Source organism: Mchenga conophoros, linkage group LG22 (assembly GCF_057382185.1).
Source record: "Mchenga conophoros isolate Kocher_MC1m ecotype Shallow Benthic linkage group LG22, M_conophoros_male_GT1.1, whole genome shotgun sequence".
NCBI lineage: Eukaryota > Metazoa > Chordata > Actinopteri > Cichliformes > Cichlidae > Mchenga > Mchenga conophoros.
Genome location: NC_140546.1, coordinates 15,745,339 through 15,817,427, shown reverse-complemented (window position 1 = coordinate 15,817,427; position 72,089 = coordinate 15,745,339). Strand labels below are relative to the sequence as shown.

Here is a 72,089-nt window from a genome sequence, read left to right as displayed (position 1 = left end):
ATTTATTTTATTAATATTTTATTGTGTTTGCCTTTTTAATCTCCACAGACATGTGCAGATACTTCCACTTCTTTATGCAGTCTGCCATCTCACACTGGCCTTTCCCACCCAAACTCTACGGTACACATACGGTACGGTGTCTACATTTCCCCTGATCACTTTTTGATTCCATAAACAGAGACTACAAAAGTGCATTGAGAAGTGGGAGCATGATTCACTTTTCTTTTCTTTTTATTAATTTCCAGATGAGGTGGAGCAGCTCCACGTGAGCATCCCCCACTCAGGACCAGTTGTTGCTCCACTGAGCAGCTCCATTTCCATCCCTTGTGTGGTGTCTCTGTCCCCCATCTCCAACTCCACCTCCGCGACGCCTGTTGTACCGAGGGTCGAGTGGTCAGTCATATCAAGGGGGGTTGAAACGCAGATCTTAGTGGTACAGGGTCACAAGGTGAAGGTCAATGAAACGTACCGAGACCGAGCGGCGTTGCTCAACTACACCTCCTTCCCTGATGATGCGTCACTTTGGTTGGGAGATCTGCGCTCCAGCGACTCGGCTCACTACCGCTGCGAGGTGCAGCAGGGCCTGGAGGACGCCAGTGACCTCGTGGAGCTCAAGGTCAAAGGTAACGCGATGAAAGACATGGCTCATTAGTAAAGTTTGGGGTAGATTACACAGAATTATTAGAGACTGTGTTTTTTAACTACAATTCTCAGAAAAAGAAAGAAAAACCACAAGAAGGATACTGACTCTGCTAAAACTCCTGTGTTTTGAAATCATATCGCAGTTTGATTATTGGTTCCACACTGTGATTTTGGTAAGAAAATATCTGAATCTCTCATCTTAGTAGAATCCACTGAAAACTGCCTGAACCCAAAGATACCCAATCCTCTGTGTAATGATAATTAATGAGTTGTTTCTAGTTGTGTAGCTCAGTTTCCAGCTCAGTTTCTTTCCATTTAGTAAGATGTCTTTGTTCCTGGAGCTTTTCCAAATTATTGACTTAAAACAGTTGAAACAGGTAATGCAGTTAATGTATTTGTAGGTATGTTATTATGTGCATGCTGTGTGTGTTTTTAGGTGTTGTGTTCCACTACAGAGATGCTTTGGGTCGGTATGCCTTTACCTTCCATCAGGCCCAGAGGGCTTGTGAGGCCATCGGGGCACGAATCGCCACCGCCGACCAGCTGCTTGCATCTTATTACGACGGATATGAGCAGTGTGACGCGGGCTGGCTCGCAGACCAGTCTGTCAGGTATTTCATCACCTGTGTGCCCTCTGTATCATGCTCACAGTACAACTTATTAAAAAGACAGAGATAGATAAAACATATCTTACAGGCTCATGCAGCTGATATAGATGTTTTTGTTGTTTTACTCGACTTCTTGATATAAGTTTGTAATCACTGACGTCTTCATCGGTCAGACAGTGTTTCAGAGGTTGCTTACTTACAAAGTATAGCGGTACCGTTCTCCACCTGCCCCTCAGGTGTGCTTCACATCTCAATATAAACAAAATTATCTTACTATGGTAGCAACATTACAAAACAATGTCATATTATACTTACCTAACATAAGAAACCACTCACCAACCTCTAAACTGACCCATTTATGCACCTATAACAACTTCATTAGCAACACACTGTCCACCCTCTTTAACTGTATAGTGCAATATTCATTTCTGTTAAACATACACCCATACAGTAAAAGAGGCTCATGACAATAAAATCTAATTTATATGAATGACACCATCTAACAATGATGTAAAAAAACATTTTATATAGTAGAACAGCACCTGAGTATTGCAAGGGACCCACAAAACTAGTTTACTGTATTTAGAGACTATATCAAAAATGTAATGTCAGTTAAATAACTGTATAAATGTACTTAAGGCAATGAGATTTGAAACTATGTGTCAAACCCACAAGATCAAAATGGCATGCCATTATATGCATGTTGTCGATATACATAGGTAAATTGGAGTTGGAGTGGAGTGGAGTTATGAAATCCTGTATTACCTACCATCCATCCATCAGCATAAACAAAGGAAACAATAAAGTAGCATGGGCATGTAGGCCTTTTAGTATGATAAAAAAAAACACCCAGACTCTTAAATAACATTATAGTTATTGTATATAGTTATTGTTATATGTAAATACATTATATTTGTGTTGCTCTATAAGTACCCATGTGTGAGCTGGTTATTGAGTGGCCACAGAGTAAACGTGTCATAACATTACCAGTTGGTAATGTTGCAGATTTACCAAGCTATCGCCAAATGCAGCATTGATGTTATGTCACATGTTTGTCGAGTCTTAAGTGAGGATGATGGTTGTTTTGCTGCTTTGTTGCAGGTATCCAATCCAAGTGCCTCGTGAAGGCTGCTATGGAGACATGGATGGGCAACCAGGAGTGAGAAACTATGGGACAATGGATCCAGATGATCTGTTCGATGTTTATTGTTATGTAGACGAAATTAATGGTAGGAATTTAACAGTTTAATAACTTCTATATGTAAATAGTAGGATTTGGGTTTTTTGTTTTTTTGCCAGTAGGCTTAATGCAATAATGATACATCTGGCCTAATTTGTCAGTAAGTCAAATTATACATTTTACATTTGGAAAACGGCATTAGGGATCTGTGATGGACAATAACTATTACAATGATTTTATTTAGTTCAAACATATAATTATATGTTTTTACTTTCTGTAGTGAAATGTCATGCGTCACATCAGATAAAAACATGCCACTTACTATATACAAATATCCATTATAAATTAAGACTGGCACATAATTGCAGTCGTGCCATTATGTGCCAGCATTTTACTCACTTGTATCCAGAAAAAGTAAAAGACTGAACAAATTTTCTGTCTGTAGGGGAGGTTTTCCATGACTTCATCCCACAGCAATTAACATTTAATGAAGCGCAGTCGTACTGCAGAGCTGCAGGGGCAGAGCTGGCTACAACAGCACAGCTTTACTTGGCTTGGAGTGAAGGACTGGACCATTGCAGCCCTGGCTGGCTGTCTGATGGCAGCGTACGGTACCCCATCATAACCCCAAGGGAACGCTGTGGGGGTGCTCTGCCTGGCGTCAAAACTCTCTACCAATTCAGCAACCAGACTGGCTTCCCAGAGCCATCCAGCCTTCATGATGTTTACTGTTTCAAAGGTGATAATGTTGTGCCTTTAAATGCAAACTGTTGATTGTTAATTTGACAAAAACTCTAAAGTGGACCTTTTATGATTTTCCCTTTTTTGGCTCATATTTACTCAGTTTCTCCCTGGGATTAATACAGTTTCTCTAATTTGATCTGATTTAACAAGGCCACAGTTTGATATAATAACATCCTGCTTCAGATTGCAATAAATACCTGGCTTCAAAAAGGTCTGGTCTGTAATCTACAGTGGCTTGCAAAAGTATTCGGCCCCCTTGAACTTTCCCACATTTTGTCACATTACAGCCACAAACATGAATCAATTTTATTTGAACACGTGAGAAGTGGAACAAAAATCATACATGAGTCCAAACATTTTTTACAAATAAATAACTGAAAAGTGGGGTGTGCGTAATTATTCAGCCCCCTGAGTCAATACTTTGTAGAACCACCTTTGCTGCAATTACAGCTGCCAGTCTTTTAGGGTCTGTCTCAACCAGCTTTGCACATCTAGAGACTGAAATCCTTGCCCATTCTTCTTTCCAAAACAGCTCCGTCAGATTAGATGGACAGCGTTTGTGAACAGCAGTTTTCAGATCTTGCCACAGATTCTTGGCTGGATTTAGATCTGGACTTTGACTGGGCCATTCTAACACATGGATATGTTTTGTGTTAAACCATTCCATTGTTGCCCTGGCTTTATGTTTGGGTCGTTGTCCTGCTGGAAGGTGAACCTCCGCCCCAGTCTCAAGTCTTTTGCAGACTCAAAGAGGTTTTCTTCCAAGATTGCCCTGTATTTGGCTCCATCCATCTTCCCATCAACTTCCCTGTCCCTGCTGAAGAGAAGCACCCCCAGAGCATGATGCTGCCACCACCATATTTGACAGTGGGGATGGTGTGTTCAGAGTGATGTGCAGTGATAGTTTTCCGCCACACGTAGCGTTTTGCATTTTGGCCTAAAAGTTCCATTTTGGTCTCATCTGATCAGAGCACCTTCTTCCACATGTTTGCTGTGTCCCCCACATGGCTTGTGGCAAACTGCAAACAGGACTTCTTATGGTTTTCTGTTAACAATGGCTTTCTTCTTGCCACTCTTCCATAAAGGCCAACTTTGTGCAATGCACGACTAATAGTTGTCCTATGGACAGATTCCCCCACCTGAGCTGTAGATCTCTGCAGCTCGTCCAGAGTCACCATGGGCCTCTTGGCTGCATTTCTGATCAGTGCTCTCCTTGTTCAGCCTGTGAGTTTAGGTGGACGGCCTTGTCTTGGGGATCATTTCTGAATGATCGCTTGAACAGTGCTCCGTGGGATATTCAAGGCTTGGGAAATCTTTTTGTAGCCTAAGCCTGCTTTATATTTCTCAATAACTTTATTCCTGACCTGTCTGGTGTGTTCTTTGGACTTCATGGTGTTGTTGCTCCTAATATTCTCTTAGACAACCTCTGAGGCCGTCACAGAGCAGCTGTATTTGTACTGACATTAGATTACACACAGGTGCACTCTATTTAGTCATTAGCACTCATCAGGCAATGTCTATGGGCAACTGACTGCACCCAGACCAAAGGGGGCTGAATAATTACGCACTCGCCACTTTGCAGTTATTTATTTGTAAAAAATGTTTGTAATCATGTCTGATTTTCGTTCCACTTCTCACGTGTACACCACTTTGTATCGGTCTTTCACGTGGAATTCCAATAAAATTGATTCATGTTTGTGGATGTAATGTGACAAAATGTGGGAAAGTTCAAGTGGGCCGAATACTTTTGCAAGCCACTGTATATGATGGCATCTGTATATGAAGATAACCTGGTAATCGCAAACACAGCTTGAAACTTGGCTTGAAGGGAGATGGGCCCAAACATATTGATTTAGACAGAGAATGAACTGAGAGTTCATATCAAAGCCCATCATCAGATAAATAAGCATTATTTTGACTGTTATGACTCATGAAAAGCTACTCTAGAAGGGAATAAAAATATGATGTTGGAACAATATGTAGTGCATATTTAACAAGAAAGAAAGCATAACTAGATTTGTTTGTTCCATATTTCACATGTTACATTTAATTGTTTGTCTGCTCTCTGCAGAAAACAGAAATGCTTCCACTGACTCTCCGATGGACTATGTGGGCACAGAACCTGAAGACATTGAACACAATGTTGTTATTCTTACGGAAAAATATCAAGAAATTCAGTTGAACCAACTAGCAGAACAGGTGGAGCGAGAGGCCCAGAGCATGCTTGAATCATTGCCTTATTTTACTGTCTCTGTAACTACAGAAAGCCCGGTTGATACACACCCAATGCTGATATCAGACACAACAGAGTCTCCCCTCCACACAACGCCTGCACTACACGAGCCGCTCGACCAAACTTTATCTCCCACAGAAATGAGCTACGATTCCCAGCATCCTACAGCACTGATGAGCAGCACTATCACAGAAACCCACAATTCAGCAGAGAACACATCATTTCTGCCCACTGATTACAATGAAACATATTCCAGCCAGAACTCGAGTCTCACCTTTCAGCAGTCTGAAAGACCCACATTTGAGCCTGAGATGCAGAACCAGACAGAGCCAGACACAAATATTGAAGTAAACACAGAGCCATCTGGAACTCTGAATGAGACCAAAGAAGTACAACAGACCACCCTGTCTTTTAACAAATCAGAACCCAACTACAGTGAGACCGACAGCAACCGTACTAAAGAGGACAGTTTATTGGAGGCTACTACTTTAACCCTTAACCCCATGGTTGAAGTGGAGCTGGAGGAGACCCGTGTAGACTCTGAGCAGATGCTTCCCCCAACTGAGGCCTCAAAAGAAGAAGAAGAAGAGGCAACACTTCTTACACAATTATCCCAAACTACTGAATCTACTCCAGAGGTGCTAACCTCAGTGTGGGCTCCTTTGGATGGTTCTGGAGATATTTCTGAAGGTATGTGCATGTCCCACAAAAGTTCAAACATTATTATCTTAGATAAATTACTTTCTTGTCAAGAGTTAGGCTAGCATGAGATATCCATGTCACATTTTATGTTTTTTATTATAATAGAAGAACTAAAAGGGTTATATTCTGGACTACCTTCTGGCTAAGAGCTGTAACGTCCTAGAGTTTGGTCACCTATGTGAAGAGGGCAGATTTTGTTACCTTCTGAAAAGCTAGCTGTTTTCCTGTTTCTAATCGTTTTGGTCTGAAGGTCAGAGATTGACAGTAGACTTATTGTTTCTTCTAATTTTTCTCATCCAAGCAATTAAATATACTTCTCAAAAACAATATGTAATCCCATAATGTTCTATGCTCTTTTCCAGAAAGCAAACTCGATATGAGTCCAGCCAGTTTCATCTCCACATCAGATTCCTCAACTTCTGGCTTCACCACTCACCCGTCTCCCATTGCTTCTGCCAGCAGCACCCATGCTGAACCTCAGACAGTGGTTCCACATTTGACAGCCTCATCTCAGTCACCCCTTTCTGACAAACTGGGCTTGGATATTCTTTCTACAGCCTCACAGCTGTGGGAGTCCCCCAACTCTAAACAGGAGGGAAGTGCAAGCTTAGAAATTGAAGACACGCTCAGTTTGGAAAATGAGGATAAAATGCTGCCCACATCAAAATCTGAAGACCTGCAAGTGTCTGGAGCAAGTTCAGTTACCACTCGCTCTCCAGACGTCTCAAACACTTCTCACTCATCCACCAGTTCGCCCACAGCACTATATCTAACATCAGGCTACAGAATGTATTTGGATACTGTGACCGATACTTATGAAGAAGCAAGTGGTCATGTACCTGATACACTTAGGACCACCCTTCAAGAAGACATAAAATTTGCTCCAACCTTTGAAGGTGAAGTGTCTTTAACTCTTGAAGAGGAAGCCAACATTTCCGTTTCTCTGGAAAAAGAAATAAAAATTTCCCCAACCCTTGCTCTTCAAAAAGAAGCAAATTTTTCTTTAAATTTTGAAGAAGAGAACATTGTTTCTCCAACGGTTGATTTTGAAGAAAATGTTTCCTCAGCCCATGAAAGTAATGCTGTCCCAACTGCTGTTTTTAAAGATGAAGAAGCTAATATTACGCCTACCTTTGAGTATGAAGAAAAGATAAATGCTTCTTTAACCCTTAAAGAGGAAGCTGATGTTCTCCCAACTATTGTCCTTGAAAAAGAACCTAATCTTTCCTCAAACATTAGCTTGCAAGAAAAGGCTAACACTTCCTCAGCTCTTGAAAAAGAAGCCAATATTTCTCCTACCTTTGAGTATGAAGAAAAAGCCAACACCTCTTCAACCCTTGAAGAAGAAGCTAATGTTTCTACTACCTTTGAGTATGAAGAAAAGGCTAACACGTCCTCAGCTCGAGTCTTTGAACAAGCTAATGTTGCTCCTTCCTTTGAGTATGAAGAAAAGGCTAACACGTCCTCAGCTCGAGTCTTTGAGCAAGCTAATGTTGCTCCTTCCTTTGAGTATGAAGAAAAGGCTAACATGTCCTCAGCTCGAGTCTTTGAACAAGCTAATGTTGCTCCTTCCTTTGAGTATGAAGAAAAGGCTAACACTTCTTCAACCCATGTCTATGAACAAGCTAATGTTAGCACAGCTCTTTTTACTGAGAAAGAAGCTGATGTTTCCTCAGCCCTAGAAGAAGATAGTGATTTTTCCCAAACTGTTGTGCTTGATGAAGACGAAGCCAACGTTATCCCAATCCGTGTCTTTGAAGAAGAGGCTACTGTTGCCCCGACCCTCGAAGATGAAACTAATGTTTCCCCGACATCTCAAGAGAAAACTGATGCCTCTGAGGACTTCGCCATCTTTCCTTCCAGTTCTCAAACATCCAAGTGGGATCTGTTGACCAGCACAACTCAACCCCAAGAATCTCGCAATGAGTACAGCCAAAAAACCTCCACAGCAGCTTCAAGTTCTTCTCGAGGTACAAAGCCCACAAAGACGACCACTGTCGCCACCACAACCACAACCGCAGCTACCACCACCACCACCACACACCGGTCCAGACACACCTGGAGCCCAACCACCACCACCCCCAAAATGTTGATACCACCAGTGGGTCACGCTCTGGAAGATGTTGACATTACTTTCACCCAGCCGCCAACTCTGCTTATCATGCCCAATGAGAGGGCAGCCGTAGGCGGTACTGGGAAATCTTCAGGTAATGTTAATGCCACTTTCATCAGTCTAACCGTCCTCTTCCTGCTCGACACAGTGATGCACTAAAACTCCTCGTCTTTCCTCTGCCCAACCTGCCTCTGCTCCATTTTCTGTAAAACACCCGTCCTGCTTTTCAAATGACTTCCCACGTTTTTTTCACCTGTTGTCTCAGCAAGCCCACTCACCCTTCTGACTCTTCCCACTTCCCCTTAAACACTCCTTACTCCTCTCCTTGTGACTCCCCCGCTCTACCCTCCAAGATTCTCACACTGGGACAGCTCCCATTTGACATTTGTCCACAGTCCAGTCTTGTTATGCATGATGTTTTTTCCTCATCCAAAGAATGACTTCTGTGAAGTACTGTATTTACTAGTGTTTTTGAATGACGGGTTTCTTCTCCAGTGAGGACCTGCCAGAGTGATGGTTATAGCTAAATTCATCAGATTTTATTTGTAAATCATCCATCTCTGGACCAAACAGGTGCAAAAGATATTATAAAATCATTTTCTTCTTGCTATCTTTCAATTTTCATAGTATCTTTTCCATTAATTGGGAAGCAACATAATAAGGGACTTAATCGTTCTCTGGAAAGTAACAATTACTTTGAATGTAACAGCACTGACCAATGAAGCTGCAGTAATGCTTTATATTTAAGTCTTAACTGATTTTCTTTCTTCCTTTTCATTGCTGTTTTAGTCACTGTGGTACAAAAAGCACAGATTATTATGTTTACAAGCACAAAACCTTTTCATTGTAGATTGCACGAGTGTTTGCATTTAGCAACATGTTCACGTGTCCTTTTGTCATTAATGTTTCATACTCGACTTAAAAATTGTTGTTTAATCACAGTTGTTCTAGATTTGTATTGTGTTTTTAGGTCTAATAATGATAAAGGCAACAAATCTTTATTGGTTTCTTGTCTTACCACAAGTTGATAAATGCATTACTTTATATTCCTTCCCTTTGGTACATTCGTTTTTTTGACTTCATGTGGCAGCTGTGGATATTGATGCATTGTATGGAAGCTTATTTGTTCCACAAAACAAACAAACAAACATAAAACACAGTTCTCATGGTTTTAAATTCATCTTTTAAATGAAATATTTTTGAATTTTAATTCTCTTATTTAAAACTGCACTTTATTTTTCCATTGGAGCACTTGGCTTCCATATAATCGGGTTTATTGAATCTTCAAAAGAAGCAGCTGCCATTGTGGACTCAACTTCAAGAAATATGGGAAATTTAGGATGGAAACTTATTTAAGAGAAAAGCTGCTTTTAAGCTCTTAACATCCACCAGGTCACCAACAAACCATTTAAGGCTTGACTTGCATTTCATCAAGCACAGTTTCAGAAACTGGAAAAAGTCGACTTCAGAGTTCTTCTATTAAGATTTCCATGTGGGTATGTCAATAAAGGCCACTGACAACCTGGTGTATGTTAATATTGTAAGTCAAACACTATTCAGAATAATTCAGCTTTTGAAAAAAAACTAAGATATCGTGTGGATCTTGAGAAACAAAATATTTACACTAAAAATCTTTACTGAATGTAGAATTCGAGGTAAACGAAATTGAGAACTGTAGATTCGAAATCACAGCAAAAAAAACATTTAAAAAAATCAAAATCACAGTCGGATCCAACTTGTCTCATGATGTAGCAGTAATGTTTATTGCCCCATGTGCACTCCTGACAATGTGACAATGTCTGGTCATGCTCCTGACTCGATGGCAGGTGGTGTTGTGGGGGATCTACTCCCAGACCTGAATCTCAGAGGCTCTCAATAAGATTCAGGTCTGGGGGATGTGTGGGTAAATCAATGGCATCAACGCATTGGTTCCCCAATAACTGCCTATACACACCGGCCACCCACTCTCAAACCAGAATGCGTAATGTTTGTCACAGCTTTTCCAGACTTTTTCGCCTCTGTCACAGAAGCTCAGTGTGAACCTGCTCTTTTTTGTGAGGTTAAAACGGCTACAGTGGTGGACCTGCCAGTACTGGTGTTCTCTGGCAAATGCCAATTGAGTTGTACGATGCTGAGCTGTGAGCACAAGTCCCAGTAAAAGATGCTGTACTGTCACGCCACCCTCATGGAGTCTGGATCTGATGGTTTGATCAGAAACACGCACATAAGTAACCTGCAGGAGGTTAAGGTTTTTGATAGTGCTTCTCCTGTTCCTCCATCCACATTGGAGCAGAAATTATTTTGCTGTTGGCTTAATGCCCATCTACAGCCCTGTCCAGCTCTCCTCACCGAAAAACATGTGTACTGGTATCTCCTCCACACTCAATAGTCACAATAGTCTGTGGCCGCCATATGCCAAACCTTATTACTTTAATTTGGACCCAAGCGGGCTTTACTTGCTGTTGTTTTAACCTCCTGAGACCTGAACTCTTTCATGGCATGCATTTTTAATTTCTCTTTGCTGTTTGGGCTGATTGGGACCTGATGAATATAAAAAAACAAAGAATTACCAGATTTTTTTTAACCTGATTTTTGTTTCTGAGAAAAATGAGATCCACATATGAGGACATTCATTTTAAATTTCGATAGCGCAGTGGAAGTATAATGTCCTCGTAAGTGGATATTAGGCCCTTGTAGAGCAAAATTTTGTATTTTGGTTTAGACAGCCCAAAATGTGATGTCCACATACAACACATGTGGATGCCAGGTCCTAGGAGGTTAAGTAAAGTGTATATATTTTAAGTAAGTAAGTAAGCTTTTCATGGTTTTACTCCACAAATGGACTCATAAAGATGAAAAATATGGAAAACATGTGCATTCTCCAAGCTGCACTTCTATTACAAGACAATTTTCAAGCATCCAAACTGTTTGCCTTCCCCCCAAAAACCTCAGTATTACATAGATTAGTGCATGCAGAAGCCTTTCCTATTTCTCATACATAATTTCAGCTTCAGCACCATAATTAAGCCTTTTTTGGGGTGAATAATGATCTTTATACAATGGACTCTTCATGGTGATAAAATACTGCAGTCGGCAGCCTAAAGAGGAAAGGAGGCAGAGAAACACAATGAGAAAGTCATCAATCATTCAGTAATTGAAATTACTAGCCTTGCATTGTCGTCTGCAGACAAGTTATTGTTGTGTTGTTTGACAAAAGGGAAGGAAATCGGCTCACAGATGGAGCCGTGAATCTAAACTCTGTTTCTGTTGAAAAGCAAACAAAAACAAGTCTCAGATGTGAACACCGTCACAGTATAAAGTTTCATTTTTTGATAGGTAAGACTTGAAAGGCACCTCAGTGGTTTTCCATCCACCATCTGTGTATTCTTCATCAAAACTGAATGATGGTTTAACTTTGAGTGCACGTGAATCTCATTTGATTCGTGTAAAGCAGTTATTACCTTTCATACACACGATCTGAGCAATGAAAGAGATTTCTGAAGAGAGCAATATGTGGGGATAATGACAGGCAGCACATAGTTCTTGTTTACAGGGTGTCAAAGGAAGCAAACAAACCGAATCCACTTGTAAAATGTTTAATTCCAGCTTGAACACTCATGGTTTCGTTTTTCCTTTGTTTTACAAATTTAGAAAAGCAAAATGAAGCTTCAGAAGTGTTTTTCTCTTTAGATATCATCTGATTGTGATAAATATAACAAGATGCCAGTAGACATTCCCCAACCCCCCTGCAGACCCAGAACTAGATAAGCAGTTAGGAAAATGGATAAATATACAGTACACACGAAGTATTCACAGTGCTTCACTTGTTCCACGTTTTGTCCTGTTACAGCATTATTCCAAAACCCACTAAATTCCTTTTTTGACATTGAAATTCTACATACAATACCCCATAATGACAAAGTGAAAAAAGTTTGCTTGAAATTTTTGCAAACTTATTAAAAATCAAAAATCAAAAATATAACATGTACATAAGTACTCACAGCCTTTGCTTACGACTTTTTTGAAGAACCTTTAGTAGCACTTAAAGCCTCTTTTTGACTATGATGCTACAAACTGGGCACACCTGTTTTTGGACAGTTTTTTCTTTGCAGAACTTCTGGAGCTCCATCGGGCTGGATGGGGAGCATCGGTCCGCAGTCATTTTCAGATCTTGGGTTGAAGACTGGGCTCTGGCTGAACTAATTAAGAACATTCACAGAGTGATCCCGAAGGCACTCCTTTGTTTCTTGAGTTAGTGCCGAGGGTATTTGTCCTGATAGAAGATGTCCAAGGTCCACAGTACTCTGGAGCAGGTTATCAACAAGGATGTCTCTGTACATTGCAGTATCCTTATTTCCCTTGACCCTGACTACTCTCCCAGTTCCTGCTGCTGAAAAACATCCCAGCATGATGCTACCACCACCATGCTTCACTCTACGGATGTTATTGTCCATGTGATGAATTCTGTTTGGTTTCTTCCAGACATGGCACTTCATGTTCAGGTTAAAAAGTTTAGTTGCCTTTTAGCAAACTCCAAGTATGCCCTCATGTGCCTCCTACTGAGCAGTGGTTTCAGTCTGGCCGCTCTACCATACAGGCCTGACTGGTGGAGTGCTGCACAAATGGTTGTCCTCACAGGGTAATGCTGTTACTCTGTCAATGTGAACAGAGTGGATTCTTGGTCACCTCAATGATTAAGGCCTGTCTACCCCAATCGTTCAGATTGGCCAGGAGGCTAATTCTGAGTCCTGGTGGTTCCAAATTTCTCCCATTTACGGTTGATGGAGGCCACTGTGCTCATTGGTACAATCCTGATACAATCCTGTCTTGGCGCTCTACAGACAGTTCTTTAGACTTCATGGCTTGGTTTGTGCTCTGGCATGCGCTGTTAGCTAAGAGACCTTATAAAGACAGTTGTGTCTTTCTAAATTGTTTCCAGTCAATTTAATGCACCACAAGTGGACTCCAACTAAGTTGTAAAAATGTCTGACTTTGATGAACAGTGGAAACAGTATGTAACGTAGCTAAATTTTCAGTGTCAATGCAAAGGCTGTGAATACTTTTATGTTTTTGCAGACATGTGATGCAAACAGGGAATTTGCAGAGTGCCTTCTGGTGGACAAACTATGCAATGTCAACATTTAGCACGGCTGAAGGGTGTTTCTTTAGTTTTTTTCATCTTTTTAAAATTTTCACTTATAAATGTACACAATTCAACATTTTAATGAAAAGCAGCAGCAGGTCAGAAGGTGGTCAGTTGAATATTACTGTCCAATGACTTTAAAAAGGGCATGTTTTTCTCATCTCATCATCTCATCTTTTGATTAAAATGGTAAACAAAGCAAACAAAAGAGTTCATTGTACCACTGGCACACCAGCAAATCAGTGCATACCGCTTAATAAAATGACCAGTGGGCCCTTTTTTTAATTGTTAGAACCACAGGGCTCCATATTATAGGAAACAACCCCCACCCCCCCAACATTAATACATCCATGTCTAGATTCCCTCTTCCACAAGATTTTTGAGAGCGTTTATTACTAATGAAGAAATGAAGAAGAAAGAGAAGGAAGCATCGCACACATGCCAGAAGAAGATTTGACGATTTTTCCCTCTCAGGCCACGCTGTAAAGGTTCTCCTCTGCTGCCATCTGTTGGCTAACATCGACCCTGATGCCCTTTAGTTTCTAAATGGTTCCTGCTACATTTACTTACAGCTGTTTACCTAATGTCAGCATACGTGCTTCAACTGCCTTCTAATTAACACAGGCACCAATTAGACTTACACATAAATGAAGGCTGTCTTCCTGTACATGTGTAATTATTCAGTTACATAACAAATGAGTCTTTGACCAGTGGTTTCAGGTGCACAGTGATTTAAAGTTGCCCTCTGTTGTGTTTCAGATGCCTGTTTGCTCAACCCCTGTCTTAACGGAGGCACCTGCACGGACAGAGGTGGTCACATTAAATGCCTCTGTTTGCCGACGTATGAAGGAAACTTCTGTCAGGCCGGTGAGCTCGCTTCTGCTCTTTAATGGACGTTACATATGATGGGAATCAGCCAGAAGTTTCCAAACAAAAATAAGCCAAGCAGTAATTTTCTTACAATGCAGCCTGAAGTGAAAATTATATAATTATTCAGTATAAAAGCCTGCAGATACATCTGAAGACTCTTGTTGGTTTGGCTGTCCTGTTCTCTTCTCTGTGATGTTTTCAGACCGGGAGCGATGTGAACCGGGCTGGGATAAATTTCACGGTTTCTGCTATCGACACTTCAGCCAGCGTCTGAGCTGGGAGGCTGCAGAGCAGCATTGCCGCATGATGGGAGCTCACCTGGTGTCCATAATAACCCCTGAAGAACAGGCTTACATCAACAGTAGGTTTCCTTAACACATTTGGGAACGAGAAAACAATGTGGCTTTCATTTCTTTCCTCATAAATTCAATTCCACTTCTTGGTCAACAGACAACTACAAGGAATACCAGTGGACCGGTCTGAATGACAAGACCATTGAGGATGATTTCCACTGGTCTGATGGGAACCCACTGGTGAGGAGGTTTTATTATGTGTGCAAAAAACAAAACAAAACTGCAGAGTACAAAAAAACAAAAACAGGGAAATGCTCAAACTGGAGAACCAGACACCCGGTGTATTAATTAAGATCTACTTTCTATTTATCAAGATTCTTTTTCTTTTGCAGCCACGATAACTAAAATATATTGTTTCTTTGTGTTTGCTTCGTGATTAATTTTAGTTGCCTTGTAGTCTATTTAAGTTACTTGGAAGTTTTGATGTCAGATTGCATGCTATCCAGCACCTGTGCTTAGTTACATTTTTCTGGGTTCTAGAACATCTGAGGGTGACGGGGAATGAAACACTGATGCATTTGCTAGGCAGGCACTGAGATGTGACCGTAAAATTGAACCTAAAAGGCAATTATGTCAAGTGGTAGCACAAACAACAAGGGAAAAAAAAAGACACAGTGAAAACAGTGAGGAATCCAGCGACCCCTTGTGAATAAGGGAGCATCTGAAAGTAGCACATCTGTAGGTTATTATTTATGATGGCCAGGATGATCATGAATGAAAATCTATTATCATAACGAGTTTTGCTGTTTATGTTTTTCTTTTTGAAACCTCTTATGTAAGACACAAACCAAGCAGGATGCAGGAAGGCACCAGACTATTAAATATTAACTACCTCAAAGAAGAAGAGGAGAATGAAAACATTATGTATATTATGCTTTTTCAACTATTTCTATTGTGATTATTGTTTCTTTGTATACACATAAAAATAACATACATAACACATACCTCACAGCTTTATGAGAATTGGTACAGGGGTCAGCCAGACAGCTACTTTCTCTCCGGAGAGGACTGTGTGGTGATGGTGTGGCACGATAACGGACGCTGGAGCGATGTGCCCTGCAACTATCACCTTTCATACACCTGCAAGAAAGGCACCTGTGAGTAACACTAATGGGACATCATTAAGAGCACTTCATTACTCATTAACTCCCTCGTGAGCTTGATGCTTCGAGCTGTTTTCTACTTATTCTAGCCCAGAGAAGGCACTTAAGCATCTTAACTCCTCCCACAGCCTCCTGTGGACCACCACCAAGGGTCAGAAATGCCTCCATATATGGAAAAGCTCGACAGACTTACGAGACCAACGCCGTGGTGCGCTATCGATGCGCAGAGGGCTTCCAGCAGAGGTTTAACCCCCTGATCAGGTGTCTGTCTGGAGGGTTCTGGGAGAGGCCGCAGATCCTCTGCTTGACTGGTGAGATAAGAGAAAAATCAAGAAAAGACATGAAACATACATTTAATATTCAATCGTCTTTTAATAGCTGATATGAAGTGATTAATAAATGTTAAATTAGAAGAAAAAAAGAGCAAATTCAGTCTTAACCACGGTGATTTTTTTCTAATTCAGAAGACGGGGGCCTGCTGTCAACGACCGACAACGATTTTGCTGCAGCCGAAGATGATTTTGAGGCCACTAAAGCGACGCTGCAGTACTGGGACATCAGGTTCTAAAAGTCAGCCGTGCTCTTCTTGTCTTGCTTTCTCAAACTTTGTTACTGTAACGTGACAGGGTGTAAAGAATCAGGTGCTTTTTACCAATGAACCAATCAAAACAGGATAAAAAAAACCCCACAGACGCACAAAAAGACACAAAGCAAAACTTCCCACCAGCCAATGAGAACAAGACTGAGTGCACAGGCAGGGAGATGAAACGCCCTATTTCTTGTCCTTTGTAATATTTTCTACCGTGTTTGGATAAGTATGCTTTAAATAGTTAGCAAAAAAAAAAATCAAAAATTCTCCAAGTGATTCCCTGTTAAATCCCTTTGACTGAAAAGAAATAAATGTGTGAACTGTTTGTTACCAGGTCAGCTCTAAATCTATTTTTTCTCATTGTTATATCAAGAACCTTTTTAACAAAATGGTGCTAAAGTCTTTGAGACATTTGTAAAGTATCCAGTAGAAATGTTTTGCTGTTCTTTGTGTCGTCTTCCTTCTTTGTCAAAGATTCCTAAAACTCCAAAGTGAACCTTCAACAAACGCTCAATAAATACTGTACATAGAGTCCTTTTCAAATGATGTCCGCATTTTCCAGAGAGAAACTTTTCGTGTCCGGCAGACGCAGTTTTGTTCGTCAGCTTTATGTTGTAATAAAGTTTTGTAGAACAGAGCAAAGAATAAAGCTTTCTCCTATTTCACCTTCAGTGCTGTGTGTAGACTTCATGTCATGTATTGTATTTTCTGCCAGTGTGTTACCTGAAACTACAGTCGTGAGAAAGGAAAAGTACACCTCTGTCAGTTCTGAGATTGTCCGCATCAGGACATTAAAAAAATCATCTGGTCCTTAGCAGGTCTTAAATTGATTTAAATACAACCTCAGATGAACATCGTCACATGACATATTACAGTGTGTCAGTATTTATTTAAAAACTAAGCCAGAATGCAGAAGTAGTCTGTGAACATTGCAACACCTTAAATCATTCTGTTGGAGATTTGTTGCTGTGCTCGAGGTCACTGTCCTGCTGCATGACCCAGTTTGAGCTTTATTTGTCAGACAGATGGCCTCACAGTTTACTTTACAACACTGTGGTACACAGAGGAGCTCATGGTCGACTCACTGAATGCAAACAAGCCCAAATCATTAGCCCTCCACCACCGTGCTTCACAGTTATTTGTCTGTCATGGACTTTGATTTAACATGTTAAGTGAGGCCTTTGGGGGGTTTTTTTCTTTTCTTGCACTATCTGACCTTGGGTTGAATTTTCTGAGACACCCACTGCAGGTAAGATATGATTATTTGTGTTATTACACACCAGTAAGAGTGTACTTGCAGTACAGGTGAACTTGGGGTGGGATTTTTCACATGCTGATTCTGTATCTTGGCTCAGTATTTGTTAAATACATAATGTAATGGTGAGTAATTTCATGTTTTTAGTTTCCTCATTACCTCGATTTTGACCTGTTGAGAAGAAGATGATTAATGTTCTAATTAATGTTCTAACATGTAAAACCTTTGAAATGAACGAGGGTGTACTTTGTTTTTCAAAATTGTATATTGGTTTTCTGCAGCGGCTGACACTCTGTTGTGTTTCTATGTGATTCCACTTTAGTAAGATATACTATAGACTGTGTTTTTAACTAGGTTTTTTTGTTAACATAAGGAAACTCTGAGGATAATATGGCTGCTCATTCTTTAGAAATAAATCACCTTCATATTTGCAGCTTACTGAATTGTGACCTGTTTCTCCTATACCATCACCAGAGAAAGAAAAAGAAAAAATATCAGTCAGTAAATCAAAAACTGGAGACAAGTTTTAAACAGGTGAGACTGAAATTTAATTAGTGACACTAATTTATGATACTACACAAATTCATTCATAAGCTAGACGAGTTTTCTTTAGACGAGATGATCATTTCAAAGAAATACAGATCAGTGAAGTTAAAAATGAGGGAAAGGCTGTTCTTAATACTCTTGATAAATTAGGTAAAGTCTAAGAAAAAATAACCAAGAAAAAGAAGAGCTCTTATTTTGAAATTTCCTCAGGGTTTAATGCGTATTTAGTGCACCCAGGAGTCATCTACTATAAATTTACTACATGAATGTTACTTTGTGGTATTTTAATTCAACACAGCTTTCTTCTGCCGTGTGAGCACTGCCGTGTACATAAACAGAATCAGTGTGACTCTCATTTTTATTTCACGCAGTTTAGTGAAGTTTTACTTGCAGCAGAGTAAAATAATCACAAAACATTGACAGCATTAACTGATATGAGGTGAATCCGGTTAGTTTGAACGTAGGTGGCTGCTAAAATCAGGGGGGGAGGGGGGTGATTGTATAGACGTTCCTATTGGTAATCGAGTGATCAATCTAAATGCTCATTGGCTACCAAAATGTGTGTCGTGGTTTCGGGTGGGAAAGTAAGGAAAATTGAGGAACAATAACAGCGAGAAAGTAAGTTTTAATGCATTTTTAATTAATTTTTTTAATTTTTTGTTTTATAGCGGATTAAAGTGTCAGTGAATCAAATGTGCAGTGATAATTGAGAAAGAGAAACTGAGTGTTTTCGGACGCTAGCATGTGCAGCGTTTCAAAGTAAAAGGTGAAAAGCGTCGAGAGAGCCATTTAAACGGGCAAACAGACATAATTGTAATTAATTAATTATTATTTACCGTAAGTATTATTGCAGATACACCAAGTTTCTATTTCTCGATTTGTAATTAATAATAATAAAGAATTTTAACCAAGCGGTATTTTTCAAAGCGATCAATCATAGCTCACATGCTGCACGTTACAGTTTTTTTCTACCACCAGGTGGCAGCATTGTTCCACGATTTGTTGCACGTGAGAGACTAAATGGCAAACTGTCAGGAGACGACGATGGAGTGTTTAATGTCACAGCTGAGCACTTACAACAACAACAAAAAACGTGTCGCTGACTGCCATACTAATAACCAGAAAGGCTCAAATAAACACAGCTGCTATGAGACTCAGGCACTGCAGTCTCAGTATTTGTTAAATCTTCTCCATCCATCCATCCATCTTCATCCGCTTATCCGAGGTCGGGTCGCGGGGGTAGCAGCCTAGTTAAATCTTCTTCTACCTTGAATTTTCCACCACTTTCTTTCAAGTAAGTTTCTTGAAATAAAAGGAATAAAATCGTTTGCAGCTATAGAGAATAATCCATTTGGGAATTTCTAATCTGCAACCTACCGAGGTCATACCTCAGACTGCTGTGGATTATAATGCGTTCAGTTTAAAAATCTGTTTTATCTCCTTATTCTTGTATTTCCTTTAATTTACTGATAGAAGGAAGCTGAAACTTCCAATTAATCTTCAGTGTAAGCCTGAACTCTGATTTATGCTAAAAACCTTTACTAATAAAAATTAATCAGTTCATTTAGGATGTTTAGCAGGAAAGTATAAAAGTATAGAATTGTCTTGGTGTGCCGTTCAACACAACGATACTCACCTGCTTTATTAATGTCAACACCTTTGTGTGTTTCAGTATATTTGTTACATCTTGGGATTATTTAAAAGCAAACATGTCTAAGCACAGACTTGGATATGTCTGCTCCACCTCTTCCAAGTGTTGAATTTTCTTTCTGTAACACGTGAAACACACATGTTGTATTTAACTTTCTTGCAGTTGTGTTTTTTAGATTTGCACCACTCTCTTGCACGTTGTCAGTCTTACTTTTTCCTCATCTTCAACTTTATATTTGTTTTTTATTTTCTTTGTCTTTTTTATCACTGCTGTGTATATATAAAAACTGCACGTCTCACATTATAAGCCACTCACTATGCACTTGTGGCACTTATTTATTTTAAACTGTACTAGTTTTAATGTTTATTCCGCTGCTGTAACGCAATAATTTCCCCTGTGGGATCAATAAACTATCTATCTATCTATTTATATTGGATAGCTTGCCCTCAAGGAATCAGTAAAATCCCAGCGTAACCATTTATAATAAATCATAATTTATTTGGAGTTTAGATTTGCAGTTAAAGTACAATAATTAAAAGTAGAAAGTAGAAAGTTAGATAATAATAAAGTAAGATAAAAGTAGAGGTTTCAGCCACAACTGACGTAACTTTGAAAGAGTAGTTTTGTGTGAAGAAAAACAGGAATTGCTTTTCTTTCCCAGTACTTCCATTGATTTACTTCTGCTTGAAACAGTTCCTCATTAGTGCTGCTCACTGATCACACGTACAGGTCTGTAGTTGCCCCAGGCAGCTTCCCTGCTGTGCACTATATGTGTGTGCAGTTCAGGTCTGTACTATCTGAAGTGATCGAGGGGTGAAGCTGAATTCACAGAGCAGAGCTGATGAGAGTGGTGTCCCTGCCAGAGCAGGACCACAGTTCTCAGGCCCTGAATAGCCTCACACAGCTCGGCCTGAAAGCGGGAGGTCGGTATCCGTCCCCTTTGTCGTGGAGCCGATAACACCGTTCCGGACGGGAGCGCATTGTGGCCTGTGACCCCCGAGGTCATGGGGTGAGGGGAGAGTGAACAGAGGCCAGGCTTTAAGGACTGCTTATGGAGTTCCTCTTTCTTCCACGGGACGCGTGGCTCGCTAATTGAGGAACCACCTCCTCAAACCTCAAGTGTGAGGCGCTTGACGCCCAAAAGTGACTGCTGCAGAGAAGTGCAGGGAGAGGAGTGAAACAAAGGGACAAAAATTGAGTGAAGAGTACTTTTTGTGGCAGTTTTGCTCAGCTCCGTTACTATTTTTTACAATTATTGGTTATTTTTGGCATTTATAGGTAATATTTTAACCTTTAAGATATATACATGTAAGTTGAGTCTTGAAAACTCAGTATGAACTAAATATATGTGTTTCCTAAATGATTATAAAGCTCAGAAATTTGGGAAATCTCCACATTTTTAAAAGCTAAAAATAGAAAACGTTTGTACTGAAATTAACCCCCAAAATTAATGGTTTCTTTCCATCAGCCAATCAGCTACTAGTCAGAGTGAAACTATTTCCACAGGCAAATAAAATGTAATAATAAAAAAAAAACATTTACGTTAAAAATGAGACCATAAATATCAAAATAAAGAATTATTGCTCTTCAAATTTTCTCAATGAAAAGCTTTCTCCACATCACGTGTGGCAGATTTTACACGATTCGATGTGCGATGGCGGCTGAGAGTTTCAGGAGAAACGGAGGATGATTTACCCCCGAAGATATCGCTAATGATCGGGCAATCCTTTCAAGACTTAACACGATTGCGTTCGTCTGCACAAGTAAGAGAAAGAAAGAGGGGGGTGGGGGGGCGAAGTTGAAAAGGCGTGCCAAGTTGGCTGGGAACCTCGGCACTGAGCTGTACCCACAGCCCTTCCTTCACCCCACCATCACAGCTCGCTGGGATACAAACAGCCTTTGTTGCTGCTCGTGCTTCTGAATTCCAATTTGGAAAAATGCAGAAGCTTTCTGTTTGTTTGTTTATTTGTTTGTTTTGGGTGTCTGATTTCTGGACTTAATACTACAATATTCAGGGATGTAACTGACATGTAATTGCGTGTGTGTGTCTACAAATTGCATTTTCTTAATTTTGCATTTAAAAAAAGAAAATCATATTTACATTTTCAAAGGTGCTTAAGAGACAGTAATGAACATAGACCTCAGTAAACAGACTGAAGAATTTCAGGCTTATTTTACAGTAATCGGTGAGCTGATCAGAACTGCGGAGAAGGAGGGAATGACCTTTTTTTGAACGTTCGTGTGTATTTTGCAGCAGAATCATTGGAATGGATGAGATTTAATTTAACGTGATCCACAGGTTTGAATCCTCACCAGTTTTGCAGCCTGTTACTGACAAAGACTTTACTCTCAGCATGATGTACCACATTAAGCCTTATGATGGCGTTAGGATAATAGCATTTCCAGTAATGAAAACTGAGATGGTAAATTGCACTTTTTTAAAAAGAGATCTTAATCCATTCATTGTCTGTAATGTAAATGGATGATATCACAAAAAAATCTAGAAAGTAAAATTATTTGGGTGTTTTTAACGTAGGTTATTATGCATTGGTTTTACTGCTTCAAACTAGAGCTTAAAGCAGTTTGAGACCACGGCGCTTGACTAAAATGTCACTGGTTAAGCACTTTTCATGCTCTAAATGTGCAATGCTGCAAACCATACGACTGCCAGTGATGGCCATTAAAGGCTAAGCTCTTGTTCAGTTATTTCTCATAAAACATAAAATAAGGAAGCATCTGTGCTGCTTTTTCTTTTGTTTGTAACACTATACACTGTTTCATGAATACATATCTAACACAAGCATTTCTCTCTCTCGCTCTCTTTTTTTTTAAATTTTCAGTCCTTACTGTTTCTCGCTGTCACAGCCAAACACACAATTAGGCCTGCCTCCAGTATTGATTACTAAAGATTAGAATTATATGTCAGCTAGTATTCTTTTTAAAATTAATCATTCGTTGCAAACAGCCAGTGACAAATATCAGAAGGAGTCGTTAGCTTCTGTGGAGTGTAAGGCGAGTGCAGGCTGAGGCTGCAGCAGCTGGATGCAGCTGTATCGGTTTCTCAGCACGATGAAAAGTACGGGCCGCCTGCAGACTGCAGCTTTCAGATCAGCTCCACTGATATAATGGCTTCTTAAATCCGAGCCAATTAGACCCCACGGGGATCAGGGAGTGGCTGTTTTCACACTGCACCAATTTGCGCTGGGGGTGGGAGAGCTGATTGACAGGCAGCCGTGTGAACACGGAGACAAATAGGTTATAATTTGAACCTGTGGAGGTGCAACAAGGAGGAGGCGGCAGCCTGCGTGGGAAACACTTCACGTGGGAGTATAATTTACTGGGGTCTAAACTTTGACCACGTTCAGGGGTTTTTTGGTTAAATGAAATATTTGCACCGGTGAGGTACTTCCTGAAAAACGACTTTATTTCATCAGTTTATCTTCCATGTTGGAAGAGTTGTTTGCATGTTGATGTTCATTATTATCTGAAACCCTCCTTCCCCGTTTCTTTGGAGTTGCAACCCCCATAAACCAAACTCCCCATCTTTGTTTGAACATGTTTATGAGCTGCAAAGAGCTCTTTTATAAATTTAAATACATAGATTTTAAACAGGTATCTCCACAATAGCAGCAAAATGATTTTGATCTTTATTTCTTCAGTCATTTAAAATGAATTCTGCTCCCTCTCAGGTTTATCTTGGCTACAGGATGAGAAGAAATCTTGAAATACTGAAGCTATAATAAAAAAATAAGATAAAGCAGAATTTCTAATTATTTCTAGTGCAGTAAAAATAATTACAATCATTAAAAAAAAACTTCAAATTGGCTGTTTTTAGTCATTTAGAAAGGGAAAAAAAATCACATTTTTAAATTTCAAGATCAACATGATCGCCATCTGTGTTGAAAATCAGAAAATTATTAGAAGAAAAGTTCAGACACATTGGAAGTCATATTTTTTTTTGGTCCTATTTTCTGAGTGTTCGGACCTCACGGTGCTGCTCAGTAGCTGCAGTTGCTGCAGAGCTCCAGCAGGAGGCACCAGGAGCTGAAGTTGTACCTCCTGGATGACTGCATGAGAGTCATTCTTTTTGAATATTCATCCTCTGTTTGTGTGAAAATGTCCTGGGGGTGATTGTCAGTGCTCACATCAGCATCATACACGTCTGTTCTCACAGCTATTCCTCTACAATAGCCTTCATAACACTTTTGTGAGCGTCAAACCCCATTTTTAGTGAGATAGTGTAACATTGTTCTATTTTGTGTAATATTTAGTGTATTTTGAGGGTGTTGGGTGGGAGGGTTATTTACTTTTTTATGTAGATGACAGTAAAGACTTGGTGGGGGAAAGAGAAACAGCAACAAAAGGTCCTTGCAGTCTCAAGCCAGCGATACCGTGATTACACCATCAGCTCTCATGTTGTTGCTGCATGACCAAAGTGAGTCTTTAAACGCATTAGCTGGTTAAAACTCAACCCACACACCCCTGATTTTTTCTTTTTTTTATGACACTCTTGGGTTTCGGTCAACAGTGGCATTTTGAGGTCTTAAGACCTCCTCAGTGCTGGTTGTGTACAGTTAGGTCCTTAATTTGCTTGACCAAGACCCATTTTGCTGCAGTTTTTGCTGCCGTAGGCACACCGTCACTGAGGATTTTAAATTAAACACAAAAAAAAAATCTGTATGTTGTTGAAAGGTTAGACTTTCAGCTTTAATTCAAGGAAGGCTACAAATATGTTGCTTTAACCGTTTCTATACATAAACCACTATTTTCAGAGGCATAATTTTATACTTTTAGATTTAAGGGTTGTTTTTATTGCTTGGATGAAAATCATTTACAGTCGGTGACTACCTGATGTCTAGAACCCATAATCATCACCAAATACCATTTTTTCTCCCTTGAAATTCTCAGCTGGCCCACCTTCCCTGGCTGCTTGTTTGTGGGTCCTTCCTTCTTCAGTTTTGTATTTAATAACTGGAAAGCTGGGTGCTCTGTTAGGTTGAGATCAGCTGACCGGCTTTGCTATCGAAGAACATCACAATTTCTTTGCCTTGAGAACCTCTTAGACTCATTTTGCATTATCTATTGGGTCATTATCCTTTTGCACTGTGAAGCAGCACTTGGCTGAATCTGAGCAGCGATTATAGCCCTGTACACTTCACAGTTCATTCTGCTGCTTCTAACAGCAGTCACATCACCAACAAACACCAGTGAGCCGGTTCCACTGGCAGCCATACGTGCCCGTATGACAAGACTGCCTCCACTGTGGTGCAGTATGTTTGTAAGCCTGTCTATCTAAGCCCAGGACACACTCACAGGAAAAAAAGAAGATTTAGGATTTATCCTCTTACTTAAACAAAGGTTTTTGTTGTTGGGGGTTGAGATGTGTCCTAACTAGTTCACTTAATGTTGGGTGGATTCAAATATACCAGTGTTTGAAAAGATTTTAGAGTGTTTTATTTTGTAAAGTAACAAGTAGTGTCAGATGGCGTGGCATTAAAGTGCAAAATGCCTATCTGAAAACACTGAATTGAACATGAATCACTCAGTTAAAGGTTTTACACCATAATTAATATATTCCTCTTTCCACCACTGTGCATAACATGCTAATAACTGACTGGCTATGACTCTCTAAATGCAGCTGGATCATCACAATTGTCTCTACCACCCTACCCTGTTTCTCTGTATTTTCTTGTGTTGATTTTAAACAGTTAGCACCCCGGTCTCATTTCTACTCGCCAGTTAAGCAGATGCATCCATCAAACGTGAGTTTACGACACATTTCACTAAACAGTGTCCTAAAAACATTATAATCACCACTGTGTTTTTCTTGTGCCGTGCTGGAACATTAACATGTGAAAGCATCGTGTTCCTGTGAACTTATTTGACCTCTGACCTCCCCTCTATGTTTCACAGACAACAAATAGCTGCAGCTGGGATGGAGGGTTCCCAGTTGGTTCTCACCCACTGGCTGACTTAGAGATGTCTGCTCCAAGCAACACTGAGTGAGTAAGAATAAGTGATTATTATAAGTGGTTGTTTCGACCGTTAACGACTTCTTGGGACACATTCTATGTAGTCCCTGATTCACTTAATGTAGTTTAAACATGTTGGAGGCCGGGTCAGTCTAAAGAGACACGGTGGAGGCTAAAATTCAAACAGTTAAACTAGGGTTAATATCAAAACCTGCTCAGATATGTAGTATTTAATGTCCTGAAGAGGGTGCTGTGTTGAAATGAGAGGACAAATACACAGTAGACACTTCATGAGGGACATCGTTCAACTGCCCGTTAACTCCATTATCCAGTCAGCCAATCACATGGCAGCAGGGTAATACATTTAGTCATATTTATATATAATCAAGACAGCATGCTGAAGTCCAAACTGGGCATCAGAATGAGGAAAAAAGGTGATTTTAACTGATTTTGGACATGGTTATTGGTGCTGGATTTTCCCATTTTCCCACACCACCAACAGAAAATAAAAAAATAATAAAGAGAGAGAAAATCCAGTGAGCGCCGATTCTGTGGGTGAAAATACCTTGTTGATACCAGTGGCCAGAGGAGAATGATCAGACTGCTTGGAAATGATAGAAATGCATCACTCAGAAAAATAACCACTCGTTACAGCCAAGGTATGCAGAAGAGCATCTCTGAACACAAAACATGTCAAACCAGGAAGCAGATGGGCTACAGCAGCAGAAGTTTTCTGAAAATCTTGTGAATGCGATAACTGCTTTCCTTACCTTTCCTAAAGGTCATAAACAATAACACAGGCGATAGAGGCGTGCACCTTTCAATGTTGTGAGGCAAACTTTCCAGATATCTTGTTCAAAGGAGTTTTTCAACTTCACATTTGCACCCTGGTTTTTAAAAATGCTTCATGTTTGTGTGGATAAAAGGCCAAAACAGATAGAAAAAGCTAAGTTTACCAAAACATGGGTGCCTTAGAGACACTTAAAAACACATTCACCATGTTAAATATGCATAGCATTTGACTATTGTACTCTAATAAACTAATCAAACTCCTATACAGCTGTCATGAATGATATGTTTAAGGATGCAAATATATTTATTTCTTCTGCAAACTGGGTTCTTTACCATGTGAAGTCTGGAGATTGACTCGCTGTTGGAGCCAGCCTCAAGTATCCACTTTCCCATGTGCTTCATTTCTCCGTCAAGGTTTTCAGTCAAACAGTTTTACGTCAGCACACAAGATAATACTTGTGAGCACATTGAGGAATTTTTAATGGATAAACAGAGTTGGAGAGCTGATGTAGTGATTAACACATTTGGTTGACAAGTGAAAGTTGCTGGGTTGATTCGAGTCAGACACACTGATTTCTGTTGGGTTTGTGTCAGGAAGAGTATCCGGCATAAATTCTGTCTGATCAAACAGAGCTACTTGCTGTGGTGGCCACAGGGAGCAGCCAGCAGTAGGTTTTTTGGGTTTTTTTACCCCTCAGCCATTAAAGATTGATGGAGTATTTTCGTTATTGTGCTGGGCAGGCTTGACAGACAGGCAGACTTGAGAACAAAGCGATGTAGAAGTAGAGGTGTTTCTCCTAAAGATCTCAGATGAGCTATGATCTACATATGGGGGAAAAGGGTTTATTTTACAGCATAAACATTAAAGTCACCATTGTTTAAGAAAGGATTAAACACAATAAAGTGTAAAGTCCAGGAAAGCCAAAAATAGTCCCCTTATGAGGGTGCAGGGTGGCAGGAGGTTAAATTTCAACCTCAGCCATGTTTACATCAGGCTAGATGAATGAACTACATTTCATAATATTGTAGTTTGACCACAGCAGAACACATTAACAACGCCAGCTGGTTAGTCCTGCATCTGAGCACCACGGCTCTCTTTCACCTCATGACGTTTTCCAGTTAAGAGTTTTTAGCTCAACCTTGCAACATACACTCCAACTTCAGTTTGAAACAAAGCTACAACCTGAAGCTACAAACACTTCATGTCAAATCAAATCAAATCAAATCACTTTTATTGTCACATCACATGTGCAGGCACACTGGAGTGAAATTCTTGTGTGCGAGCCCCACAAGCAGCAGAGATGTGCAAACACAACAACACAAACGAGCAAAATACAAGAATGGCCAACCTGAAACTAATAAATATATGTACAATATATAATAGTGTATGCATTTCTGGATGTGTATACTAAATATTTTCCTACGTGTGTGTGTGTGTGTGTGTGTGTGTGTGTGTGTGTGTGTGTGTGTGTGTGTATACACATTTTTACAAATTAAATAGTAAAAAAAATAAAATAATAATAATAATAATAATAATAATAAAATATATAAAATATACAGAGTTGAATATGTGCAAAACAAGTGGCATTTATATACAGTGTGGAGTGCATAATGTTAAAGTTCCAGTAGTGAAGCTGAGGTGTCTATGACGTGTTCAGCAGTCTGATGGCCTGGTGGAAGAAGCTGTCTCTCAGTCTGCTGGTACGGGACCGGATGCTGCAGAACCTCCTTCCTGATGGAAGCAGTCTGAACAGTTTATGGCTGGGGTGACTGGAGTCCTTGATGATCCTCCCCGCTTTCCTCAGGCAGCGCTTCCTGTAGATGTCTTGGAGGGAGGGAAGCTCACCTCCAATTATCCGTTCAGAGCACCGCACTACTCGCTGGAGAGCTTTGCAGTTGTAGGCGGTGCTGTTGCCATACCAGGTGGTGATGCATCCAGTGAGGATGCTCTCAATGGCACAGTGATAGAAGGTCCTGAGGATGCGGGGGCTCATGCCGAATCTTTTCAGTCTCCTGAGAAAGAAGAGGCGCTGCTGCGCCTTCTTCACTGTTTTGTTTGTGTGTACTGACCACGTAAGATCCTCAGTCAGATGTACTCCAAGGAACCGGAAGCTGCTCACTCTCTCCACAGCAGCGCCGTTGATGGTGATGGGGGTGTGTACTTCTCTGCACCTCCGGAAGTCCACTATCAACTCCTTTGTCTTTGCGACGTTGAGGGTGAGATGGTTGTCTTGACACCAGTGGGTCAGGGCGCTGACCTCCTCCCTGTAAGCCGTCTCATCACCGTTGGTGATAAGACCCACCACTGTAGTGTCGTCCGCAAACTTCACAATGATGTTGGAGCTGTTAGTGGCTGTGCAGTCGTAGGTGTAGAGTGAGTACAGGAGAGGGCTCAGTACACACCCCTGTGGAGCACCAGTGTTCAGTGTGATGGGGGATGAGGTGATGCTGCCCAGTCTGACCACCTGGCGTCTGTCAGACAGGAAGCTAAGAATCCAGCTGCAGAGGGAGCTGCTCAGTCCTAGATCCTGCAGTTTCCTGTCCAGCTTCGAGGGAACGATGGTATTGAATGCTGAGCTGTAATCTACAAACAGCATTCTCACATACGTGTCTCTCTTCTCCAGGTGTGACAGGGCAGTGTGTAGTGTCAGGGCTATGGCATCATCAGTGGACCTGTTGTGGCGGTATGCAAACTGTAGAGGGTCCAGTGAGTCGGGTAGTGCAGAGCAGATGAAGTCCCTGACCAGCTTCTCGAAGCATTTGCTTACGATGGGGGTCAGGGCTACAGGTCGCCAGTCGTTCAATGAGGAGATGGTGGAGGATTTGGGTACAGTGAGGCTCCTCGTCACCCTCAAACAGACCTCGAAGTGCAAACTTCTTGGTGACTCCTTGTCGCTGATTTCTCATAGTTTGACCTTGTGGTATATAAATAACTTTTAGAGAAAAATGATTCAGTGATGCTGATAATTTAATCTCTGAGAATAAAAAATAAAGAGCAGGGGGAGGCCTGACAGAAAAATGTAATATGATGTAGTATTTACCTTCTTTGCTGCTCTGTTAATCAGTCATGCATCTTAATAATCTCGACCCCCGCGAGGGTTGAATCTGCTGGCCGACAACGGCGCGATTCAACCAACCGAGCTCTGTATTCATGAGCACGTATTTTTAGCATGTGTTATTGCTTCATACCACAAAAGTAGTTTAATGTTTTTATCTTTAAGATTCCCATTCTGATGCTTTTTGTGTGCTCTTAAACTGCTGCATGTGTTTCTATGTGTGTGTGTGTGCCGTACACGTCTGGTTTAAAGCAGATTTACACAATCAGACTCCGTTACACCAAACAAAAAAAGCCACCACAGCGCGCCTTAAACATGTTATTCAATAACTCACACGGATGCACCAGACAGACACATTCCTGCACGCAGTCGGACGCAGACCCACACAGGCGAGACTCAGACATGCAAACGACACGGCGCACACTTTCTCACAGCGCCATCCAGACACACACACTCCCACAGTGTGACGCAGACAATTTGAAGGGCCTCATCTCGCCAGCCTTTCTTTCCCTGTCTGCTCTGTCTGACCCAGCCTTTTTATATGTCTAATTAAGTAGTCAGACCCTCCAGCGTGCCATGACATACTCATGGCTGATTTCTAGCCATGTTTTGTGCCGGTGTCTTCGCCTGGATGGATCGGTTTTTGTTTTGTTTTTTCATTGCAATCTATGAGATATTGTTTCCCCATCGAGCTCGCCGCCCCCCTGTCAATGGTCTGAAGGATAATTCACAAAGTGTTCACCAGTGTTCACTAGACATGGGTTTGTTTTTTTTAATGGAAAACTAGCAAGTGAAGGACTTCTGGGTGGAAAATAAAATTCAGACAGCTTTCATTTGTGGGGAAAGACTGAGCCGAGCATTCCCATGCATGATCTCTAGCAAAACGTGGCAACAGAAACTAAAGTCAGGACATTCTTTTTAACATGTGTGTTTATTGTTTCTGCACCAGCCTGAACATATTTGCATACATTTAGAAATTAACCGTTAGATTCTGGTGAGCCTGAGCACGCACGTGTTTTAAGTCGACTGCCACCGTCCGCTGAGGACCGACGACACGCTTCATCCTCCTGCCCACCGTCCGGGGAAGACTTCCCCTTTGACCCCTCCTAACTGAGTCCCAACCTCTGAGCTTTCATCACAAAGGGGGGCAAGAGGTTAAACTCCAGGAGACCAGCAGGTCAACAACCTCTTTATCCAGCACTGACCCCCCTGACCCCCACCCCAGCCATGGACAGGATGTGTCAACCTGATATCTGTCTATTATTTCATCAAAACGCACTCCCATCAAGATGTCATACATTTCAATTTACTTGATTTTTGTTTCATTACCATATATGGTACCATGGTTGCGTCCATTTACCAAGATATTTTTCTACAGAGAGCCTATGAAGAGGGGTTTTCAACCATTGCAAACATGCTACCATTTGAGATAGATGATACAGCGTGTTGGTAGAATGCTGATTGGTTGACTAATGAGCCAGAATAGGGATGGGCTCGACAGTGAAGTTCATCGGAAATAGGAAAAATGTGAAAAAAGATCAGAGATTGAAAAAAATGCAGTATTAAAAGCACAGACTGGCTGTAGTGGACATTGTTCATCATTTTTAACACTTGGTTTCACGTCAGCTCTTTGTGTTATAACTTTGCTGGTTGGACCAAGAGCAGCACAAGCATGAGTGGCCCACAGAGAGGTTTCGCCTCATATTTTTGACTCTCTGCAGGTACACGAGCACTCAAAGCTGCCAAGGGGCCGCTCATGTGCTGCCTCGGCTGAACCATAATTTCCCCGTTAGTCTTTAAAGAGAAGTTTGAACTTTTTGACCAAGCACAGGCAACTGCTGTTTATTTTGAACCTTTTTCATTATTAGTTTCACAGGAAACGCCTATAACTTTTAACTTTAACAGCTCAATGATTTAAAAAAGGTTCTTTAAGCCTTTATAAAAATGTAGATTTTTAATGTTTGAGCAGTTAATAGGAGTGGATCACTGCTTGTAATGCTGCTACACTAACTTGACTGTTTCATCCCCTGCTCACTGTCCATTTCAGCAAGAATTAATAATACTAAATCAAGCGTGTGAGTCAGCATAAAAACCAACCAGCAGGATTTCACAGGTGTCTTTATGGGAAATCCCAAAAGACCTGCAAGGAAGCAGAACAACAATCACAGGGATCAAAGGTCAAACAACTTGTGGATTTAAAAGGCCATCAACAAGGGTCATGCAGTGCAGCCTCCTCCCGTCACACTCTCCCATGACTCACAAACACGCACACACATGCATGAATGCAAACACTTAAACGTGTGTAGAAAGGTGATGAAGTAAGGAGGAAGTGACCATTGTCCTTGTGCCCTGAGGTCAGACCTCTTGATGTCACACTTAATTTCTGACCTCAAGCAGGGTGAGGACGTTGATATATTCAGAGTTTGTTTTGCATAATCTTTATAAACAGCTTCCATTTATATCTGCGTATTTCTGCAGGTGAATACCTAGTGGTGTGGAGAAATCTGTCCATCATGGTGATTTAAACCTTTACCTAACATATATTTAACATGTTAATATAACTAAAGGTACTTACAAATTCCACATGAAAAAAAATAAAGGAAGGACAGTCAGTCCCATTCATTGGTAGATCTGTTGGCTGACATTTAGCATAAAATCAGCTCAAAAATGGTATATCCCCCACCAGTAACTAGTAGAAAATCAATTAAAAAATCAATTTCTTTTAATATCCCATGACAACGCTTTTATATGGTGTTCTTCCAAATCATTCGATTTATTATGTTAAAGATGTTGCCTCTCTGAAGTGAAGAACTTTGTCTAAACCTGGTGATTCAGTCGGTAGTTAGAATAAGCACAGAAGAGTGCAAACAGTGTATTGTACCCCATCAGTCTTTTATATCTGAGGGGTATTGTTGGGATATTCACGAGGGGCGGGTGTGTAGCTTGGACATCCAAGTTTGTAAATGCGATCATTTCAGAACTAGAGCATGTAGCATTTTGAAATTGATACCATAGGTGGATCTATTAAAGATCTCGGAGTTCAAATATTAGTGAACTCAACCTCAAGGCCAACGTCAGAGGTCAGGTTTTCTGAAAATCTTATAAATGTGATAACCTGAGAATGAGGTAACGTGGAATTTTGAAATTGATACCATAGGTGGATCTACTAGGAGGCCGAGGGGTGGAACTGGCCTGTATTTTTGCCTGTATTTTATATAATCCTGGAGGATTTTAGTCTGAGAAACTTTATTTTCATTTCACAATCCAAGAAAAAAACAAGTAATCTGTAGGATATGTGCGTTGCTGTTGTGTGGTTTGTGCGTTGATCAGTGAGTGATCGGGAATCTTAGAAATCTGTGAGAAGGTTTTTGGCATTGTCAGTTCTGATCTGCAGGAAATTTACAGTGTTTTGTCATCAGCTGCTTGCCATCTAATCCACTCTTTAAAGGTTATTACTCCCAGCTGCACAGTGATTTAAACAAATAGAAATATTTGATGCCAGCTTGATGCTGAGATTCAGAGTATTTCGATGTACTTGTGAACCAAACACTTGTGTAAATGTTTAATCTTCGCATGTTTATATTTTCTTCTTTGCTTTGGTATTGGCTTCAACTAGTGATGTCCTTCTTTGACACGTACTCGTCAGTGGTAAATGGAGTTCTGGTGAAGGAGAAGGTTCCTCTCTGTTTAGTTTCATTTGAACACCAGGCGCACTCAGATGGGATGAAGTCACAGTTTGAGTCAATCAGGATTCTTCATTAAAGTCTTCTTCTACGCTTCGTCTTCATCACCTCAGCACGCAGATGGGGATTTGCTGTTGAACTTGAACCCAGTTCCCTCGCGCTGCCTGATTTCACGGTGGCAGCCTCGAGCCCCCCCGACACCTCCCCTTGTCTCCCCCTCCTCAGCACCATGCCTTCCTTTGTGAAGCTGTCTTCCTTGACTTTCCACATCCCCCGTCTGGCCCTCTGCAGCCTCTTCTCAGCGCCCCCTCCCCTCCCGCGCAGCCATTCTTCACTTGTGGGTCTGGGGGCTCTAGGAGACGGCCTATGGGGACTCGCAATACAGAATGCTAATCAGGCCCTCGGCGGCACTTCCCACGATTTTCCTCCCAGACATGGTCTTTTGTTTTGTTATTGATTCCATCGTAATCAGACGGTTCCCGTAACTTTCCTGCTGTCTGGAGGCCGAGCTGCAGCGCTGACTGCAGCAGAGGGCCTACCTGTCATATGGCACATTCATTCAGGATTTATCTTTTTCTTTAAAGTGAGTGTGCGCACTATTAATTCTCACGTTTACCACAGCAATTGTGGCGCCTAGGCTTACAGTAGCGGTGGCATGTTCAAATACATTTAAGTTGACACTTTTAGCAGCTAAATTCCCCGAAAAGACATCGAATTTAGACAAATGCACGAACTGAGAAATGTTAATAATATTTTAATCGTGTTGAAAGTGACCTACATCAGACTAGAAACGGCCTTGATCTTGATCGCTCTGTAATTAGGCTCCTGTAAAAGACAGCACACTCTGTAATTGGGCTTACAGCTGAATTCAAGTACTGTAATTTTCACACGAGGAGGCTGGACTGATGCTTTACGATCAGTGGTTTCGCCGTGTAGTTTGCTGCAACATTGCTCACATTTAATGTGCGGGTACACTGAGTTGGGTGACCATCCATCTCCTACAACGCAAAATTATGTTAATTTTCGTGTTTGCAGAACAAGCGAAACTAGATCGTTTCCAGAAATGACAAATGATGCAAATGGTCTTAAAAACACTTTTCATTTCTTTCTGACATTATAAATTATTCTGTGTGGCTGATGTCCCCTGCATTTGTTATTTTTCCATGTATGGTAGACTTTTTTGTCTCTTTAAGACCAAGTTATCCAGTATATTTGAGTTATAATTGAGCTGACATTTGGCTCTCGTGATGACTGCTCAGCTTTTAGAGCCTATTAATTAAGGTATTGGATTGTAGCTTGCTAAAGGCAGGTGAGAGGTCAGTCAGTGAAGCACATGTGCTGGAATCATTTGTAAGACAGTCTAGTACTTCTGCTGATTGTGATTTTCACTTACACGTACAGTATGTGGGGTTGCATGTGAAATTTAATCAATAGCATTATGAAGTAACCACTTTGGACTTTTAGTTTTATTTAGAACAAATCACACGTATTGTTATTAAACCTAAAATGTCAAAATGCACCATGTAGACACATTAGTTCATCAGCATCTGTTACCAAAAGTCATTTCTCAAATTCGGAAGTAATATAACAGGTGTTTTAGATACAGCTTTGTTTTTAATGCTTCCTGATGGTTTGTTAAAGTCTGGTCATCATTAATGTTTCAGAGCTCTAATGTGCAGCGAGGCACAGAGAGAGCGCTCAGCATTAAAATAAACATATTAACTGCAGCAATAATCTCTTATTTACAACAGCATTGCCTTATATTTTTTATGATCTTTATTTTTAGTCACCATTTTATCATCATCTGATATTGTTTCTGATTAGAGTAGGTGGCGCGCTCACAGGGATCATTTTGTGTGGAAGAAGAGTCAGGTAGCCTGTGAAACGCCCTCTTTGTTTTTTAGCCTGAAGCAGAAATCCCAGCCAGCTGACACAAAGAAACCCTCGCTGGATGATAGTTGTCTGTTTTAAGTTCAAACACTCATCTTAAAAAAAAGGAAAAGAAGGAAAAAAGAAACAATCATCATTTTTATTAATCTTTTAACAATGTGTAAAGTCTGAACCATGATACAATTGCCAAAAACTGGAGTGTTTCTTGAACTTTCTGACCATTTTTTTGCTACACCTGGCATTTTTGTGTAAGTTATTCAGGAAAAAAAACAAACATAAAATGACGTAGCTGTCTCAAAAACTGGCAAAAACCTCGTGTATCAAATACATTTCACTTGGTGTTACAGGGTTAAAATTAGAAATGTGTCTTTTTTTTTTCACTGATAAGAAGTTTACATGCCTAATTAAGACCACAAGCAAAACAATTATAAAAAACACACAGATGACTGATCTCCATCACTCATGCCGCCCTGTATGAGAGCTGAAGGCCACTTTAATACTGTAGATATTTTTATATTTGTCGTGTTTTTAACACCCAAATCCAACACTCTGGAACCTCTTTTCTTATTGTGACCTTTAACCCTAAAGTGTTTGTGTAAGGAGGTTGTCAAACCAGATGTTTTTTTTAGATGTTGCATCCATCACAGAAGCAGCTGGATCCACTGGCCTGCATGTATTTTAAAGCAGCTGTGCCATCCTGTCCCAGACACAACACATCATCCAGATGTGACTCCGATTATCGGCAATTGTGCATTGCGTGTAAACATTGATCAGTGGATGTGTTCAGGAGTTTTCCAGACATTTCTGAATCTCCAGTCATTTTTAAGAGGGCTGTTTGTGTTTTACCAATGCATTTATATTTTTTGAGTATACTGTACAGTGTCATATTTATGCTGTCTTTATTATTAGCCAGTAAGTGCCACTAGAGCCAGTTTAAATTCCAACATTTTACACAATATTTTATTATATACTGAACTACTAATAGCCACGATTTTTAATATTTAAAGTCTTCAATTTAAAAACAAAAATTTCCTCTAAAAGTTGGTTTAACAGATCTATAGAGCATGGACTCATTATAAAACATATCAAACTTCTGGTGTAACATTTTTCTGATTAAATTTGTGCAAAAGAAACAAAATGTTAAATGTATGAATGCTTAAAAAAAAAAAGCAGCTTCCTCATTTCCACACAATAATCAAAGAGACTAATCTTTGACTTGGGGATCTGCTGAGAACACCTGGGTAATAGAGGGAAAAAACAGGTTGTCTTTTTGACTGTCGTTGGAAAAACTGCAGGCAGCCATGAGCTTTGGAGCTGAAGGACAGAACTGAAGGACAGGTAGCGGTAGAAACAAGCTCATCTGGCTGTGTTTCATATAAAAAGTAAATAGGAAACAGATCAGGGTTATCAGGACTACTGGGGGTAAAGCTGGTCATCTAAGCAGAAGGTTAGCAGTTTGAGGCTTCTTCAATCCAAATGTTCAAGTGTACACGATGCATTGGACATTTCTTCTTCACTCCCCTTTTTCACTCGCTATGTGTTTATACACCACTCCGCATTTAATCATTAGTTTCTCTTCTGCAGTGTGTCTTTTTTCCTGTCTGCCTACCCTCCACCCTAACAGATAGGTGCCCCTCCCTGAGCCTTCTTCTACTGGAGGTTTCTTCCTGTAAACCGGGAATTTTCCTTCCCACTCCTGCCAAGGCCTTGGTCATGGGGGTCACTGGATCGATGGGGTTCTCTCTGTTATTGTAGGGTCTTTACCTTACAATGTAAATCCCTTTAAGGCAACTATACAAAAACAGCTGAGCAATGATGCAATCAGTTTCAGATTGTGAATTATTTTCAGTGCTTGTTATCTTTGGTTCACAGTGTTAACATGTTTACGATCAATTGACAAATTCTTGAAAATGTAGTTTTTTTACCGTAAGTTTAAGCATTCACAAACTTGCTACAGTTTAGCAATAATAGTAGTATTTATTCAGTTGCATCATTTCTAAACCCCAATAATTCAAAAAGCAGAGACACTTTGAATCTTCAAATTAAAAATTAATAAAGAAATAAATGAAGATAGATAATTTTGGTTTTTTATATCATTATCTAGAAGTTTTGAAATTTTAAGATGCATAAATAAAAACTGTAAATTTACGTTTAATTTACACTTTTGAGACCAGTCTCAGTCATACTGTTGAGTCTTATTAGGTACCTCCCTGATATCAAATCATCTCAGAAAACACCATTTAAAATGTTGTGGGATTGAAAGATTAGTGTTTGCATGAGTTTATATAAGTTATAGACACTGTTAATATTGATCATTATTGCTTTATGATTGCCATTCACATTCTAGTAGAGATGGCACAATACCACTTTTTTTATGTCCGATACCGATATCCAGAGGTGTGGACTCGAGTCACATGACTTGGACTCGAGTCAGACTCGAGTCATTAATTTTATGACTTTAGACTTAAATATATAGAGATTGAAAATGTGACGTCATTCACGGGTAGAACCGCAAAGGATTCTGGGAACTCGTGGCAAGCGGTACTAGCGCACGCAGGCTTTCAATTAAAATAAGTTATACAGCGATAAAAAGAAACACAAAAATGTCAAGAAGCTGTTGTATTATTAACTGCAATAGCCGGTCGCATGACAGCCACGGGAAGCCGACGGGTAAAGAGATCGGTTGTTATCGGATTACGTCGTTGAAGAGAAATTGTTCGAGCCATGTTTCCGAAGTAACAAAGAGGCGACGGATGGTCTGGATTGCAGCCATTCAAAGACCAAATATAACGTCCCAGAACACTCCAGCTCACAGGTTAGTCTGCTCCAAGCATTTACACAAAGGTCAGTCTGCTGTTGTAGTTAATGCGTCATTTTTCTTAACATAATTGGTGATATAGGTTACAAGCAAGTCTGGCACTGAACAGAAATTGTCGTGCTATGCTCCTTTATTTATTGTGCATAAATAGTGAATTGTCCTGACACAATATTGCGTTTCGCTTCTGTTATTATGGTACATTGACAAAAACATATACTTTTATTCACAGGATAAAACAGGTTTTTTGTATCACTAATTGCCCAGTACGATTACAGCATACAATATTGTTGTCACTGCTACATTTCTGTAACGCTACCAGAAATTATTTCCACTGCTAATTAATTACCATTGAGCTCAAAGGTCCTATTAATAAACGGTTAACGAATGTGTATTTATGACGACGATTTGTGAGACTGGTAAACTTTTAAAAAAATATCATTTATTTATGTATGATATTTTTGTCATGCGATTTTAAAGCCGGTCCTACAACCGCATCCAAGAATAACATGCAGCTTATCTCAGAACTGTCGGTGAAAATTATTCTTGGAGCTAGGTTTAATTGAGCTGCATTTTAAAGAGGTGCAATTTCACAATTTGTGTATATTTTCTAAGTTCACTATTTTGTCATGTGTTGAGAAAAACACAGATTTAAAAATTACATGGTCTAATATTTACATTTAGCATATAACTGCAACATGCTTTTTTCGTTTTTTTTAAAGACTCGAAAGGACTTGAAATTCAAAGTTTCAGACTTGTGACTTGACTCGGACTTTTACACCAGTGACTTGAGACTCGACTCGGACTTGCCTGACATTACTTGAGACTTGACTTGAGACTTGAGGATAAAGACTTGAGACTTACTTGAGACTTGCAAAACAATGACTTGGTCCCACCTCTGCCGATATCATAAATTTGGATATCGGCCGATACCAATATGAATCCGATATACTGTGTTTTTTAATAAATAAAACTGTTTTTTTAAATATCTTGCTGCATTTTGTATAAGTTCAAACTCAAGTTAAAAAAATAAACACTAAAGCTATTCTGTTACACCTGTATGCAAAAAATACACTGCACCCAAAATATTTCATAGTTCAGCAATACTGATCAATCTAATAAACTTAAACCTACTCCATCCTCCCTATTCTGGTATTTTAAAGAGTACTTAGCAGAAATATTAAGCAACCTAACTAATAGGGTTGAAACTCCCAGCAAAAAAAAAAAGAAAATAGGGAACCACCCTCCACCTCGTGATGCTTAATCGACGTAATCAACTTTAATTTGATGCAGTGTGAAACAAAATGAACAGAAATAAATTATTTTTCAAGAATAATTAAATAGATTCAACATCTTTCTTCAACAGAACTGCAGACTGCACAGATGGTACCTTCCCAAAGGAAAAAGTACTATAGCTTACTAGGGTATATTAGACTTAACAGTTACTATATACAGTAATGGACTTCTATACATTTTCCATCAGATTAAAACTGGGTGTAAGATTCAGATAATTAATTATTTAAAACTAGACATTTTAAATGAGAATAAGAAAGAAAAGTATGTCTTTGTGCCACCTTTTCCCTGTTAATGCCCTATCGGCCCCCCTGGCTAAACTTTGCTAGATCCGCCCCTGCACAGTTACCAGCTGTCAGCTACGTAGAAAAAGATCCTCGAGTAGAAACTAATATTAAATAAATTCTAACAACAGCTGATCAAGCTTAAACGTCCTGCTGTTGTTCAGCCGCTGGTTTCCTCTTTCTGGCACGAAGTGGGTCAAAAACAAGCAAGAGAGACGGTCAGAGACGACAGAAAAGCCGATCAGCTGATCATTAATCAGTTTCACGATTAAAGTAGCAGCAGGAGAGGGAGGGAGAGAGAAGAGGCAGTCGCTCCATATATCAGTTGTTAAGCTTAACGCTGGAATGCTTTACAAACATTCAGAGATGAACTTACACACTTGCTTTACTTCTCTCTGGGATAACTTTCTCGGAGATGAAATACTCAACCAGACCACCGACAGGTCTCGCACGCCACAGCCGCTCTATCACGTGATGCATACTGCTCCGACGTGCCATGTCGCAAGTTTTGTGAGGTGCTTTTTTGATATTTAATGGATTGGATTACATTTTTTATTTCTCTCCGATATCCGATCCAGTAATTTAGGTCAGTATCGGACCGATACGTAATATCGGATCGGTCCATCTCTACATTCTAGCACACATTAATTGCAACGTAGCTAAAGAAAATCCACATATAGTCCACATTTTTGTCTCACTGTAAACATGAATACTTTTATTGATTATATTTAGAAACAGTTGCATAGTACAAAGTAGATCAAGTGCAAAAGAAGCTTCCAAAACTCCTGAGACAGTAGTTTATAGTGCATAATGTTACAGTTGTCCACATTACTCCTAATACAGTTTTTTGCTGCATCCACACAGCATATTGCACAAATTCACTCAAATTCTCCACATTAAAACAAAACAGAATCCAGTGCAGTCGAGCAGTCGTATCAGATTGTCATAAAAGCTGATTTGACTCAAATGAAATGTGGAACAAATGCAGATTTCAGTGTCTTGAGACTGACAGTGCAATTACCGAACGCCACACATCTCCCACTAATTGTTTCTACCCCGACTGACAAAAAGAACAAAAAAATGCTTTTCAGCAACATCCGGCAACACACATTGCACCTGTGCTCATATAGCGCTCATCTCACTCAAACTAAACGTGTACATTATGTGCTATTGTGCAAATATAGCATCAGTACTCGTGTGCACAACACTTCCACAAATAATGCAAATCTAACGCCTCCTACTCGCTTTCTTTTGCATAGATAAAAAGTAAACATTAAGTCGTTTTGATTGGACAAAATACCTCCTGCTGTGATAATAACTACCTTGATTTTTAAAGTGTGCATCACAATCAGAGTGCAATTTAAAGATTAATAATAGATTACTGAGGTAGCGCCAACCCCACAGTACCTTTTTGTACATTTTAAAAAACCTCTTTTTTTATGCTAACACATAAGAAGTGTACAGTGAACCAGAGCTTTAATCCAAATTATTTAGTGTTTTAAACATTTTTGAGAAACCCTGCCATAAACAGAAGCATAAAAAACACTCACATACACTCACCAAATGATACTGTTAAAAATGCGTTGCACACTGTTGTTGTGACTGTTGTTTATTTTACTATAATTTGTGTTCAACGCTTCGTACCCACATATCTGCGCTTTTTAAATAAACATTACGTACTTACTTATTAGACGTAATGTTGATGGACATAAATGTCAAAGAACTTACTTGATGCTTGCAGCGCAGGTAAAATTAAAAACATTTGTCATTGCACTTAAATATCAAATTTAGCTTGTTTCAAGTAATCCAGCCAAACTGATTGTCGACAGTTTGATTGAAACAAAGTTTTACATGAGACAAATTTATTTTAAGGTTAAAAAAATAAGAAAATAATGAGAAGAAAGAAATGTCAATTCTATTCAAATATTAAAATCCTCATCTAAAGAGGGATAAATTGCTAGCATTACTACTAATAATTATACTATTTCATATTTACTGGTTTTTGTTTGTATTTTTCCTTTTTCTCTAATTTCCAGAAATGTACATAAATCTCAGTGATGAGGCGATGGATTTATTTTGGTGTGTTTGTGTGTGTGTGTGAGGGAATAATCTAAGCTGTGACCTACATTAAAATCTAGTGCAGATGTTTCCTGAACAGATGCGCAGAGCCCCTCTAAACACACACACACACACACACACACACACACACACACACACACACACACACAGTCCACTGTAGCATCCTTCAATCTGAGTTTCTGCTTCACAGTATTCAAGAGTCTGTTTGTTTACTTCATTCAGAGTCATCTGTCTTCTTGTTTCTCTCTGTCGTCAGACTGATAACGACGTTCTCGGGCGCACAGGGACCTCTGCGTCCTTTAACAAGTCCAGGCAGTTTTAACCGTCCACTGTCAGGTTGTCCACTGACAGAAGTTGTTACTGTGTTTGCTTTCTAACAACGGTTAACAACGGTGGTTGATGATGTTGTAGTCCTGTGTGAAACGGGCGTCATCACTGACTCAGAGTCTTTTAGTCGGTGTCTCCCAACGCGAGGCAGATTTGAAGCCTTAAAAGAAGAGATGGAGAGGACGTTAGAAATAGCCCAGTAATGATGTACACATCAGTATACGTAAAGACAAAAATATATATATATATAGGTGTTCATAAGTTTCTGTTGTTATAACAGGAGAAACTGAATATTTTTACCACCAATTGCTCAGATTTAACTGTGTTCTAGTTTACTGCATATACAGTTTGGTTTCCTGCAAGGGTATATATCCATTTTTCTACACATTTTGTGATGCTGGAGATGTTGTTGATCTGGAGGAGCTGAAGGCAGATTTTCAGGATCAGATCATGTGCAGAGACTCGAGCATTTGTAGGGCTCTGAGCTAAGCCTGACATTAATTATCACAGAGCTCAGCGTTACTGTATTGCCTTCTACGCTATACTGTAAGCTCCCAATCATGCTGCTCATAGATGGTACAATGATAGCAGAAGGAACACACACACACACAATCAACCCCTGACAGACAAGAAAAATTCCCTGCAACCCCCAAAACACCCAAACTGCAAAACAATCAAGCTAAACACAAGCTGCTGTTCCAATCATGAACACAACATCTCCTTTCCTTTCCTTTCCTCCATCATCCCACCATTTTTGTTTCACCCAACAAAGTGTTTTTTTTCCCACGCTTTATTTTTCTCTGTCCTGTTTGTAGCCAGAGAGGAGGAGGAGTGGTGGTGGCTTGAGAAGGTGGAGAATGATGGGGGTAGTGGTGGAGTGTGTGTGTATATGGGGGGTGGGGGGGGGACTGATGAGGTCGTCATGGCAACCCCACATTGGCATGCCCCTGATTGGAGTATGTGGTGGCTAATTATTCAGTGCATATGCTTAAAAAAAAAACAATAAAGTAGGACGTATTGAAATGCAGAGCCGAGCATCGCGTTGTGTGTGATTAACATATGAGCCCAGCGCCGCTTTTGAAGAGAGCAGCCTCGTTTCCAGCACTTAGTGTATAGCCAACATGCGATTTTAGTGATGCAGTGGTGATGTTTTTAGTAACATTTGATCTGTATGTTTAATTTTTTTTTCAGTTTATGTTAAAAAAAAATCACATCTGCAGTCATTTAATCGTTAACTTTGGTGACCCTTCTTCATCTTATTGGATAGCGGCATCTAAACAAATGCACGGGAAGGTTAATACTTGTGTATGATGTGATGATCAAGCCAAACTTTACATTGAGGCTGAAACAAACAAACAAACAAGAACAGCATGCTAATGGCCCTTTGAGCGCTGGCATGGCAGGCGCAGTATATATGTGTGTGTGTGTGTCAGAGGCAATGGGGATGGAAGGTTTGCTGTGTGAAAGAAACCAAAAGGGTATGGGTTTGTAGGAGGGGGGTTACGGTAACAATGGCCGGCATTGTTTACCAATCTCCCTCGTCCATTAATCAGGACGATCCGGCTCTAATTGGCGTTTTGGTTAAGCTGGTCTCCAGACCCCCGTTCCCTCCACTGGCCTAAATAATGGCGTTACGCCACAAGTGCCGCCACACATTGGGGAGGACAATGTGTCGCTTGTCTGAGAGCCCAGGATAGGATCCCCACCCTCTTCTCTTCCCCTCCTTTCTTCGTGCCCCCTGCGCCCCCCAAAATAAACCTTACATAGAAACACAAAGAAGGCCTCTCACTATTGAGATCTCACTGTCGCAGGCTCCCCTCTCCCTGTCTGTCTGCCCCCCCACACCCAATCCGACTTCACTCCCCCCTCCTCTGATTTTTTTTCTCACCCACTACAGTTTTCAACATATAGGAGCTTTATTCTTTCCTGCCAGCTTTAGCTTTAGAGTTGTGGGCTCAGTGATCAGGTAGAAAAACCACATGGGAGGCAATGATTTAAATTCCTGTTAAACTATTTGAATGAATTTACACTGTCCTGTGAACTCCTCTTGACTCCAAATTAAGGGATTGTTCACATGTTCACACTTCAGTATGTGACCTCTTTAGACGCAAATACTGGTGATCAAAGCATACTTGCAAACCCCCCAAAAAAGTAAAACATAAGACTAACATTGCATAATCTTACTGAAAAGCACCACATTTTGATGCAAATTCGAGGTAATTAAGTGTGTTTTTTAATAAAATCTCAAATGCTAGAGCTCCCTTCCTTTTTAGAAATCAGTGTAAGTTAATTAAATTGTCAGATAATTCATGTGGCTACACACCAGCTCATGGATTGTATGCTCGTAATGCTAAAAATAAATAACAAGCCAGAGGAGCTAATATGAACGTAATCTGAGAGCTTCATTTGCGAGCAACAAATGAACAAAACAGAGGTGATATTTTGGGTTATTTATGTCCGTTATTTAGGTTAATTTGCATGTTTCTTCAAAAAATCGGTGCAGCAACACCATTTCTTTGTCAGGCTTTCACACCACAGGGGTTAACTGCTTGTCTGAAGGTTGAGATATTTCTCAGATCCTGTCAAAACCCAATGGTTGGCATCATAATGCATCTTCGTGAAGCCAGAAAAGACAGCATGACCTTTCATCAAATCCGGACAAATTGCGACGTGACGTGTCGTTTAAGGGTTTGAGGTCTTAATTTCCACAAGGAGCGTGCTTTCGTCTGCGAGCCAAATAGGAAACGTGCTGCACATGTGTGAAAACTGTTAAGTGTGAGATTTATGAAGAATGCTGTGTTGCTAATTATGGCTCCTCGAGGGTGTGAGGGAGCATGTAGGTGTTTTTTGGTTTTTTTTCTTCTTCTTCACATCATCAAATGAAGCTGTCTGCACGTGCACGCGGCACAAAAACCACGTGGATGTTCCACATGCAGAAATACCACCACTGGTGCAAATGATAACTCTTTGTAATCACAAAAAAAAAGGCGCTGGTATAATTTAATGTTGCCGAAGCAAAGCAATCCTAAGAGTTTTCCGCAAAATGGTCGGTCTGCAGCGTGACGACGGGCACAGCGAAAAAGCGACGCGGGAACCGCAGCTGCCCCTAAAAATGCCATCTTGTCGACACTCAAAAGCCACGGGCAGCGCGCTTTCCTCCTATCTCATCCCTTCCTGCATGTCTCTTGGGGCGATCTCTACAATTAACACACTGGCAGTAATTAACACTGTCTTGAGGCGACCAATGGCGCGGAAACGATCGGGACCAACATGAAGTGGGGGGAAGGTGCAGCGCTGGCTGTTCACCGCTCAGCTGCCATTTTGTGCCAGTCTTAACACCTAAGATGGTGGCAGGACTGTGACTTGCCGTGTGGAAGAGGAGGACAAACTGGCACGGGAGGGGTCGGAGAAGAGGAGGATTATGGGATTGAAGAGGGAGTCTCTTATTTTCACTCTTGTAGTCGGTGCATTGCTGAACGGTTACCAAGAGAGGTAGGGAGGGAGAAAGAGGCATGATCGGCAGATAGCTGCCCTACACGCACCGCACATAGAGGAGCAATTCTGCCACACATGGACGCACAAAGACGCACACTCACATCACAGAGGAAGAATAAAGTGTTTGTACAGTGTGGACGCCAAACACAACACCCTGTGTTGGTCTGCTCGTTAAAGAAAAGAAAAAAAACGTGTCATTTACATGTGCTTAATATACACAGCACACATGTGCCCATGCATGAACACACACACACACACACACACACAAACAACACAGCCGTTCTCATGGTATGGTCTGCCCCTGAGCATGCAAATGACATTCATTATGCAAATGCATACAAATCAGAACCAACCATCTGAGAATCGAAGCTGGGAAAAACCACAAAGAATAAAATTAAATGAGGGGGGGGGAGTGGAGGGGTGCTGTTTTTGGGTGGGGGGGTTACAAAAGTAAGACGGAGCGTGGTGGTGAAAGTGGAGAAAGTACAGTGCGGTCAACCAAAAATAGACAATATAAGCTGCTTCATTAGGCCACAGATACCCAAAGCTGGATAAAAGTCGGTTTTCCGTGTGCAGATGCCAACGAACTCGTACATTTCAGGATCGGCTCAGTAAAGAGGATCTTCCCCAGCAGCCTCATGACTGCTGACGAGGCCCAGATAAACATGCTTTGTGCTTTGTTACATTAATGAAGTCGCGATGGAGCGTAAGAGGTTTGAGAGGAGATGCTGTACATGTGGCTTTAAAGATTTCTATTAAGTATTTCGACAGAGTTACACCAAAGGTGGGATGAGGCATGCGCACACATACACACACATCATCTTTCCTCACTGCCCCTCACTGCTGCCTTGTTTGTGACCATTTCTTTCCTTTAGCAGAAGATCAGCTGCAGAGTGGCATCAACTGGAGTGGAAATGATCCAAATGATGGCAAAGTGCCGCTAATTGCCTCTCAAGGTGGTCTTTGTTTTGTTTCACCTCTCTCGCCACAGCCGCTGCCTCTATAGGACGAGCTCTCTAAAACCCCAGAAGGGCTGCAATTACATTATCAGCCTTTATGAAATGAATCATCCAAACTATTAAAAAAGAGAAATGAAGCCAAACACTGATGAGTCTGAATCTCTCGGCTGGAGATTAGTTTCTGTATTCATGTTCAAAAAATACACGCTGAATAAATGAAAAAGGCCATTATGGGAGGGTGATTGGGAGATACCAACATGTTCTCCTCCCAGGGTGTCACATGCAGCTGGTGCTGCAGGGATCTAACCCAGCCTGGCAGGTGTGTGAATCAAACACCTCTACTATGACCACTGCGACAGAAACACCACATTTGTGCAGATTATCTGGTACAGCTGAGCAAACTCAGCTACCCTAACTGAACAATTGTTTTTGTTTTAGGGTTTTTAAAAAGACTTATGGTCTAAAATGTGCTTATTTTTTTAAATAACTAGATTATTGAGCTAAATTGCTGAGTTTATTCTCACAGCCAAAAACCCTTAAAGCACCTGGCAAAGAAACTTGATTTCACAAGAAACTCGACTGGATCTGACTTCTGATCGAGTGGAGAAAAGAAGACAAAAATGCTGCTATATTACTGCGGACCCGTAATTAGCAGTTTGGGATTGGCCACAAAAAGATTTGAGATAATGAAGCTATCTGAAAAGGTGAAACTAACCCTGGAAAGTGGCTTGTCCTGAAGCGTCAGCATCAGCTGTTTGGAAAGAGTTTGCAAAACAATTTCTTGCAGAGACTCTGAATACATTTAAATTGATCTCAATCGCTTTGGACTTCCTAAAATTGAGGAACACCAATTAAGATCTTTTACTTTCCTAGAGGAAAAGTTCGTTATGGATGTAAATCTGTAAGATCGTTTTGCCAATTTTGGGGCTAATGAGTCATTTTACAGTTCACTGTGAATTCAAGTTCACATTTGGCAAGGACAAGAGAAACCTAAATGTTGCACTCACTCCTGAATGTCAGTCGGAGCTACAGAACGAGAATATCCACGCACTCACTCACCAACCAGCACGAGAACAAATGCAGCAGCACAGGCTACACCCACCACTGTACTATTGCAATGGTTTGTATTGACAACAAGCAGATCTCAGGCATTTTGTGCAAATCAAACACTTATTGTCTTTTTTGCCTCCAGATCCTCCATGAGACACAACACCCCCCTCACCCCCCCTTCTCGTTAGCCCTTATGTAACACAGCATCATACCTTCACGTCATCGCTTAGCAGGATCTTTTGTCCACCTCCCGTCCTCCCGTGCTGCTTCTTTATGTCTCATTTCTGTTGTTTCCTTTTTCCTGTGCAGGCGTGTAATGGGATTCTTGTTACTTTCGGTTATCTAGCTTTATGAAGAATGTACGTCACTCATACAGCTAGATAACCAAAGATAACAGACAACCCCTCAGGCCTGCGTACACCGCTCTCCTCCAGCAACGCTCAGACACACACACACACAACCTCTGATACACCTGTGAGGACAAACAGCGACAGGGGAAAATGCATTAAAGAGCTAATTCAGCAAGACAAAGCTAATTTCCTCCGCCTGCTGCACCGCACGCATTCCAGAGGTGGAAATAATGATAATAATAGTCATATATCTGGAGTGTTAATTGATCACATGGTGTTAAAAACACCTCAGTAAAACGATATGAAAAACAAAGCATGACTAAAGATTCACAGGGGATTCTGCTGGGAAAGCACATTTTCCGAGCTATTAAGTGTTTTTTATATGACTGAAATGTGAGCGTATTCTTTGAGGAATTCAACACAAAGCGTTACAGCCGGCCATCCAGTGAGCTAAAGACAACAACAGTAAAAGTCTTTACGAGGGGGACGGAAGCAGGATGTAAAAATACCCCTGAGGTGAGTCATACACACAAATATCTTTCATAGGGTCCTAAAGGGAAATCCAGAGAAAAATAAGCATATTTGTTTGTGTTACAGCAGGTAAACACAAAGGTGTGTAAAGTCTTACATGGAATTATTGTAATCCTTAAATTGGTATTCATTATTGTGAAAGAAAGCATTTTCAAGCTGGTGTTAAAATCGAAAACTGTGGCTGAACATTACTAAAATATTACTAATGCAAACTTCCACAGCCTTAAAATATTTCCTGGTGACTTTTGTTTAAAAGAAGTGAAAAATCACTTCAGTTTTATGTAAATATCTACAATCTACCAGCTATAGAACAAACAAACAAAAGCTTTACAAGAAGGTTAAAGGCTTAAAAAATATAAGGGAAAAAAAAAATCTAAAGGCACTGTTGAATGTGTGGTTTTTATTTAATTATTATTTAGAACCATTAACATCAGACTCCACTTTTTTATTATTTAAAATAATAGAAGATACAGCCTGTGTGTGACATCCTCCACTGATTTATTTATTTATGGAGTTTTGCTGTCATCATTTTAATAATTACTCATTCCTATATTTCTAGATCATTTTGTGAAATAACAGAATAGTCACATAATTATCCAAATGCATAACATCGCATCTCTTTTTAACGTTACACTGTAAATTAAAAAAAGAAAAAAAGGTTTTCAATATTTTTTCATGAAGTCTTTGTTGTGTGTGGGGTTTTTTTTATTGGCTTTTAGCGAGAAAGCGAGGATGACGTCACAGGCATCGCTGGCTTTCAATTAATGCGTTAGCAGCGAGGTGTGATGCCTAATTAACACACGCGCGCGTACACACTCAGACACGCTATTATGGGGAAGATGTTCTTTGATGCAACATCGTGAAAATAGGCCACAGCTCCCGTCCTCACATCAGTGTCCGCAAAACACACAAAGAGCAGAGCAAACAGGGTGTTTGTTTGCCGGGTTTTTTTATTAAAATAAAAATAAACATGCTTTACGTTTTATTTTGCCCCTGCTCCAAGAGATTTCCGGTAAATGAAGAGAAGTTTGGGGGTTTTGGGGGGGATTTTTTTTATTTTTCCAGGGGCATCCACTGGTGGAGATCATAGTGTGGAGGCCGTGACGTGTTAACATCACTTCGAGGTTCTCACACCTAAACAGCGTGGTTTTGTGATTGTGATTCATTTTCTCCCCCATCTGCTGTGTGTGTGTGTGTGTGTGTGTGTGTGTGTGTGTGTGTGTGTGTGTGTGTGTGTGTGTGTCTGAATAATCGTAATATTCCACTTCCTTGTTAGCTGCACTGTGTGTATGTCGGATTTCTGTCTGTAGTAACGCCTGTGACAAAATCATTTACCTGTCACCTGACAGAGAGGAAAAAAAAAATTTATTTTTATTTTTTTTGATAAATAACTCTATTTTAAAATGTTAATATTTTCATTTCAAGTGTATTGTTTAGATTTCTATGTTAGGTGTTAATTAAAGATATCCACACATGGTTTATGATTTTAAACAGCTGGACAATAATTAACTTTTTAAAAATTATTTTAATTAAATATTTTAATCGGCTATATGTATTCATTTACTGTTTATGTAGGCAGCGCATGGGCTGATGCATCGTTTAAAGAGGCAAAAAGAGATAGTTTCATTCGAATAGGTTTTCTGTCCCTGAAGGGAAATTACACTGAAGTTTCTGTTAGAGGTAACTTGGCAGCGATGCTGTATAAAATGTTCTGCTTTAACAGATTTCTGGGACCATGAAAGGCTGTAAATGATGAAAATTTGTGCTTCCCTAAAGATTGTTTTTTTTTGTTGTTGTTGTTGTTGTTGTTTGTTGGTTTCTTTGGGGGGGGGGGGGGGTATTTCCAAGAGTCACCGCGTTGCTGCTGCTGCGGATCTTTCGTTTAGGTGTTGGTGAAGAAGATAAACAGACGGGTTTTTTTTAACGTTTTTCTTAAACTGCAATCCAGTTTAAATCACCTGCAGAGTCATCGGGAAGTGAAGATGGTGGAATCATTTATATTCACCTGGAGGTTGGAGAAGAGCCTGGAGTTCCTTTCTGTTGTTTTTAAATGTGAGTTTCTGCAGAAAAAAATGTTAAAGAAAATCAGTTATTTGAATAAAACTACGACAAATGTAATAATAACGGACTGACTTTGAACTCAATTCCACCACGTGAATGGGATCCCTCTCCTCACTCTGTCGTTGGAAAATCCCTGGAAAGCACCCTGGGTGGGAAATCTGCCTACTCGGCTCCTGACAGCTACAAACTGGGCCTCTGTGTGTGTGTGTGTGTGTGTGTGTGTGTGTGTGTGTGTGTGTGTGTGTGTGTGTGTGTGGTGCGCAGTCATTCAGCCACACCTGCAGCTTAACTGACTCTGCACCGGCAACGCTCCTGAGGTGTTGCAGCGGTCCCACTTCAAATTAGCAACTTATCCACTTGTGCATCAGCTGACTTCTCACTTGTGATGCACTTCCGTCACCGGGACACGGCGTGAATGTAACCTGTGGGAGGAGGTCAGTGAACGCTTGATCGTGCACCTGGATTCACCTGTTCAGTTTAACTGCTGAGTCATATTGACACCTATATGCCGGTTCCTGTTTCTTATGTTGCAGGACCACCATCACTACCACCTGGTCCTTTGCTGTACATGTGCACATGTAAATTGTGCTGTTCTGGGGTTCAGTAATGAAGAAGACAGCAAATGGATCCTTTGCACGTGTTTCTTTTGCAATCAGAACAGTTTTTATTGAAGAGAGGATCTAGAATGAGCTCCAAATGAGGGAGCATCTTTTTGGAGGAACTGCGCGTAACATTTCAATGTCAGTCAGATGTTAAAAAGTCCAAACACACACATGAAGTCTGATTCCCTCTCACACAGATTAAGCGGGCCTTATGTAAGAGCTCTCCGGGCATAGCGCTATGCTGGCACCGGGGTGTATAATCCCGGGCTACATGAAGCCCTGCAGGAGCGCTGCTGGGTTCACGTACAGTAATCACCTTGGCCTTTTTTCATGCTTGCTTCACTGCTTAGCCTTTCCAGTGCGTAATCGGCTGACAGCAAACAGGCCAAACAACACAAGGCTGCAAAAGGCTATGGCGCCCGAGGCCACTCCAACACCATCACCAACACAGGCCGGTGTTAGGCTCTCACTACCACATTATGATTACATATTAGATCAGTTAGAGGAGAACTTATGTTCCTCCAGTCTGTGAACTCTTGAAAATGACGCAACGTGAACTTATGCACAATAACAACACAGCATATGGTTGATCCAAGGTCGGCATCAACGGAAAAACGGAATAGTCCAAAAAGTAAATTCAATGTTGCTTCGTTTGCGTCAGTAAACACCAACCCACTGCTACCAAAGAGTCACCTTTTAGACAAAGGTGGGCTAAACAGAGGGAGGGGAGAGGAAAAAGGGGATCTCAGTGACCATTAATCCCGAGCGTGCAACATAAAATTTTATACCAACAAACGAGAGAGAAAACTTATCGAAAACAGATCACCTGTGACCAACCGTAAGTCAAGAAAAACCCGCTAAACTCACTCCTGCGGTCAGATTTGTGCACACATGTGCTTTCTGGTGCCAAACAAAAGTGTTTGCAGCCACAAGTGAAACTACACGTCTGCGCTGCTGCCATCGTACCATCGTTGGAGCCTTTATCTCAGATGCTGATGGTGCGCATCGTCCGCGCATCTTTTATCTTTTATCTATCAAAAACAAGCCTCACTTGAAGAAAATCTCAAAGCTTTGCTGCGCCTTACGAGTCCTCACTTCATGCACAATGGGGACAAACACATCAGCATGTTGTACCCTTAAAGCCCTCAGTGCTGCTCGGCTCCTGCAGCTTTCTGGTTTTTTTTTTAACCCCGAGTCGTGCCGTCACACACACACACACACACACAAATCACTTATTACACAAAACACGGTTCTTACTTTCTCCTACACGGGTGCAGCAGGGTGTGCTGCACTGGGTTCAGCTGAGCTCCTGGAAAGCGCTGGTCTCTCCGGACGTGCGGCATGCTGGGAGCCAAATGAGCGCGTTCATGAGCGGCGTACAGAGCTTTGTGGCGACGACGCATCGTGACGTCCCACCGGCCCCGTCCATTTTTAAAAATTTTACGGGTCCTCTTTATTTTTTTCTCTCCACTCACATGTCGTCAGACGGCTTCCCTCTACATCCACAGCCCCGGTCCTCCCCGCGGCACACGGGGGAGTTGGGGCTGTCCGCCAGGATGGCTACATCTCCAGCACCGTTGTCTCCAAGTGGTTTAACATCTCATTTGTCCAAAATCATATACGCTGTCCAAGGCCCACCCCCTTGTGAATCAGTGAGGTAACACTGTTCCCACCCTCTGAGATTTTTGATATTATGCAAGACGGACGATGTAATTATCATGCGAACCTATAGGAGCGACTCTCACGCCCCCCAACAGACGCATGCAGAAGTGCATGGTGGCACATCACTCATCCATCAACCAAACATCCCTCTAATTCCTATAGTGTGTGTGTGTGTGTGTGTGTGTGTGTGTGTGTGTGTGTGTGTGTGTGTGTGTGTGTGTGTTATATGTGTTGATTCTTATTCTTGTAGCATCTCTCTGTATCTTTGCAATAGCATTATAAATAACTGCTATAAATTATAGCAGCACCACAGCTGACAGTCAAAGGAATGCAGTCCCCGTGTCCCCGTGTGTCCCTGTATTTTTATGTTCAGCATCCTGAGGATATTCCCACTATATTTAATATATTATTTGAGTCAGTGGGCCTAAACAGGAGCTTGTATCTACTTCTCAATAGTGCAGCCTGTAGCAGAAGCAAAAACATACTCTCCTGCACGGCTGAATATGGACATCATTTGAGCCTGCCTTGTTGCTTAGTGTTGAAATGTTTCAAAGGTGATGCTGTCTGCAGCTGAAACTTGTAGACAGACTTGAGAGGCGCTTCGGCTTGGCTAATTACCATGATAATCACGCCAGAAGTCTTTTGAATCCGTGAAAGACGAGAATCCTCTCAAACGTAATTGTATAGGATCTCAATATGTCTGTATGCACAGCCTAGACGTGCTCGACATTTGCATAAATGAAGCTAACCCAGCCATGTTGGTCTGTCTAGAACACACCAAGTGTGTAAACTCCATCTACCAAGTCCTTAATGAATCGCTGATAACGATTCTAGCTCTACTCTACACAACAAAGTGCTTCCATTCATGTTTTAATTAAAGGATACAATAAAATTTATTTTTGTGCTTTGTGGGACATTTTGATGAGAAGCCCGCTTGAAGCTCCTCTCCTTGCATGCTGCAGATACTCTGAGCACACTGTTAGATTTGTAGTTTCATCACTGGAGGGTCAGAAGGGCTTCAGGTTACCCGGTTACCCGGTGAAGAGTTGAGGGATCCAGAGCAAATCCAGACACGTTTACTAAACTGAGAATAAAACAGAATTCAGGTTTATCCTCCAGCAACCAACAAGTTCTCTGCAGCGAGGAGAGGCGCGCTCACAGCCGCACCTGCGCGCGCCTCGTTGCCAGGAAACCAGTGTAAGCGCCGACGCGCTCTGAACCCCGAAAAGGCAGAAACGCGGATATTTTACTGTCCCGAAAGTCAACACCAGTGAGCTCACCAGTTGCTTACTAATGTGAATCCTGGCAACTGGGATGTGACTTAGTCCAAGTCAAGTCAGATTCAAGTCTCCTTAGAGAACATTAAAAGAGGACACATGTGTCTACTGTTCAACAGCTGATTGAAAGAAGGCGAAGGAACACGCTGCAAAAAAGACACAAAAAATCATAAGGAGGAGAGGGAAGTCATCTCTCCTCCAGCATGCACTGCGTGGCGCAGGTGTTGCCTGTTATAATTAGCTGCGAATTACAGACCAGACATGAGCCGCAGAACATAGCACCACAGACAGAGGTAATTTCCATCACACGGCACAGTGCGACGCATCCGACAACTAGAAGATAGCGCTGAATAGCACAGCTGGAAGAGTTGCAAAATATCTGAGTGGACAGTGTAGTCTGAACAAAATGTAGTAGTTAGCCTACAGCTACAGACCTGTGTAGAAGTTAAAGCCTCTATTTACCCCTTGAGTCTACAGAGCTAAAAGACGCTTTCAGAAGAAAACCTTATTACTAATCACTCCCGAGGAAAAATGCAAAACAAATTAGGCTAAATGTACAAAGTCTGAGTGTCATCTAGATTGTAATTTCAATTTGAGCCTGCTGCAGTAGGCTGTGCAGTATTTTAGTCCAGTGATTGACTGAGAAGAAGGTAATTTCACTACTCATTTGTTGCAGTACGTTGTGTAGTTGCCCCAATAAGCCTCATATGCCCAAATAATGGCGCACTTCCAAGCTGAGAGGCAGATTGCACATTTCCCTGTCAGGTGATAAGGAGGTCGAGAGTTTACAGGTTTATTATTAAATATTATTCTCTGCTTCCATGTTATCGCCTCTGGATCCAGTTCATATGGCTTTTGCGGGCTGCCTTCCCAAACTTTATTTGGTTCGTTAGAAACTGGTGAAAAATAATCGTCTTCAGTTTTCTTTCTCCAGGCCGGAAGCAGACAGTCTTTTGGCTGCTGGGTCAAAATCTGTCTCAAACCTTCCGACAACAGTAAACCATCCTCACCATCACCCCATTGATTTTACTGCTGCCAGTCCAGACGCCGGATAGTTTCGCAGCAGCGCTTCACTGAACAGAGAGGAGGCGGTTTTTACGCACATTGTCGAGCGCGCGCAAAGGACGCTTCACCTGTCGGTAAAGATGTAAATATGAACTGTAATACATTTTCGCCACCACAAGGATTCAGTGTGTGCATTTGTGCCCGTGTATGCGCTGACTCGGAGCTGGCACCCTCTCACCCCACGTCGCGCCAATATTCAAATTGGGATCCTGCGATTTGAATAGGAGCTTAATGAGATGTGGTGGTGTATATTAAATGAAGGGGGGTGAGGTACCTCATGAAGCTGAAATCCTGCTGCAGATTTAGTGGAGTTATTTAAGAAATGTGTTTTACATTTGAACATAGATGTGTAGGTGAATGTCTGTGCTGGTGTCTGCAGGTCACTGTGAAGATCCAATATATTATCTGACAGGAGACACTTTTCTTTCTTCACAGTGGAAGGCAGTTTGGATGCTTGCATGAAGAGGGAGCACCAGCTCTCCATCACCTTCTGGGGTCAGAGCACTTGTCACATATACTGCAGAGACTTTTACAGAAGGCGCTTTTGTGTTGCACAATAATTCAGACAACTGAGTAAAGACTGCACTTTCTCTCGGGGTGTGAGCACTGGAACCAGAATTTGTGACTATACAAAGATGTAGAAGTCTGGCTCTGCATGCTTCAATTAACGAAAAACTACAGTTGTTGAGGGTTTTTTTCTAAATTAAAATAATATCTCTAGAAAATTAGCTCTGCACCATGTTACATCTTACAGACCCAAATAACCCAAGCATTTTATTTTTTCCAGTTGTTGAATTCCCTCAGCCATGAATTGTAGCTCAGGGGTGGTCACAGTTCACTGTTGTGTGCAGCCTCTAGTGTATTTTCCCATGTTGCTGCAGTTCCTTAAGAGAAAGTAAAACTAGATCTTTTTCTTCCTGTAGACATCAGTGTCTCAAGTACTGAACCTGTTCAGCTTCTGCTTATTGCTGCCAACCAAAAGCCAGTTTTACACTGTGTAAGACAAACCCCATACAGAGTCCTTTCATCCTCTTGGAACCAACAGGAGCACATGGGGCAATAATCAGCCAATAATCCAAGTTCTACCAAAAACTAACAGATCAATTATCTGTAATTATAAGGTTTTACTGACATTCTCTGGTCTGGAAGTAGATTTTCATCCCCTCATTATGTGGCTCTCCCTGCATGAATGACCCGTCCTATTTGTTAGAAATGAACTTTGCTATGGACTTTTAGTTGCCTGAGAAGCCGTGCTGGCCTGTGCTCGTGAATAGTGGTAATGAAAGACGGTGGCAAACTCTCTCTGACTCCAACACTTGTATTTATTGCTGTAGCTGATTTAAACATTGAGGTGGGTGCTCCAGAAAAAAATACAGAACATTTGAATTTAATTTAAAATGTAAGATATATTTGAATGTAAGATATTCTGAGGATTGGTGTTATAAAAAAATTAGATTAATAAAAGACAGTTGGATATTTTTGAGTTGTTGATGAAGGTTGAAGTTGGCTACACACCATAACAAATTCAATAAAAATGTTTTTTGATATATCTGTATTGTTATAACAGGATCTTTTCTACTGATAAACTATATTTAGGTTTTTTTAAAACTACATTTTTAAATAAAATTGCAATTAAATTTCATGGGGGGCATTATGAATGAACTGTAAATAGTTAATTACACTAATGTTGATAGGTTTTAGTGTTAATGAACAATATAATGATGGCTCTAATTTACAAACTGTTATTAACATCATAAACTGTAAATAACAGTTTGTAAATTATATATAAACATGATCTGGAAGTTGATCTGGACGTAATTCTTCTCATAATGAACCTATAAGAAGGCAGGTTGGTTGGTGGAAATAACAGGATTGTTAAAGAGTCTGAGCTTTGTGTCCTGCTTTATTTATTTATTTATTTATTTATTTATTTATTTATTTATTTATTTATTTATTTATTTATTCATTAACTTGTCTGTGTCTATGTTCCCTTTCCTGGCTGCTTGATGAAGTTTAGGAACCTAAAATAATTGCTTAGGTTTACGCAAAGGTCGAGGTTTGGGGTCTGGAGTGAGACCAGCCTAACTGTTGCCTCCGCACATGCTTCACTCACGGATTTGCACTAAAGCAGCCAGGCTTGTGCGTCACTCTGACCCGCCTGCAGCAACTCATTGCTGGCTAAACAGCCATATTTGACGTCCTGTGCACGAAAACTAACGAGAAATTAAACCTTTACTTCAAGATGCCTCTTATCGACTATGAGACCACAATTCTATACAATCCATAATAATCTATAATCAAATTTTGTAATACTCAAATCAAATAATAAATCGATCACGATACTACTAATATTATAATTCTATCGTTTGTTAAAACTACAATAACTATTTAATATTTATTATCAGCGCTGATATAACTCATCACCGGTGTTGTGCCAAAAGTGATTTTCAGTATTTGTGCAAAAAACAAAAAAAAGATTGCCCGTATTTAAACTCCTGTAAATGACTTGTTGGCCTATAATATGTCAAACATGTTTTTCATGAATGATATCGAGTCACTGTGAGCCACAAGCGACGTTTCTGTCACAAAGTAGAAGCTGCAATCAGATTTTATGGAAAAGTGACTTTTATATATCTTTTATTTGTCCAGCTAAAAAGTATCATTGACATTAAAATGTTTTTTAAGAGTGACCTGCTGAAAAAGGGAATTGCAATAAATAAAAAAAATTCACAGTCTTCTAAAGATAGTGTAAGTGGCACCAGGATTGGATTGGACTCATTATAATGTAGACACAGAGCCAAAAAGATCACGTCTTTGTAAAACCAAAAGAAGAACGAAAAAAAGCGAACAAGCACTGAAATATTTCAGACTTTCAGCTTCGCAGGAATTCAACAGGCTTTTTACCTCAAAGGAAATATAGAGTACACGAGTCGTGAGAAAATAATGTAGAACATGAGATCAATTCATACAGCCTCCATCTTAACTCGGGTTTGTCTTGTTTTTGTAGCATTTTTTCGTATTTATTTTAATCTGTTTTGTGTGCAGCTCTTTGTGAGCACTTGTCTGTGTTTGATAAATAAACGTTTCTTTTTTTAAACATTTATTTTTACACGTATTAAGTGGAAAACTTGGAGAAATATAATAATCGAAGTTGCCTGGATTCCGTGCTGTACCCAGTGAAAGTCATGCTTAAAGGTGATCCAGCAGATTATTCCTGTGTCCACTCCGCATTCAGACTGTGTAGCAGAACCACGCCTGTCACGCTTAATGTGGATGCTCTTCAGTTTAGTGATACCTTGCGAAGTAATGCACGTATAAACAAATCAAATCAATTTTATTCCAGAGTTAGAAACAACATTTTAATTCCTCCTCTGAAGATTTTTGAAGAAAAAATAAAAAAGAAGCTCGCTCTTAAAACAATTTTCAAACCTGCTTTTGATCTTTTATCTTTATTTCTGAAGTGTTTAAAACAGCTTCTAGTTTGGGACAGATTGCCTGGATATTATTTTTTAATTTGATTTTGAATCGCTCTAACTGATCTCTGATCTTTAAATCTTCACGAGCTCGCCACAGAAAACAAGCCACAAATCAGGTGAACTGCACCTCCAAAGCGGTCACTTACCTGTCCTGTTGTCTCACCGAAACTGTGGTTTACAGCTCACGTCTGACTTTTTTAATCTTTCCATTGTTTCCTTTACTCTCCAGTCATATTTAATCACTTATTGATCACATTCATCTTTGGAAAATGCTCAGAAAACGTACAGACAGCCTTCTGCCCTCTCTTATTTAGCCTCAGTACATATTTAAACGTTGATAGAAACTTCCTCACCTCATTATTATTATTATTATTATTATTATTATTATTATTATTATTATATTATTATTATTATTATTATTATTATTATTATATTATTATTATTATTATTATTATTATTATTATTATTATTATTATTATTATTATTATTATTATTATGTCTTTTTAAAAAGCGCTGCTGGTCACATGAACATGTGGTCACAGTCTGTGAGGCCACAATCTCTGGTTCTACAAGGCTGTAAACACATTTAATATAAATGCATTTTCCTGCTGAGTGAACACTAAGAAACAAACTATGAGCACTTAAAAACTGAAGTGTTAATTTACCTGCGTTCTTGTCTTGAAACCAGGTGGTTTTGTTTTCTTTTCCGCTTCTGCCATCATGCGGACGTTTTGTGTATTACAGCTAAATGCCGTCTGAATATTTGACTTCTGATCCTCTGCTGCCCCAACAGGATAAAGAATGTACATACGGGGCTTTTCACTGGATGAGTAATAACTACACGAATACGTATTTCTTTCATTTTATTTCCACTGCATTTGTTATGATGTTATGAAATCGTTTGCACAGCTGGTATGAGGTGATATCCTAGGCATTACGGCTAACATCTGCACTTTGGTCTCAGGCTTCCATAGCAGATTGTTACAGTCTTGTGGTTTGTTCAAACTTAATCTGTGCTTCCAAGTTCTTTCAGAGAAAAGAGGCTTTTTACTGCAACCCTTCCAAACGAAGCTATATTTGCTCAGTCTCGTTTTAATCGTGCTGTCATGAACTTGAGCATTTAACATGGTAACTAAGTTGGGTGACCATATTTTGATTTCCAAAAAAGAGGACACTTGACCCAGTCATGAAGAACTTTAATAATACTGTTTGTTTAAAGAGAACTAACATATTTAAACGATACCTTATCTGTGCGGTTAATGAATGGTGAAATAAAAAATGTCATATAGGCTTTTACAAGTCAACAAGTTAAAAAAAAAAAGGAAAAAAAAGAGGATGGTTGGTCACCCTATAACTGAGGCCTGTGGAGTCTTAAGATGTAGCACTTGGGGTTGCACGGTCTCGGTTGAACTCTGATGTTGGGAGATCCATAGTGTGTTACCACACACCTGCATGCTTCAGACCAGCAAACTGCCAAAACCTCTGTTTTATAGAGGTGCTGTTGCTTGCAAATGATCAGTTAATTGAGGGCATTTGATTATAATCACCTGCCTGCTACGAACCCTCTTAATTCTTATGGAAGCAGTAAGGGAAGTCCAGAGGAGGCTTTGAAACAGCCCCTTTTCACCATCAATAACATGGAAGAAGAAAAAACCCTGTTTTTTGATAGCTGTTGAGATTTTTTAAGCAAAGCTGGAGGAATTTGGAAGTCAGCTTTTCTTCCAGATGTTGTAACAGTAGCTACAGGACATCAGTACCTCAGTTCTTTTTGTAGCCCCCCCATCCCGCATCATCACTGTAGATTTATAGATGTCTTTTGTGATTGCTGAGAACAAACAAAAGCAGCCTGTCTTCATTTTCGAACTATGTGACGGCATTAATGAGAGGGTGTCTGTGACCTCAGGAGCAGAATGCTTCCTGCAGATTATAATCAAATTCACAGCCGCCGTCTAAAACCTCTCCACCGCTCTCGTTAGCAGAACATCATGTGGTATGTTTGTTGTGACGTTCGAAAACACAATCAGAAGATTTGAGTGTAAAACAAAGCACACATTTTCACAGAATGAAATGTCATTAATTTAGTGAGTATACAGTATTGTACTGTAAATATTGCCTATTTATATCTTATTACTCCCTTCATTATTATCCCAATCACAATATTAAGCTCATTTCCATCTTCATATTTCTGTTCTTGGACTTTACTATTGTCTTTTTTCATGATTCACAGTCCAAAATCATCTAATACATCTTGTTGTGGGTCTTGGTACTGCTTATAGCTTTATCCTCTGTTTGAAACAAGCAAACTTTAACTTCTTCTGATTGGCTGCCCCTCACAAATAGGAGGTTTGAGCAGCATGTGGGAGGAGCTTCTGCGCTCACAACAAAGCTGTGTGTCTGAAATACAATACAATACAATTTTATCTATATAGCATGTTTATATCCCTACTGGCCATAGTGGGGATATTCACTCTCACTGACATCACATAGAGCCAAGAGTAGATTTTGTAGATTTTTTAAAAGAAAAAACTGTCTGAAACTAACTGTTTAAAGCAATCTTCAATTCCCTCAACATCTGAAGCACTGCAGTTTTTAATGCTAACACACCTTGTACTTCTGTCATACACTCATATGCCTGGATTAACCACCTGGGGGGCTCCTAGGCAAACTTTTGTTGTTGCAGCCACATATCACGCTAGCACATAGACTGTTGCAGGCTCACATTTATTGTTTAAGTCATTTTCTTTTCAGTGTGCTTTTTACTGCTGTCCATAGTTTTCTGTGACAGCAAATCCAGTACTTTTGTACTCTGACAGGTGATCCACAACACTAAAATGAGCAGAAACTAACTTGGGCTCAAAATAGAACTTACTACACACATTTGAAGCGCCATGGTTTTATTTTTTGAACTGGTCCTGGGTGGCTTTGTATGATTCACAGTCCAAAATAATACTTGTTTTTCCTATACCGGGCCTCAGTGCACCTCTTCGGTTATTTATTTCACTGTTTGAAAGTATTAGCTCCTTCCCCTTTCAGCTAACTTTCCTCTGATTGCCTGTCTCTCACAAACAGCATGTGGAGAAGCTTCTATGCTCACAGCTACAGCTGTGTGCTTAATACGAGCATATAGGGAAGTCCCATACATCTGACAGGTACAAGAGTAGAAAAAACCAAACCTTTAGCGCAGTCAGGGGTCACCTGTACATGCATTAAACTTGTTGTTTGAAGCTGTTCAATGCTGAGCATCACCACTGCAACAGTCTACATGCCAGAAAATAGCAAAAAGCAAATAAAGAAGAATGTTCAGACTTACTGCTGTGAATAACAAGCATTACCTTGAGCTGATTGTTACCAGACAAACAAAAAGAACTGAATTCAATTACTTCTTTAAGATCAGGGTCACAGCACGTAGGTCTATGACCTGCTGCTATGGATTAATAATTCACTGATGTGGTTTTCTGTTGGAGGAAGTGAGTAAATGATGGTCTGGGGGCTTTAGGGGCTCCTGAGCTGTTGAACACTTTATCGAATTTGTAATGTAGACACTCATAAACACAGTATCTTCCTTAAGTGTACTTCTTATTCACTTTGGGGAGATAAAAGCTGGTTATCACAGAGGCTAATCTGGATACTAATGCTCCTTATCAGTCAACAGGCTTCCTGTTGGGATTCCTAGTTTGGGCTGCTCATGCTGCTCTACAATCTTTGTTACAGCACATTACCACAATGCATGCACTAAGATCGGTTTATTTATATAGGCCACAGTCTTTACAGTCTATAGAACTTCTATCTTTGGACCTTCAGTTTACATAAGAAAAATAAAAATCTTCCACATTTCTAGTCCACTACACACGTAAACAGAGAAAATAAACAGGCTGACAGTATAGACAACATCTCTTGCTCTCAGGAGACTGCTGCATGTGTTTTAGTCAAATATACAGAGAGGAGGCTAGAAAAGAAGGCAGGCACTTCTCCTACACTCTTAGTTTTCTCCATCTTTGTGAGATTTTTCCTGTCATCTAAGGATGGAGGCCCTCAGCTGTTTTTTTCCCTTTTTCTTGGCTTTGTTTGTTATTCACTATTTGAGTCACTGTTTGGCTCTCCCTGGTGCCGTGTTATGCCGACATAGTTTAGGTTCACTTGCCCCCTCACTCGGGAGGGTCACTGCAAATGACTGCAAAGTTGTTATGAGTGATCACTTTTGATCCTGTGATGAAAAGTGTCTTTACTAACGGGAGTTTTCTCCATCAGGGTGACAGTGATCCAACCTGCATAGCTCGAGGTGTCACTGAGTGGTTCAACGAGTATGAAAATGATGCAAATCCAGTGCCCTCGCAATGCCCTGTGTTACAAGATGTCAACCCATCTGAAAGCTCTTAGAGTGTTATAAACACCAGTCCTCAGCAACACCATCATAAAAACACCAAATGAAGATTTTTAAAATTTTGGGTTTCAACATGGACTATTTTTACATTTTTCTGAAAACTTGGGAAATTTGTGTGTAGCAGTATTTTTGTGCCTTGTGCCAGCTGTCAGACAAATGCAGCCACTATGAAAATGAGCAAAAATGAGAAAAGAAAATCAAAGCTTGAAACACAATTTCATACAAGCAACACGTGTTATAATTGCTTGGATTTTTTTATTACAGAGTTATGCTTCAAAGTATAACAAATCTGTAGAAGAAGCTTGCAAAGCTGGCATCTTCTACCTCCATCCTGATGGTAGCATGTATTCACTACAAAGAGGATGTGTTGCATCACTTAGGATTTGTCGTCCATTTCCCCAGCAGGACTCACAAAGTTGTGTCATACTGTTTTGCTGGTGACCTGCAATCTTACTGCCCATATTTACAATTTTATTTAGTTTGTTCTTATTAACTACAGACAGTGAAACAGTACTGTGCAAAAATCTTGAGCAACCCTCTATTTCCTTACATTTTGCTTCCAAGGAGCCAGACTTTCTTGTAATTTTTAAGGCCAACATCCAAGGAAGAGCTGCGAATGTCCTTCAAGGAGCCTGGAGAACGATTCCTGAAAACAGATAAATTACAAGAAAGCTTGCCTAACAGAGTTCAGACTGTGCTGAAGAAGAAAGATGGTCACACCAAATACTGGATTTTAAACTATTAACTCAGTTTTTTTTGCCTTATATACTTTAGTTCCATGTATGTTTGCACCTATTTCCCATTTAATAAAACAAATGAGGGATGGCTCAAAACCTTTGCACAGCGCTATACATTCATTAGTATATAGACTACATAAAACACGAGATGTAACACTGCCCAAGTGTTAGCAGTAAAAGTAAATAATACTGCAACACTTAACACACTGTGGTCTATCTGTCAAAAATGACTTGACCCATCTGATGGTTGTGGTGGTCACCCTTAACTGTGACCTTTGCATTAAGATATTATGTTGTAAGTATAACCATAGAAGATTGCTAAGACAATTTGTTATCATCAAGACTCTGATCAAGACATATATGTTGGTCTGGGTTTGTTTTTTTTTCCACCAATCTGATCAAAGAGTAAATGTAAATATTCTACCAGATGTCAGAGGAGCTCACTACTTTTCTGTGGTTACATCACTTATAATAGCAGGTTTTCCTGGATTTCATTCGCTATGCTCCTGTCTGATCCTCTGAAGAGCCACTGGAGTCATGCAGCACTTCCTTCACTCTCTTTTTTATAAATCAGATTTTTTTAACCAGTTTATCTATGATGGCTTAAAAGGAATATCTGGAACACTGCAGCCGAAAACTAAAGTCTCAGGTCTTCTTTTGGAGAAAAGATTAATAGTAAAAAAATGCATACAGCAGAGCACTGTATTGTACATACAGACTGTCATTCTAACATTTTAGTGCAAACATAATGTTTTTGGCCTTCTAAAAGCATGTGAAATAATCAAGGTATAAAAGTTATGAATTATTAAAAGATAATGAAGATTTATTCTGGCTGTCCTGTCAGATGCTTTTGCTTTATGTTGGTTTATGTTCATTTGTTTTTGTTTATTTGTTGACAGCTGAGTCCTAATGCTGTGGTTTTTATCTTGTGAAATCACTTCTGAGCTATGAGATTTTTCTTTTTGTAGAGTGGCACATTTATGGGTGCATTTATCAGCGAAAATACATTTATGAAAAACACAAACTCCCTGCAGTAATATAGTGAGGGCAGGCTGGAGGAGCATATTATGTTCAGAGTTACCTAATGGTGTCATTTGTTTGGGCCTCATTACTCAGAGCAGGGAACCGTCCACCGTGAGGAGAAAGAGCATGCAGGCAGAAAAAGAAAATCTGAAATGTGCCGGGCTGTCTCTTTCTTTGTCTGAGACCATTTTCCAGTAAAACTGGTTTTCAGGATTTTGTCTTAATACTTTTGTCTCCTGACATCTTGAGTAAATTACTTTTTACTGTTTTTCAAACTATTAAATTAAAATATGCACTTACCTGCCTCTTTGTTCGAAACACCTGACTAACTGCGTTATTAATGCAAATGTCTAATCAGCCACATGGCAGCAGTATAATGAATTTAGTGATGTTTGTGTTTGATGAAGATGATCTGTTGACGCTCAAACTCAAACATGTCCCTTTATATTGTCCTTTATAACCACAGTGCTCCCATCTTCTGATGGCTGCTTCCAGCAGGATAACGCGCCATGTCACAAAATCTCAAACTAGGTTCTTGTACATAACAATGAGTTCACTGTACTCAAATGGCTTCCATAGTCATCAGATCCAATCCAATAGAGCACTATTGAGATGTGGTGGAGAGATTCACATTATGGATGTGCGGTCAACAAATGTGAAACAACTGTGTGATGCTGACACTTCAATATGGACCCAAATCTCAGAGGAATGTTTCCAGCACCTGGTTGAATCTTTATTATGAAGAATTCAGACAGTTCTGAAGGCAAAAGGGGCTCCAACGCAGTTTAAGGTGTGCCTATTAAATTGTCAGGTGAGTATATTTAACAAGATAGTGGTACTTAGGGGAAATGAAAGGATTGCTGAAGTTATTTCGGTTCATCCTGAAGGGGACATGAATATCATGGAGTAGCAGTGGGGCTCGTACCAGATGTTTATTAACAATATATTTATGTAATGATGAAATAAAATAAAAAATCTTACTGTTTTAATAAGTAGGCATGATCATTTTTCACATGTCAACGTGTGATAGTAATGTTTAACTTCAATCCTAGCTGATTTAGCTCAATACTAATCACAGCAGATACCTTAAGTACAGTTAAAAAGTAATTGCCTGGTTCCTGATTTCTTAGCTTTTTTGCATATTTGTGGCACTTAAATGTTTCACACCACCAAACAATTTTTAATAGTTGATAAAGATAACCCAAGTAAAAAGAAAATTTAGTTTTTAAATGATGATTTTATTTATTAAGGGAAAAAAACCTATCGAAGCCTGTGTCAAAAGTAATTGCCCCTGAAACCTAATGACTGACTGTGCCACCCTTGGCAAAAAAAACTGCAATCAAGTGTTTGTAATGACTGACAATGAGTCTTTCACATCTCTGTGGAGGAATTTTGGCCCACTCTTCCTGTTTTAATTCAGCCACATTGGAGAGTTTTCAAGCATGAAGATCATGTTTAAGGTCATGCCAAAGCCTCTCAATCAGATTTAAGTCCAGACTTTGACTAGGCAACTCCAAAACCTTTGTTTTTCTTTTTTTGAGCCATTCACAGGTGGACTTGCTTGTGTGTTTAGATCATTGTCCTGCTGGAAAACCAAAGTGAGCTTGATCTTTAAGGCATGAACTGATGGCTGCACTATCTCCTTCAGATTTTCCTGGTAGAGAGCAGAATTCACAGTTCCAGCAATTACAGCAAGTCATCCAGGTCCTGAAGCAGCAAAGCAGCCCAAGACCGTCACACTACCACCACCATGTTTCACTCTTAGCGTTAGCGTCATGCCAGGTGTAAGGGGAGTCAAACCTTGCAAAAAGTTAAACTTTTGTCTCATAAGTCCAAAGAATATTTTCACCAAAGTCTTAGGGATCTTTTTGGTCAGCAGTGGTTTTCTTTTTTTCTTCTTGGTGCTCTTGGACTAATTTGGTAAGCTGGCCACTCCTGTGTGGGTTGTTCCAAGTTTTCTCCATTTGTGGATAATGGCTCTCACTGTGGTTCACTGGAGTCCCAAAGCCTTAGAAATGTGACCCTTTCCAGGCTGATAGATGTCAATGATTTTGTTTCTCAGCTGTTTCTTAAGATCATGGTATGATGTGTTTCTTTCTGAGATCTTTCCTCAATTGTCAGACCGGTTCTATTTTAGAGTCTTATTGATTCAGTAGGTCTGGCAGTAATCTCTGGGTGTGGCTAAGAAATTGAGCCTTGCTTTCCAAAAATGTGGTTAGTCACATTTAATTCATAATTTAACAAGGGGACCAGCTACTTTTTCAAACAGGGCCAGGTAGGCTTGGATATTTTTTCTCCTTGATAAATGAAATAATCATTTAAAAACTGCATTTTGTATTTACTCGTGTTATCTAAGATAAGATAAGATAAGATAAGATAAGATAAGATAAGATAAGATAAGATAAGATAAGATAAGATAAGATAAGATAAGATAAGATAAGATAGAACTTTATTAATCCCTCGGGTGGGTTCCTCTGGGAAATTCGATTTCCAAAAAAGCACAGCACCGACAGAAGTTACAGAGTTATACACACACACATATATATAAATACAGAGACAATATAAATAAAATATACGAAGGGGATAAATAGAATAAATAGGAATAAAAATAAAAATACAAGTGAATTGCACATTTCAAGTATTGAGTCTATTGCACTGTTGACTATTAACAAAAGTATTGCACAAAAGGTATTGTACAGTGAGGTGAAGAGGCACTACAGCTTAGTTGTTCCCCCCTCCTTTGTCCTCCTGTCTCCCCTCCCTCTCCCCTCCAGAGAGGAGTTAAACAGTCTGATGGCGTGTGGGACAAAGGAGTTTTTAAGTCTGTTAGTTCTTGTCTTTGGGAGAAGCAACCTGTCACTGAACAGACTCTTCTGGTTGTTAATGGCCGTGTGCAGAGGATGCCCAGCATTGTTCATAATGTCCATCAGTTTCTTTAATGTCCTTTTCTCTGCCACTGTCACCAGAGTGTCCAGCTTCATGCCGACCACAGAGCTAGCCCTCCTGATCAGTTTCTCCAGCCTGGATGAGTCCTTCTTTGCTGTGCTGCTCCCCCAGCACACCACAGCATAGAAAAGTACTCCAGCAACCACCGACTGGTAAAACATCCTCAGGAGCTTCCTGCAGATGTTAAAAGACCTCAGCCTCCTGAGGAAGTACAGTCGGCTTTGGGCTTTTTTATACAGGTACTCTGTGTTGCATGACCAGTCCAGTTTATTGTCCACCCACAGCCCGAGGTACTTGTACTTGTTGACCACCTCCACCTCCTCCCCCTCTATCTGAACCGGCAGTGGACCTGCTCTAGACCTCCCGAAGTCCACAACCAGTTCCTTAGTCTTTGAGGTGTTGAGTTGCAGGTGGTTTGTGTGACTCCATGCGACAAAGTTCCTCACCAGACTTCTGTACTCCTCTTCCTGATCATCCCAGATACACCCCATGATGGCTGTGTCGTCTGCAAACTTCTGAATGTGGCATAATTCAGAGTTGTAGCAGAAGTCAGAGGTGTACAGGGTGAAGAGAAGAGGGGACAGCACAGTTCCCTGTGGGGCTCCTGTGCTGCTGACCACTGTGTCAGACGTGATGTCCTTCAGCCTGACGTACTGTGGTCTGTCGGTGAGGTAGTCGGAGATCCAAGCCACCAGGCAGGGGTCCACCTCCATCCTGTTCAGTTTTTCTTGAAGCATACAGGGCCGGATGGTATTAAAGGCACTGGAAAAGTCAAGAAACAGGATCCTGACCGTGCCTTTTCCCCCATCCAGGTGTGAGTGGGCTCTGTGTAGGAGGTACAGGATGGCATCCTCCACTCCGACACCCGCCTTGTATGCAAACTGTAGTGGGTCCTGGGCATGTTGTACCTGTGGTCGGAGGAGGTTGAGGAAGAGCCGCTCTAGAGTCTTCATAAGATGTGACGTCAGTGCCACCGGTCGGAAGTCATTCAGCTCATTGGGCCGGTTCTTTTTGGGGACCGGGACGATGCAGGATGTCTTCCATAGGGCGGGCACTCTCCCCAGTCGCAGACTGAGGTTGAAGACTCGTTGTAGCGGCTCCCCAAGTTCAGCAGCACACGCCTTTATCTTGATCTAATATTGAAAATTGTTTGGTGATGTAAAACATTTAAGTCTGACAATGATGCGAAACACTAAGAAATCAGGAAAGCAAATACTTTTTCACAGCAGTACATTCAGTATGTCCATGTATGTTTGCACATTTTCCATTTTCCTAGGAAAATATAAAGGAATAAAAGGTGGCTCAAGACTTTAATCTTTATTTTTCTTTGTACTGACAAAATTGATCAAACTGATGGAAAATAAATCTAAAGACACCTACACCGTGGTTTTATTTTATTTTATTTCACAACACTATTTTTAAAACGACATCTTTTTTTGTGTCAGGTGACTAAAATGTTTTCACCCCTAGGTTAAGTTTTGTCACCTATAACAACCTTGGTGTGGTTGCGTGTTGATATTTACATTGGTCTTGTTTTCCATAAAAACAGGCACCTCATATTTCTATGCAACAGAACCAAGAATTGCACCTATTTCTCATCACAGCAATTCAATCTAAATTATAGCGAGTACTAGAGAATACCCTTGTGAATAGCCTCCATGCTGAAATGAAATCATGAAAGAGTAACATGATGGCAGAGTGGAGTGTGTGTGGGAGGGAGAGAGGTGTGTGTATGTGTGCGTGTGGGCGGCGGAGTGGGGCAGACCTGCATGGAGAGCACTTTGGCTTGTTTTTGTCATTACCGCGGTGAAAGTAAAGCACATTTCCAGGCATGCTGATGGGATAAGATGACCCCCTCCGGTAAACTCAGATTATATATATGGAGACGCGCTTGTCAAACAATAGGCTGCCTTGTTATGGTGGCCTTTGCTCAGGTTGCACATGTGAACACTATGGCTTGTTTACAGCGTGTACTGCACTGTGCGCACGCTCAAATATTTGCTGAAAACTCATGGATTTATAACCACACATTCGATTTAGGCTCAAGGACACTTGCAGAGCAGAAGCTGGAGGATCAAACAAGCATCCAAACAATTAACCTGCTCTACCAGTGAATGTGCAGCCACTGTAACAAAAAGTTCAAACAGTTAATCTAAGCTTTCCTTAGCTACTATCGGATATTTAACGGATGCCTACATGTTTTTGTTTTTTTTTAACTTCTTTTGGAGTCCAAAGCCTTTCTACTTCTGAATCTTTCCTTCTCATGCAGCCAGATCTCTCTGCCCTCTGCACTGCATTTCATTTCTTACATCTGTCTCTGGACACTGTTATGCTGCAGACCTTGAGCTTCTGCATTATCCAGGTAGCTTCTATGTGCTCCTCAAAAGCTGCAGGTCATCACAGGATTCCTGCAACCCCCTTTCTGCTTTTCTTGGTGGATTTAAGTCCATTAACATGCTGTCTTTTCTCCATTCGACTTGGGCTCTCTCATCCTCCTGCGGCACAGCTCTTCTGCTTTTCTCCTTGTCCATAGTGATGGTCAGGTCTGTACTGGTTCTTGTTAGATCTGAGCGTGATGCTTGTTTGAAGTTTATGGCTTTGAGTTGAACAATTTATCTCAGCCTTTGATACTGTGTTTCTAATCCAAAATGTTGTTTATGAGGCATATTTCCAAGGTGTCAGTTGTTTTATCTCTGTCATCCTCTATTCCCTGTAGTGCCTCAGCACTGTGTCTGATACAGCATATGTTCTTAAACTAGGACATGAGTTTGCCTAGAAAGGCAGAGGAAAGAAGAAGAAGAAAGATGTGGGCAGCACATTAGTAGAAATGCAGATTTTTTTTACTCTCTAGAGATCCGCATGCACATCAATGTGATCTGACTTACAGGATGAACCTCACCCACTGGTTTGCCACTGGCAGCATATATATTTGCCAACTGCCATGACTGGGTTAACACATTTGTAGGCCCCAGGGCGAAAATTTGCAAATGAGCTTCTGCTGACCTCCTCCTACCTCTGTTCGATGTTTATGTGCTGTTTATGTCACCTCTGAATCGCTCCGCCAGTAAAAAGGTTACAGATTCTCTTACAGCGCTAGCTTTCATGTTTTCAGTTCTTCCTTGAGAGCAAAGGTAGAGACCAAGACAGCTTCATCATCATCCAACCAGACACCAGTGCTTGTGTAAAGTTATAATGCAGCGGCACTTCTGTTATATATTTTCAAATGTAGTCCTCTTTTAAAAGGCTCAACAGCAGTAACATGTCAAGAATAGTAGGTTTCTCCTTATCTGTTCTGAAAGACTTACTTAAAGAGCCTGTCAGGATTTTTCATTGACAAGAACAGGATGGATACGGCTGCCAGCAAGCTAACAAGCTGCTGTTGCTTGCTGCCTGCAGAACTCATTTAAATGAAGCTGGGCATGGTAGTAAGCTGTTTTACACCTGTCAAAGTCAGCACAGAGGATTTTTACTTTTATGTAACAAAGTGCTTAGTCATTATGATTCAAACCCCATGTGTAACAGAGGCTTTCTCTTTGAAGGTGCCACAGTAAAACAACTAAAATTAAAAAAAATATAAGCAAAATTCAAGCAACGTGTATACATTCAAAGGTCTGTAGACCATATAGTATCTGTGCAGGGAATGCGAGAGTCCTTTGCAGTGCAAAGAATGCTCTAATAAGTATTCAGGGCTTTAAATGGAAAGTGGACAGCTGCTGCGCAGGGAGCCCAGGAGGCTTGCATTGCTTAGCAATGACTTTGTGGTAATTTGATTAACTGACATTTAATTCAGAAATATGCATCTCTAAAGAACTGAAATAGCAAGAGCGCTGAGTATTATTGAGGGGCCCTGTGACAGTATAAAAGATGTATGACTCCTGGCTCTGAAAATAAAACCAATGCTGAAGTGCCTTAGACCTGCATTCTTTTAAGTTGCTCCCAGGGGGCGACACTTGCGGTTGCAAAAATACTTATGCAGAGGTCCTCTTAGTTCCCTTCCTCTGTGATCTCAGTAACACAGAACGCAGTCAGTTTTGAATCATTTTGAATAAAACATGAAGTCCATTTTGTAAATTATAGGGGATTATCCAGGATATGCCCACTGGCTAATGCCTTGTCAATCACAAGTCATTAGCCAATGACTTTTCAGATCCACTGTGGAGGCTTAATAACTGGACTTCACAAACCAACAGGTGAATCACAGTGGCTATGTCCACATCTTATACTGTCTTTTGTTAGAACTCAGTATGAAAACATTCAATGCCATGCTTATGTTGTGAAGAAGTGTGGAGATTGGCTGGGGGACTGACATAGGTACTCAAAGGTGATGAGGCCCCTCGGCCCGCTAACGTGTCAGCTTTGCCCTGTAATACTGTACACCAGAAATTACTCTGCACACAGAAGTCCTTTTCTTTCCAATGGATAATTTATTATGTGTACACTTCTTACACATTATAAATATATGCACTAGTGCATGTGTGCTGGGCTATAATATGTAGTCTATACACTCACTGGACACTTTATTAGGCACACATGGATTCAACAAGGTGCTGG

General features: G+C 40.4%; 1 protein-coding gene and 1 long non-coding RNA gene across 6 annotated transcripts in view; one reads left to right on the top strand and one right to left on the bottom strand.

Moving 5' to 3' along the window:
• LOC146549166 (brevican core protein-like) overlaps positions 1 to 16,951 on the top strand; it is a 23,092-nt gene extending 6,141 nt beyond the window's left edge. The window contains exons 2-14 of one of the 2 annotated variants that reach the window (XM_085262407.1): positions 49 to 131; positions 246 to 623; positions 1,079 to 1,253; positions 2,352 to 2,479; positions 2,876 to 3,169; positions 5,246 to 6,097; positions 6,472 to 8,316; positions 14,125 to 14,232; positions 14,438 to 14,596; positions 14,686 to 14,768; positions 15,541 to 15,685; positions 15,820 to 16,002; positions 16,159 to 16,951. In XM_085262407.1, coding sequence (XP_085118533.1) covers positions 49 to 131; positions 246 to 623; positions 1,079 to 1,253; positions 2,352 to 2,479; positions 2,876 to 3,169; positions 5,246 to 6,097; positions 6,472 to 8,316; positions 14,125 to 14,232; positions 14,438 to 14,596; positions 14,686 to 14,768; positions 15,541 to 15,685; positions 15,820 to 16,002; positions 16,159 to 16,259 — 4,534 coding nt within the window. In that variant the 3' untranslated portion in view covers positions 16,260 to 16,951. Of the gene's footprint in view, positions 1 to 48; positions 132 to 245; positions 624 to 1,078; positions 1,254 to 2,351; positions 2,480 to 2,875; positions 3,170 to 5,245; positions 6,098 to 6,471; positions 8,317 to 14,124; positions 14,233 to 14,437; positions 14,597 to 14,685; positions 14,769 to 15,540; positions 15,686 to 15,819; positions 16,003 to 16,155 lie in introns of both variants that reach the window. The other variant, XM_085262406.1, reaches the window with a different exon arrangement.
• A 23,252-nt stretch (positions 16,952 to 40,203) lies between these two features.
• Positions 40,204 to 52,567, bottom strand: LOC146549165 (uncharacterized). Of its 4 annotated transcripts, XR_014890458.1 has the most exons (4): positions 52,229 to 52,567; positions 50,314 to 50,368; positions 47,640 to 47,899; positions 40,204 to 42,083 (listed from the first exon to the last, which is right to left on the bottom strand). It is a non-coding gene; the product is annotated as an uncharacterized LOC146549165 (long non-coding RNA). The 4 variants fall into 4 exon arrangements; XR_014890457.1 differs by having other exon boundaries at positions 50,314 to 52,567; XR_014890456.1 differs by having other exon boundaries at positions 47,640 to 50,368.
• Positions 52,568 to 72,089: the final 19,522 nt, after the last annotated feature.